The following is a 72089-nucleotide window of genomic DNA, read 5'->3' on the forward strand; positions in this document are numbered from 1 at the left end:
TGACCAATGGAAAGAGATAGATTGTGGCATGAAGTAAAAGCTAGCATACGTGGAAGGTTGGGTTGCAAGTGTATCTACTAGAGTTACTATGGCCTCAACTTTGAAAGCGGTTCATATAATTCTACCACACTTTCTTCATTTTGTTAGGTATGATGTTTGCTCTAGGGTTTCTATTAAACTCTGGGAGGATACTTAGGTTGGTTCTTGTTTGTTAATGGAGCTCTTCCCTTCCTTATATTAGGTTTCTTTGTACAAAAATGAGTGTGTCAAAATCTGTTGTTCATCCAATATATCTTTTGGGCGTTAATTGGGACTATGGTTTCCGTAGAGGTCTTAGGGATAATGGACTTTTGGCTTGTACGGATCTTCTACAATTCCTTCAGGATGTTTGCTTGGACCATGGTAAACTTGATAAGTGTATTTGGGCCCCAACCCTAAGGGTTTGTTTTCTTGTGCTTTTTTGTTCAAGACCTTTTATAGTTCTTCAACTTCTTCCTTTCCCTCTTTTTGGTGTACACCCATTCCACCCAAAGTAAGAGCTTTTTGTTGGGAAGTAATTCATAGGAAGATAAATACTATGGACTTGCCACAAAAGAAAGACCTAATTCCCGTCTCTTCCCTAACTAGTGTGTTTTATACAAATCTAATAATGAGAGTTGTCTTCATTTGCTAATTTCTTGCCCCTTTGTTATAGATATTTGGCTTTGGTTTTTTCTTTGTTTTGATGTAGGTCGACTTTACCAACTGAGTTTAATATGTTATTTAATCCCTCATTGTTTACTTGGCCAAAGAAGATAGGGAGGATAATATGGGATGTATCAGAGCAGTCTTGATTTGGACTATCTGGTAAGGGAAGAATGTAAGAATATTTTCAAAGAAGGAGAGAAGCAAGGAAGAAAACGAGATTTGTGTAATGGTTAGGGTGATTTACTTGATTAAGACTCTAGAGTTGTTTTCCTAGTTTTCTTTTGTTGATATTTGGACGAGTTGGGAAGCAATTGCTAAAAGCTCTAAGAGAAAGGACAAAATGGAGGTTATCTGAGTACCATTAATTGAATGTTTTGTTAATTGAACTTTGATGAAAGTAGTTGAATTAATCCAGGCCCTTCTATAATAAGAAGGGTTTTGAGAGATGGAGAAGGTAAACATATAGCACTTTTTTCTAGCCCTGCGAATATGGGTGGTTCCCTCAAAGCGGTACTACTTGCTTCAAGTCAAGGAGTGTAGATAGTTAGTGAGTTAAAGTTGACAAATGTGGTAATTAAAGGGGATAAGAAAGTGGTGGTAGAATGGCTAAAGAATCCAAAGTCTATAATTTAGTGTTACTTGAGTGAAATGAAAAAAAAATCTATGACTAACTAGGAATATGAATTTGAGGATACAATGGGTGAAGAAATTAACAAATGGGATAACGGATGCTTTGGCTAAGAAAGGGGTGGATAGGTCTATTTAATTCAGGGAACACTTGTAATGTGTTTTTTTTTTGTATGAGAGGTAGTAGCTTGTGCCTCTATGGGATGCTTGTAAAGATATCACAAAAAGTTTGCTAATAAAATTTAATTTATTTATAAAAAAAACAAAGAATCTAATCAATGAAAAAAAAAAAAAAAAAGAAGCGTATAAATCAGTTTTAGAAATAGGATATCAATAGTAAAAACAAAAAAGGAAAATTATTTCACAATTGTGATGTATTTCTACAGCGAACTAAACAAATCTTAAAAAAAAAGCTTGAAAAATAGAGGCAATAGATACTATTGAAATATTAGCAAAATAAAGGATATAAATGGAGATAAAAACAAAATCTATACATTGAATCTAATTGGGGAAAGAAAAGAGGCACATGCATTAAATGTGCCTAAGGCGTTTGACAAATTTTCCCTTAGGCTTCATTTGGAAGGAATACAAATACAAATATGTAGAGCACAAAACCTTTTATTTCATATTATTTTATACGTATTTGTACATTACATATTTGTATATATATTCCTTACAAACTAAACCTTAGAGTAAAAGCAAACCACTTCAAGCCAATTAGACAAAACGAAATGTGTTGTTTTAGTTCAAAATAAATTTAATAATTAATGATTTTGGTGTTGAAAGGATTATAAAACAGATTTGACATTGTTGAATCAGGTTTGGTAATTGGCCGAATTTTCATAAAATTTTCTAATCCAACCCGAGTATCGATTTTTTGGTGACTTTGAAATATGAAATTTCCGAATTGATCTTGCACTGAACTATACCAGATTTGAAAATCAAATTAAAAATGATCATACCTAATGCGAAGAGCACAACATAGCTTCCAAAGTTGTAGTTCATGCCCAAAATTAGCCTCCAATAGAAGATGGTGTAGTGTGTATGTAAGTCGATTCAGCAACATTGTTTTAGCAAAAACCAGTTTCCAACTTGCTTGGATCGAAGTGGGTATGTGAACTTGATATGCTCTGATGTTTTATTGCAAAAACAAAGTAGATTACTAATATAAATGAACCCATATCTAAGCTAGGTCGAATTAGGGTTTCTGGGAGACAAGGGAAAAGAGAAGAGTGCAAAAAAGTGGAGAGAATTAGTTGATTTGGACTTACCCCTCTTTCTCCTTTATATAGAGCACTCTCCTAATCTAACTAAGTGTTGATAGAAATCAAATTTGGATCATAAGTTTAATTTTATTTGATAAGCATTATCTTTTTAAGAATATAGGTGCTCTATACCCACATCTATGCCCATTTTCAACCTAAGTCACATGACAACTTAATGTCATTTGATTACTTAACTAATCATATTAGTGATGGGCTTTAGCCCATTTTCTCTCATGGTTCACGTCTCAAGGTGTTGCATGGCCATTTTGGACCTGGATATTGTATGATGTGGGACTCATAAAGGTTTCATGTAATTTCTCAAACTACCCTTAGTCCAATACCTAGTGGAGTATCATAATCAAGTTTGCAGTTGAGTGTAATTTTCCTGTTTTGCCCATCTATTTCCAAGGTTCAGGGCATAACCGGAAATTGGTCTAGGTTCAGTGTTTCTTCTAAACACCTATTGTCTATACTTGAGGTCTAATCATAGCTACTGAGGTAAGCTGCTCCACTAGTTCGGTAGCATGCTAGTATCAGCATTGTCAGGATAAACTCCCCAAGTTTATCCAATGGATAAGAACATTATAAGTTAACGCAAGTCTCATAAGTATCAAGTTCAAAGAATAATTCACAGAAAACATATCAATAAGAACATGAAATCATAATGTACTTTATTCATTTACTGATTATGATTTGTGTACATTAATCTAATTGGAGTTAAAGGGCATATTGTCTAACATGGGAGAACGAATTAAACAACTTAAAGGCAAAATGGTATATTATATATCAAAAAAAGTTGAGATCATCCAAATTATCATTTGCTAAAATGGAAAGTAACTATAAAAAAAATGTTTAGATGACTTCAATGCTAAAATCAAAGCAATTTCAAAGGAATGGCATCAAGGGAACTTGTGTCAATATAATAACCATCCAAAATTCATTAAGAGAAATAATGATATGGGAAAAAGGCATTTATAAAAGAAAAGGAATAAATAGGTTGCAAAAGGAAAACAAGAAGTATAAGGGCCATGAGACAATAAATATTCTTTACCGCTACAAAAAAAATCCATTTGCATTACCATTGTTTTCATCTATAATTATCGCATTGGAAATGAAGAAATCTAATGGATCCCCCTTTTATGCCACCAAGATGTCAACATTGTATAATTGTTGGAGCATAAAGCTATTCAATGTTGAAGTATGAGATCATGATAGCAATCCATTCGAGTTTGTTAGAAATGTCTTCACTAGCCTTTTGGTTTCATGATGATAACATTGGGCCAACATTCAAAGGTGTACAATATGACAACCAATAGGTAATTATTAATAGTACTATTTGAATTGCCAATAGAACTCTCACGAGTTGTCTGTCATATTCCTTAACAAAATCCTTAAACCAACCAATCACATCTATCCCTTCCAGGAATACCATGCCTATTTTCATCCCTTCAATTTTCAAGATCGTCTTCCCTTTCACCATAAATCTTCTAAAAAAATTACTTTGCCCTAATCTTCAAAGGTTTTCTCCACATGGCAACCTGCTTGTACTCACATATTGATTCGATCCTGCAAACTCCAAACACTCTTGCTCAATGAAACTATTTTGCAAAGTACATTTTTTCTATGAAAAGTAATGATTTTTGTTTTCCCCATAAATCATGAGACAATGCCCAGCTTAAAATCACCTTCCACCTCAAGTTACCTGAATCCTTATTGCTTTCTTATTGACCACAAGATATTTCAAACTTCCTTCCCACACCTTCGTTTCCCATTACTTTAGGATCTAGAACTTTTATTGGTTTTCAAAAAACAAAAAAAAAAAAATTATGTTGACCATAAACATGTCCCATATAAGCATGTGCACTTTGCCTATTCCTATAAAACTTTGTATGTCCAAATATAAAATACAGTACCCATTTGACCTCTCACCACAATTTAGGATTAAAAACTTTTATTAGTTTTCAAAAACCAAGAAAATGTTATAATTACACACATGCCCCAATTAAGCATACCAACTACACACATTCCACAAATAGGCATGTTTACTTAGTTTCTATGACAACAAACTTGGTGTTAAGAACTTTTCTTTTCAAAAATCAAGAAAAGTTATTTACTGGTTTACCTGACCATCTTTGTCATGGTATATATTCAAAAAGCTATTAATCCAAGTATGAGAACAATTATGGCCACATGACCTTTAAGGCTTTTGATTTAGGGTAAAGAATTTTTCTTAATTGTTAATTATTTAATAAGGGTGCAATGATAATCATGCAAGTCAATGGGTAATTTCTTATATACGATAAACACTTTCTTGAGTTCTTGAGTTTAGGTGTTTTTTTTTAAGTTGTAAACCATACTTTATTTCTATGCAAAATGACATAATGTATCCATTCACAAGGATTTGAGTCTTTTTTAAGATCTTTTGACTATAAACATTGTAAGAGTTACTATGCCAAGTATGAAGTGACATATGGCCAAATGATCTTTACAGTAAGTGTTTCAGATTCAAGAACTTTTTTTTTTTCTAAAATTAAGAGAGAAGTAACCACATACATTACCAAAATGAGTGTTTTGATATACATTATAAAGATTGAAGCATAAAGTATGAAGGAAGACATGGCCAAATGACCATTGCTTTGGGGTTGATAACTTTTCTTGGTTTAAAAAAAAGAAAACAAGAAAGTTATATACCAAATAGAACTCCAATTAGGCATGTCCCTAGTATATATGGTCAATAGTGTAAATGTGTTATACTGAACAAAATGCTTTAATTATGAATATTATATCCCTCGTAGGTGTCCTATAAGCTGAACCATGATTTTAAAAATTGCTCAATATAAATTTTAAGGGCCATGGGAACATGCTCATATATTAGGGAGTTCCCATGTATTATAGTCCTCATGGGTGTCATTAATTATGAATATTAAAGATGGAATTTAGTTCTATACACAACTTTATGTAAACTTATAAATAAATTCATTATTCTAAGGAGTTCCCATACACCAAGGCTCCTAAGAGAGCATCAACTCATTTTTTTCATTGTTTCCAATTAAAAAGATGTAATTTCTATTATTGTTTACATTACAAATGAGTAATGATTTGTAAATATGATTAACCAACACCTAAGTCATAAATATGATCAAATAATACAAAAAAAATTGTGTACCCTATATAATGTGTAATTTTTTTAATTCACTTTATGCATTGTTATATAATAATTACCTGCTTGAGTTGACATATAGCAAATGACACTAGATGGACTCTTTACAAGATACCTGATTGTTATTAATCCGATTGCAACGATTACAAGTAATAGTCTGTTTTGAAGTAAACTGTGATTAAATTCTTTTGTTCTTTAGTCGATTTGGGGGACACTTTGTCTTTAGTGGTTGTAAATTTAGATTGGTTGACAAACCAAGACATCCCATTTTTAGTTAATTCATAAATATAAGACATCTCAAATGTTGGAAGGGGGTGCATGCATTTAGAATAAATAAGCTCTTGTACTTTTTTGAAATAGCATTATTATACAAATTCATACACATTTTAATTATTTTTCTTTATGATTGCACATATATGCATGCATGGTAAGCCAACCATTTGCCAATATCTACATGTACATGTCCGCTTTCCAATATCAACTCCATTGCTATGATATGACCATTTTACATAAAAAAAAAACTTCTGAGTATTAAATTATTGTGTACTCTGCAATAACACCCAACTGTTTTTATTTTATCTTGTCATCAATGCTCTTTTCAACTGAAATATCTTACAAAGGGACATCAATATGTTTATTGTAAAACAGCTCCCAAATTTTTTACCAAAGACGTTTAATTAAAAACATAATTGACAATTTCTCACTTATGCAAGATTTATGCATTAAATAATTCTGCAAGATTGGTGTTAATCTTATCATACCAATTTGCAGGAAACTTGCAATTTGCCACTGTATTGAATCTCATTTGCCCAATATACTATCAAATTCATGTTTAAAGTGAGTGTATCACAATCTAACAAATTGTTCATCAAAGAATTTATAGTTTCTAGAACTTAGTTTAAACCCTCTAAAAAATTTATTGAAGTTCTCTTGTAAATGTTTGAAGCAATGTATATGTAAAGTAGAATCAAACACTTTATTCACTGCAACTAAAATATTCTTATTACGATATAAAATAATGATGATATCACCATTATCATTTAATGCATATTTCAGGTTTTGTAATAATCATTTGCATCAAATGTTGTTGCATCAAGTAACTGTCCGAAATATTGGGTTTTTAAGAATGCAGCATTAATAGATAAAATAGATTGGTATCCAATACAAAACCCATGAAGACATGCATTATAAGTTATGAACAATTGGTGGAACTTACATTGCTCATCCATTGTCCACCTTGCAATTGTGCCCAGTTTTGATTCTTCTAATCGCTGACAATACCATGGTAGCAGTTTATACGAATCTTTGGTCTTCCCATTTATTCTTTCTTTTGTTGTCTCTCTACCTCTCAATGCTTGTAAATAATCAATGACCATTGAAAAATTTCTATGTAAGTAATTTATAATCTCTTTAGGAAGGTATTTAGGACTATATCGAAACTTTTGCTCTATAAAATTTGCTATAAACTTATGAGATGTCCTGAGGTTAACTACACACATGTCATCGACAATATGAGTATGGTTGCGAATGAACTTGTATATTGTAACATGTGATGTTCCTCTACTACCACTTTCAGCAATAATCCAATTGCATCCATTAATTTTACATGATGCAGTTGCACGATTGGGTTTATTAGTTATGAACCTATACTTAAAATAATGAACCTCTAAATACTTCATAAGTGCACTTTGAAAAAATTTTACATATTTAAAGATTTGGCCTATATTTTTCAATTCATTTTTCCCTAAATGAGATACAATTGCACGATTGCTTGACTCTGCTACCAAATTATCATCAAAATTGGTATTAAATTGCCAACAACTAGCGTGTCCCCCAACTTCCTGTCTACAATTAAAAATCATACATACAGAAAATTATTTATTCTTTATATAACAATGATCTATCATTAAAAATAAAAGTAATGTAACAAATATACACGTCTACTAGATCATTAATCAAGTATTTTTTACATGATACATAAACATGGGTAGAACCTTAATTAAACATCATTAAATTCCTTAACTCGGTTGGTCTACAAAAAATAAGCAATTGTGTGGGGTTCATGTATTGTATATTTGATTGACACATGGACTTCATTTATTTTCAACCTTGAGCAAATCTCATTGACGAAACTTTCATGTATCATTGTATCATCTATAGTAAATCCATCACCCACACCACCCACATATTGCATTGTATTATTTTCACATATATTCAACTCACCACCAGTGTGGCAAAAAATGAATAAAAATTTCCTATTGTCCATTTTAAGATTTTCCTACATATGTGGCAATGGGCATGGGATGAAGTAATGATAAATACATAGAAAACATAAACACAAATAAGCTATAGAAAACCTACTAACTATACCAAAATTATATAGTAACAAATGTCCATATAGAGTCATGAATCACAATGTCTAATTTTAAAGTTAAGAGAAGCGATTCTTTCACCACTTCATACATAAACAAAAAAGAAATAGCAAAATGAATAACATGTTTTCAAGTATCAAGTACCAATTCACTTTAATTAATCTATGAAGCTTAACAAAAAATACAAATCAACAAGTAACAACAATAAAGTTTATCCAAACCCCTGTTACATAGACTTTTTCTTTACAATTTTCCATTTACTAAAGTGATAGAAGTGCCAAGGTGGAAGAATGAAATTAAATTTCATGTAGTCATATAGAGCGAGGTTTGTGGAGCAAGGGAAGTATGGAATATTGATAGATGATGAAGCGTAGGAAATTTAATGTAGCTTATCTTGGTATGTGGATTTGGAGATGAAATGAGCAACCCATTACTTTATGGAGAAGATTTATTTTAGCAAAATATATGGGAGCAATAGAGACAAACATGTCTTGAGGGTGTACCGTCTAACATCCTTGAAACCTAATTTGTAACCTATGTCAATTTCAAGATAAATATCACTCATGCCCACAATTTTAGAAGTTCCATTGTTTCTCATTCTCACAACACCAAAATCACATGTACTATAAGAGAGAAAATATTCATTGTGAGGAGTAGCATGATAGGAAGCACCCATATCAATAATCCAATTTGTATAATGACATGCTAAATTAAAGCATGACTCTTCACAACCTGTGAGAACAATAATATCTTCACTTGTAACTGTAGTAGTGTCCTTTTCCTCATTCTTTTCACTTTCTTTGTTGTCTTTTTGTTGTCTCTCTCATGTTTCTGATACTCACTCTTGCAATGACCTTATTTCTTGCAATGAAAATATGTGATGTCTTTCCTTGACTTGGACTTGCCTATAGACTTATCACGGCTATGTGGACATCTTCTTTGGATTGTACCCTAGCTTTCTGTAAAGAGAGCATCTGGTTTTGTCTCAATTGGTTTGTTCTAATTTCTTCATTGAGCAAATTACTTCTTACCATGCTTGTTGTCACTATTCCATCAGGTGCAGAGTTACTGAGAGATACCACAAGTGTTTTCCAAGTTTCCGACAATGAACTAAGTAATAATAGAACTTGAAGCTCATCATCCAACACCATATTTATTGAAGCTAATTGATTTACAATATCTTGCATTTGATTCAAATGTTCGGTGATGGATGTATCTTCCTTATACTTCAAATTTACAAGCTTTTTAATTAGGAAAGCTTTATTGATGGTAGTTTTCTTCTCATACAGTTCTTCCAACTTGTTCTAAAGTGGAGTAGTTGAGGTTTCATTTGCCATAAGATGATAAACACTACCATCCAACCATTGTATAATAAAAGCAACTGCTTCTAAGTCAAGGAGTTTCCAATCTTCATTGGACATATCTTTCGGCTTGCCATTATCATCTCTCATAGGTGCATACAAGTCTCTAAAGAGCAACAAATCCTTCATTTTTTGTTTCCAGAGAGACCAATTTCTTCCATTTAATAAAATCATTCTAATTGAACATCCTTCCATGATTAACACAAGAACCAAGTGCTCTGATACCAATTTATTGGGAATAAACCCAATATTTTTTCTTGTGAAAAAATCACAAAGATTTTAACCATAAATATCAAGTATGCAACAACAATAAAACAAATAATCAAAATAGAGCAAGCAACAGCAGTAGACACCAAGTTTTTTACGTGAAAACCCCCTCAAGGTGAGGGTAAAAACCACATGACAGAAGTCTAAATCATCCACTATCAACAATAGTAGTGGGGTACAATGTTTTTCTATCTAGTTACAACTAAATGATGAACATAAAAAAAAGCTCTTGGATACCAATAATGGAAACTATCATTAAAATAGATAACAAACAAGTAATTTCTCACCAAAGATGGAAGCACAACAATGGAAGCAAGAGGAGATGCTAAATACGAATTTGTCTTGTTCGTTTCAGCCCTTGTAACTCTTCTTCTTCTTCTTCCCAGAAACCTTCTCTAAACCCCCTTTTTGTTTTTTGATATTTCCTAGAGAGTTGTTAGAGTAGAGAGAGTAGAGAGAGTGAATTGAGCTCTCTCCAATTTGTTGGTTTTGTCAAGGACGTGTTGGCTTGCCTTGCAAGCCAATACAAAAAGTCTCTTGACTTTCTATTTCTTTCTTTTTTATCTTTTTCTTTCTTTCCTTTTTCTTGTCTTTATTAGTGGGTCCCACATCACAAGGAGGGAACCCCAACATGTCACTCATCAGGTTCTTGTCACTTATTGACATAAATATATGTAACATCTATCAATAATCATATTGATTACATTTAGAGTGAATTAATTGGCTGAAAGGATGTAGATGTGGCTTATGTTTTCTTTTCACTTTCATGGTAAAACCAGAATATAAGCAGAGAAAAAAAGCAAAGACAAAATACTTAAAGACTAGTATACAATACACCATTAACTCCAATTATCCATCTTTAATTGCCTCATTTCATCTTCTCTTTTGGACAATGCCATTCTCAATCAAATATTCAACAAATTCATCTATAAGGTGGGGGCGTGGGGCCAAGCACCTTCTTCATCATGGTTTGATAGAGCAGGACACAAAACATTACGAACATTAGTTTGGTTTCTAAAACCGACCTAGAGAATGAACTAGTAAGGGGTCCGGTTACTAGGTCGAACGGTTGGCCCGTTCTAACAAAAAAATAAAAAAAAGCGGTCAAAACCTTTCAAACGGTTTGAACGAATCGAACGATTAACCACCAGGTCAGTGGTTTGCTGACCAAAATCAATAAATTTTGGAGAAAATCTGGTTTTGGGGGAACCAGAACCGATCACTTGATTGGTTCCTGGTATTTCCGGTCCGGTCTGGTTTTGAAAACCATGGTTATATGTTTGAAGTCATCATCCACCAATCATGTTATTATGGGTCCAACTAATAAAACTTTCAAACACCCCAATACTTTGTTCAAAAAGAGACCGAATTTTCTTTTGGCAACAAAGATTTTTTATCAATAATAGTATAACTTTATTACTTTGAAAAAATCTTTGTTACATGTCATGTGCCTTGCACACGTTCACGCAAAGTGTTAAGCCTTTTTTGACCCCATTTACTATCAAATTGGTATTATGCCTCAATACATTTTTCTTTGTGCCCCAAATATTGATTTGCTGTCAGCATATTGATTAGTTGATCTTGGAGTCCATCTAAAGTATTATTAGATAGCATGAGGGAAGTAATAAGGCAGAGGTTATGAAGGATAAATTCGGTGATAAGTAGTCAATTTAATTTTTTGTTTGGTATCTCTTATTGAGAGCATTGAATTTGAATGAAACAAATGAGAGTTAAACTACAACATTAAGGGTTGAGCTTCATTCATTAGGGCTTCATAAGCTTGTAAATGGTGAAGGGAGGTTAATGAAGAGAATATTGGAAGTTGTGCCCCATTACAACTTACGAGACATTGACCTTGATGTCTTGGCTCTAGGTATGGATGAACACAAAAACACCCTGAAAACTTGTGAATAGAAAAACGTTTTTTCTTTTTAATTTCAGAAAGTGGAAAGATCCACCATTTTCTGAAACACTCAAAAAGTAAATTGAATGCAGCCCTAGTTGTGAGAGAGTGAGAGAATGAGAGATAAAGATGTGAAGAGACCCATTTACTTGAGCGAGTAGAGAGAGAGAGGGAGATGGAGGAGAACCAAGACGTTCGTGCAGTATGAGAATGCACCACATGTCCTTAAAAATGTGCGTTCTTGAAATCTGCAAGGTGGATTAAATGCTATTAGCTCCTCATTCTTCCATTTTCTTCCATTCTACTTCCCGCTCCTCTCTCTCGCCAGAGTCCTCTCACTCTCTCACCACACGCCTACACCGACCCAAACCCTTTTCACTCTCTCTCCCTCTCCAACCGGTAACAACCAACAGTCATCACCGACGATTGTTAACTGTATTTAGCTTCCTAAATTTGCAGTCATCATTGGCGGCGACCCAAACCCCTTACAATGCTTCCTAAATTTGCAGAGTCTAGATTTTCTAAATTCATGGGAGGATTAAAGAAAAGAAGACAGAGTAACACAGTAGCAAATAAAAAAGGTCTTTGGCTAAATGAAATCCTGCTCAAACTCAAGAGAACAATTTTAATAACCAGAACAATAATAAACCCAAATCAAATGTCCAATAAGAAACTACCAATTTTCAGCATTCGTAATTCAGAAAAGTGATTCTTCCTCTCATTTATCTTATTTTCCAAAAGCAATTGCAAGCCAAAAAAGATGCCAGGCTCGCTCAAACATTTATTATATGCCTAAAATCCACAAGTAGTTTATATACTACATTTCCCAATTTCTACCATCTCTTCACCGATCTAGAGAGAGAGAGAGACACTAGAATTGAAGGAACAATCGACATGCTTGCTTCTTCTTCGTGGTGGTTCCACTTATTTAAAGGATTTCAAGCTTGACGTGACCTAGAGACATCAAACCTTAGCATGAGTCCAGACATGATCCCTCCAAAGAGAATGAGGATGCATGAGATTCCAACGTATGTGAACCACTAGAATGATCCGAAGGTGATACCATTGCTTTCCAGAAGGAAACCTTTCGTTGTCATTCGAGCTAGGGCTAAAGTATTTATGAGCCGCATTGATTGCTTCTTTGAGGTATAGAACAGAGAGGAGTGGGGTTTCTATTAATCTCACCTTCTTATTTCTGAGATGAGATAGGGGGGTTCTGTTTATCTCACCTTTGCTGCTACCGTTTATTCTTCTGTCGAAGGATGAAGTGAGTCCGGCGGGCTTGCCCCAGAGGATTGTGAAGGATGAATCTATCTGTGAAGCGAGTCTAGGTTCAAGCATGATGAAGTGAATGATGTATCATATGTTTCAAGCATGCGAACGCGTGTCTCATCCTCATGTTGCGCGAACGGTGCACGCATGAACTCTGCCGTAACAGAAGCTGGACTCAAGAGAGAGAGAGAGAGAGAGAGAGAAGAATCAATGGTTGCGATCTTGCTAGAAAAAACTCAACATGGCTGCTGGTCTGGTCTACTATGATGCATTAGGGTGTATCACGATACACGATAATATGTTATGACATCTGGAATAAAAGCCAAGCCCCATGAATTCATAGAAAGGTGTAATGTGGGCGGCCCTCATTATAGCGGGTCATTCCTGCCTAGGTCGGAATCCCTTAAAAGGAAGCCCGGCATGGTCCATGGCCCGACCTTAGGTGGGTCTATGCCGTGTCAGGCTAGGTCGTGGTTTTTCTCTTTTTCTTTTTTTTTTTATTTTTTATTTTTGCTAAGTGAAAATGACAAATTTTTTGAAAAAAATAACAATGAAGACAACAGATTGAAAAGGAATTTTCAAAAATTTTATTTCAATTGAATTTAATGTATACAATTGATTATATCTGAAGTACTAAAATTAAATTGAAAAAAAAGTACAATGGTATTAGGATAAAAAATATAATGAAGTTGAAAAAAAAAATATAATGAAATTGAAAAAAAATATAATGATATTGAAAAAATCACAAATAACTTTTAAATAAAATTGGAATACAAAGTTTATTGTAATTTTAAAAATATTGTATAATTATTGAATATTCAAAAAAAGATATTGATTTCAATCTTTTCTTCACATTATACCTTCTCCATCTCCTTCATTTTGATTTGCATCATGGTGAACCATTAGTTGAAATGTCATGTCTTCCTTGATCTTGCGATCTATCATATGTATTTAGCCAATCTTTCCAATGTATGTATGTCTCTAGAATTTCATCATTCATATTCTCCTAACATCCAATACCTTGGAACCTACAATAAAACTAAAACAAGACTCTTATGGAACTATGGACACCAAATGGGTTAGTAAATCACATGTCATTGTGGTAAGAACTAAATAATTTTTCTATGTTCATTCTATCGAACTAAGATATCAAAATTATGTAATTCCTTATACTTGAGGAAATCTATTAAATTAGTTTTTAAATGAAAATGAAGTTTAGTAAATTAAACTTGATGAGGTTATCTATTAATGACCAAATTTTGTATATTCCACTTCCTGATGCTTTCAATAGTAGACCTTATACAAGTTCTTCCATTTCTTAATGTCTGTGATTCTATATATTACACATTTTAAACAATAAGTTTTCAATTTCATTTTTTTTTGTTCTAATATCAAATCCTATATTTTCATAATAGGAATCAAATAAAAACATCTACACCATCTTTTTAATTCTAGGATCTAAAGTTGTAGCTAAGTAATATAAAGGAGAAACATATTTCTATTTTTAAATTCAATTTCCATTACATCAATGATAATTTTAAATTTTAAATCATTTTTGTATTTTACGAAACATTCACTAATTATATACAACTGATTAACTAAAATGCAAGATGTTGGGTAATAAATACCCGAAATAAGTTAGTTGCATCATAAAAAAATTATAAAACCCTTTATACAAGTTACAATTTCTCAGTCATTGTTAATTATAAATTAGTTGCATCATGAAAAGTTGTATATGTAGAATTCCACGTATGTTGAACATAAACAAACTTTTTATATTTTGTCTCATATTGATGACATTGATGACATAAATATTCAAATTATTGTTTTCTTGTTCTAGAAGTTCTTATACATGTAAGGCAATTTCTTATTTTTGAAATATGAGGTGTAATAAAATTCAAAGCTTGTACACATAAATTTAAAATGTGGCATGCACATCTAAATATAATATGAAATAATTTTTCATTTAAAAATAGTTTTAATTGAGTTTTTAAAATATTTATAGATGAATCATTATATATTAACTTTATTTTCAATATTATAAATATATAAAGTATTTAAAGTACTTACAACAATTGCTAGGACAGAATGTAGCTATTTAAGTCTTGTAAAACTTCAAATTCTTCTTTTTCTTTTGTAAAAGATATAATTCATTAATAAAATGGTCATAATACAAATATAACTAATATTCTATTTGAAAGTCCGAATATTAAATGTAAGTGTAGTTATAGAATAACATTTGACAAAGTAGAAATTAAATTTTGTTTATATGAGTAAAAAAATTTTAAGCATTTGCTATAAAAATTAAATTTACAAATTATTGTAAAAATTTGTCAAGCTTAGGGTCTTTAGCTAAAAAAAAAGGTTGTTTAGCATGTGTAATATATTTTGTTAGTTCTTTCCTAATTTTTCTCATGAATATTGAAAATTACCAAAAAATCCCACTCCCAATTTGTACTCAATTTTCATTATTGTTTTTTTTTTCAAATGATTGGCCATGTGTCTAAACAAATAGTTGGTGCCACCTCTAATATAACTAAAATCACTTTTACATTTTATGTAAATCACTCTTACCCCTGTTTCTCTCAACCTTTTTGTATTAAATATAATCCAAATTTCACTGGTCTTTTTTTTTGCCACCTTAGCATAGTAGTAAGAGTGGCTTCATCAATAATAATACCACTAATATGCATATCAGTGCTATTGTATTGTGACTGGACATCATCTAAGTTGTAGAAAAATGGATTTTGAGAGAAACCAACCATTTTAAAAAAGTTCAAATATTAAAACTCTAAAAAAAATAATTGCTGAATTAATCAACAATTTTGATGTTGAGATTCTAATAAGATTACTAGATTCTTTCTTCACAACATATCAAGTGACATCATGAATCCACATAATTTTAAGGAAAAGAGAGGTGATATAATCATTTGGGTCAACTTTGTGCTTGTGTAAAGGATATTTATTTCAAAGAATAGAAAAATACCAGAATTTTTCCTCAAGAGTGTGTTTTGAGTTACATTGAAAATGGCTAAAGATTAAAAACCCTTAGGATCCTATAATATTAATTTCTAAAATATCCTGAAATTTTTCTCAAATTTCTTACAACTTTTTGGATCATTCAATTTTTAAAATATCCCAAATTCCTATAATCCAATTTCTAAAATATCCCAAGTTGCGACAATCTTATTTCTAAAATACCCTCAAATATAATATATTTTTAGGTAGTTGCCTTAGGTCAAGGAAAATCCAAGAATTCTCCGTCCCCAATGGGGAGGATGTGCCCTACTCCACCATGGTGGGGAGGGATGAGGTAGGGGATTTTCTCTATAGGGTGGGGTGGGGATGGAGAGGGGGTGCCCTACCTTGAAAGTTGAATCCATCATGTTGCCATTTCTAGTAACTAAAACCATGTTCCTAAACCTACAGGTACCCCCACCCCTTCTATCATTGGCCTCTATTTGTGTGTATAAGGTGGTATAGCAAGTCTCCCTACAATCATTCAAAGCTTCATATTCCATTTAAAAATAAATAAAATGTATTAAATATAATAAAAATCAACTTAATTAAAATCCACTTAGAAGTGACTACAACTAATGAAAACTACTAAAGCTAATAAAAAGATTAAAAAAATCATATTTCTATTCAACAATTATTTAAAAATCATAAAAATTAAAATTATTAGAATATAGTAATTCATGAATTAAAATTACAATACATTCAACTTAACTAAAAATAATTAATAAAAATTAATAATATTAACCCATTTGGAGTCCATACAAAAATAACAAAAATAATAATGGCTAAATTGGAAATGTCACTAGGCTTGTTTTACTTAGGGATGACAATTTATGACTCAACCTAGCTTGGCTTGCAAAATTTTCAACAACCAAAATGGTAAATCCTTTTTTTGCCTATTTAAATCATAAGTAATAACTAATATAATTTAAATAATAAAAAATATTTTTAAAAATAGCAATTATTAATTAATAATAATTACTAAAAACAAGAAAGAGTTAATAATAAAAATAGAAATAATAGAAAAACATTATTTAAAAATGTAAAATAAAAGAAATAACATTATAAATAGTAAAAAACTAAATAATAAATAATTACAAAAAACAACTTTGTAAATAATAAAGATAATAAAGAATAAATAATTATTATGTAAGTTTTGTTTATATAAATTAATAAATTAATAAGTAGTAATAAGTAATACTAATAATACATTAAAAACACAAATATTATTCATAAATGGTAAATCATAAAAATAAAAATAAAAATATTATTTAAAAATAATAAATAATTTAAAATAATAATTAATAAAAAAGCTTTGTTAATATTAAAAAATAAATAATGAATATTAATTTGAATTTAAAATACATAGTTGTTGACTAATGCTAATTTCTGATTTCTTGCATTATTTTTTCCAGGGGCAGGCGACCTAAGCTTTACATGTCCTTTTAATCCCTTCTATCATCATGTATCGGAAATCAGGTTTCCAATATATAAATATAAAATATTCAATTTATTAATAAAAACTTCATAAAATTGTATATAAAATAATAATATTCAAGTGCACTAGCATTTTAATGGGATTATGTAAATTTTAACATTCAAAATTGGGATAAGTGTAAGGGATGTTGAATTGGGTTTCAATGTTCACAAAAAAAAATTATAGGCTGATATTAAGGTGTGGGCTGGGCTTTGTGCTTAGTTGACAAATAAATTTGGGTATACTTATTAAACTCTCCTCACTGTTTAGTTAATTCACTAAGTATACCTTATTCTTTAAAAATTGACTAACACTATCTTACTGTTTGTAACAATTGACCTGGTCATTAACGTCCGTCAACGAAGATACAAAAAATACTATTTTACCCTCCTATTCGGATCTCTCCATCTTCCTCTCATTCTCTTTGCCAGAACTGCCGGAATTGCAAGTGATACCGAAAACCTCCAACAAATTACTGAGGACTCCTCAAAGCACAAGTATTTTTCTCTCTCTCCTCTTACACTTCCTCTGTTTCACCACCACCACTGCAAGTTGCAGCGGCGGATTTGGTACTCTCTAACCACCTCTCGTCTCCCTATCTCTCATTCTCTCTCTCTCCTCTCTTTTTCTTTCTCCCCTCCTCTTTCACTATATCTGTTCCGCCACCACCGTTGTAGGTTGCAGCGATGGATTTGGTACTCTCTTGCCACCACTCGTCCCTATTTCTCATTCTCCCTCTTCTCGCTATTTCTCTCTCCCCTCCTCTTTCACTCTCTGTTTCGCCACTGCTGCTGCAACTTGCAGGGGCAGATTTGGTACTCTCTCGTCCATATCTCTCATTCTCTCTCTTTTTGCTAATTTTCTCTCCTCTCTTTTTCTCTCTCCCCTCCTCTTTCACTCTCTATTCCGCCACTGCCGTTGCAACTTGCAGCGATGGATTTGGTACTCTCTCGCCACCCTCATCCCTATCTCTCATTCTCTCTCTTCTCGCTATTTCTCTCTGCTTTCTTTTTCTCTCTCCCCTCCTCTTTCACTTTCTGTTCCGCCACCGCCGCTGCAACTTGCAGCGACAGATTTGGTACTATCTCGCCACCTCGCATCTCCCTCTCGTGTCCCTATCAGAAGGTGTGCTGCCAAATCAGAAGCATCGATCTTGGAAGCCGCCTCGACAATAGTAACCTTGGGTTTCTTGGGATTTTTTTACTTCGGCTTCTTCACTTCGTTGGCCTCATTCTCACCACCACCAGCAACCTCGTCGTCGCTGTCACCGCCATCATCATCAGAATGGTGTTTCGGTTTGGGAACGAGCTCAGAAAGAGCCACAAGAGCGGCCGCCTTCTAAGCCTCGACACAGCGGCAACGCTCCTTGGATTGTTCTTCAAGAGACTGAAAAACGTTGGGGCGGAATTTTCCGGGATCGCCGGCAAAGTCAAAGGGTTTGTTCTTTCGCTGGTGTAGGTAACCTTCTGCCAGCCATGGTCTTTAATGGTGGAAAAAGCATTGTTTAAACTGTTCTCATCGTCTTTGTGTAGAGTTGGTTCGATGGCCGGTGCGGTTTTTTCATCCATGATTCTCTATCCTCTGGTTATTCTCACTTGAATTTCGAAAGGTATTTTTAGGAATGGAGGTGGGAAGGATGGTTTTGAAATTTTTTATCAATATATCAGTGACATGATATTATATGTAACAGAACGTAGATTTAGTCAATTGTTAGAAATAATAATAATTTTAAAATAGTAATAATTAGCTAAACCTTAGTTAAGAAATTTACCCAATAAATTTTTAGGCTTTATTTGTTTGTAGTACGACTTCATTTTTTTTTCACGTTTCATTATGTTTCAGGAGTGACGATATCATCTTGCTTCCTTTTTTTTGTTAATTAGTGTAAGATATGATAATAACGGGATTCGAAGCTTCGTTACCCCTCAAACAATTCATCCAACGCACCAATTGGGTTATCCCTACTTACTATTCATTGTGGTTGGGTTTGGAAACATGCAAATAAGTGTGAATACAAATATGTAGAGTGTAAAATAGTTCATATAAATTGTAAAATTGGATTAGTTTTGCACCAACAAGTTTATCTTCTTAACCAAGTAGACTTTTAGCTGTAATGGATGCAAACATGAATTCCATTAAAGATTATGGTTTTTTATTAAAAGCCCACTTGAATGCAAATTTACTTCTTTTTTATTGATGTATTTTTATGTCTTATTATCAATGTAAATATGCATTGATTTGTCATTTGTCAATGCATAAATGTAATGTTGCCAAATACAGACAAAAGTGAACCAGAATGCAAATATACCCTGAATTGGGATTTACATTTAGACCTAGCAATTGGGTTGGACAGGTCGGGTTTGGGTTGGGTCAAGACACTTCATGTTGATTCGGGTTAGGTTGAATTTCATATGCTAGGTCCTAACCCTAAATGTTCGGGTTGGGGTTGACCCATGGGTCAATTCAGGTCATCTAAAAAAATAACTAAAATTTAAAAAGCATAAAGAAAAAATATATGAACATGTCAAAATTAAAGGAATTAACCTTAAAATTCCAAATATAAAATAAATACTTTAGCATTTAACAATTTAAAGAGTAAAGACTAAATAGAAAAAATTAAAGAGTGAAAATTTCTAACAATGCATAAATATTCCCAATTAGACCCAACAATCGGGTAAGCGGGTTAATCCATGACCCAACCCAACCCAGTTTTTTTGGGACCGGATCGGGTCATTCTCCCATTCATTCGAGTTGGGTTGGGTCAAGTTTTTGCGAGGCCTATTTACACTCCATTTGCGTTGTTTTCAAACGCAGCCTGTCAAACAAATATCCCTATGCCTACGGTCCCATGAATTTACACCGGTGCAAATAAAATTCGCACCGTAAACAAACTGATTGCAAACAACGTGACGTTGGAATTTGGTGCGTGTAAATGTAACCTATTCAAATGCCAACGGCTGTAACTGTAAGCAAACTTACCTTGCAATGGCGCCGTTTTCTCCCAGACCCTCAAATCTTTCTATCATCACCACTCTCCTTAAAGAGTGCATCGATACTGGTTCACTTTGGAAGGGAGCGATTCTCCATTCCCACCTCCTAAAATCCGGATTCCTCTCCCGGGTCTTCATCTCGAACCGTTTACTCCAAATCTACTACAAGTGCGATGTAGTTTCTGATGCTCGAAAGCTCTTTGATGAAATGCCTGAAAGAGATTCCATCACTTGGAACATCATGATTGCTAGCTCCGTAAAATCAAGAAGTATGGAAGATGCTAGGCTGCTCTTCAATGCGATTCCTCAGAAGACTGAGATCTCATGGAACACCATCATCATGGGATATGTTCAAGAGGGGAATTGCTCAGAAGCTCTCGATTTGTTTGTCCAGATGCTTCGGCAGGGATGGTCGCCCACCCATTTTTCTGTGCCTAGCGTTCTTCAGGCGTGCGCTGTTTCGTCGTGGTTGAGTCGTGGGAAGCAGTTGCATTGTCTGATTTATCGATTTGGATTGGAAGGAAACGTTTTTGCGTGCACGTCTCTTGTTGACATGTATTGTAACTGTGGGGAACTTGAGTATGCTCGTCGTTGCTTTGATAGGATGGCAGATCGGAGCATAATATCGTGGAATGCAATTCTTACTGGGTACTCTCAGAATTCCCTGAGCGAGGATTGTTTTCAGACATTCATCGAATTGCTGAATTCTGGGCTCAGACCTGATCACATCACTTTTGCTGTGGTTCTTAGCTCAACTGCTGCAGTGGCAAATTTGGTGCAGGGGAAACAATTACATGGAATTATTGTCAAGACCAGATTCGGGTTGGATGTATTTGTTCAGACAGCTTTAATAAATGCGTATGCCAAGTCTGGAAGTTTAGATGATGCTCGTCTGGTTTTTAATTCAATGACAGAAAGGAACAGGGTTACTTGGAGTTCAATGATAATTGGTTATGCACAGAATGGACGTGGTAGGGAAGCTATTCTTCTATTTGAGGACATGCTGAATTTTGGAATCAAACCAGATTCAATTACTTTTGTGGGTGTTCTCATGGCTTGCAGCCACTCAGGGCTGGTTGATGAGGGGCGACACTATTTCAATTCCATGAAAGGTCACGGGGTTGAGCCAGATAGAACCCATTACACATCAATGGTTGATCTTCTTGGACGTGCAGGATATTTGAAGGAGGCTAAAGAATTGATCAATAGTATGCAAGTAAAACCAGATGCTGCAATTTGGAATGCCTTACTTGGGGCTTGTAGGGTCCATCGGAATTTGGAAATAGGGAAAATTGCAGCTTCGAGGGTTTTTGAGTTAGAACCTAATAATGCTTCAGCTCATATGCTGCTATGTCACATCTTCACTGAGAGCGGTCAGTGGGATGAAGTGGCAAAACTGAGAGTGAAGATGAAGAGTCTAGGGATTAAGAAAGATCCTGGTTGTAGTTGGATTGAAGTAGATAATGAAATTCATACTTTTGTAGCCGATGATGAATCCCATCCACAGACAAAGGAACTTTATCTTGCATTAAGGGAATTGAATAAACAAATAGAGGACATGGGCTATAAATACTATCCAAATCCTCTCTTTGAAGAGGGAAGACAGTCATATCACAGTGAGAAGCTGGCAATTGCCTTTGGACTTATCAGCACACCTTCTTGGATGGCAATCAGGATCATGAAGAACCTAAGGATTTGCGGGGATTGTCACACCACCATAAAATTTATTTCACAAATCACAGGACGTGAGATTATTGTCAGAGATGTTTGTCGTTTTCATCATTTTAGTGATGGTAAGTGTTCTTGTGGTGACTATTGGTAGTACATGCTATATTGGGATCCGTGAGTTCCATGATAGAAGCCTCATTGAATTTTCAGGAAATGTAATATTTATTCTTGACAGATATGCAATAACATGACATTTTTTTTTTGTATTAGTATTCTATTGAATGGAAAATCCTGGGTTTAGGCAGACTTTAACCATATATATGAAGAAATAACAATTACAGGTGGGATATTTATACAAACCTTGGCATCCTCAATTAGTTTACAAGGATTCAGGAGAGAATGGAGTGATGAAGGAACACTTAAATGGATACCTTTTCCATCTAACCAACTTGGTGGTTTAACTTGTAGACATATATATGGTACCTTCAGATCCTTATTCACCATTCTTTAGAAATTTCCAATGCTGAAGTAGCTCTCATGGTCCTGAACAAACACCAAATGATTTTACAACCTCCAGAAATGACTATAATAGGACATCCATCATGGGTTCAACCATTCAATCTATAGCCATCTAATCCTTTATAAAAGGTAGTTCAGGAAAACAGTAACCAGAATACTGGATAGGGGGCCTGCTAAGAGCACCAAATGGAATCCACGAGGTGGTATTAAGTTGAGGCCCCATGAATAAATTTTATTGCTATTGAAGTGGAGATAACTTAAGGGCCTTTTGAGAGTCTTATCTTTTATCTTGCAATTAAGGAAAGAATCTGCAATACTAAGGGATACTTGTCCAATAATTGTTAAGTTATGGTTACCCAGAATTTTAATGCTGCATTTTTAGTCCTGTCCATATTCAAGTTCAAGTTGGTGGTAGGAGATCATTTGAGAAATTCAATTTCTAATGCTCAAGCTCTGAGTGAGCATTAGAGAGTAGATTAAGATGGTTTGGTCACATACAGAGAAGACCATCCACAGCTTGTGTAAGAAGAAGTGATCTATTGTAAGTTGAAGGGGCTAGAAGAGCTAGGGGCAGACCAAAAAGGACATGGGTTGAAGTAGTAAGAAATGATTTGTGGATCAAGATTTAACACTGCATATGGCACTGAACAGAATGGAATGGTGATGGCGAAACAGGACTCATGTAGCAGGCCCATATGGGTGGGACAAGGCTTAGATATTGATGAAGCTCTGGTTGATTTGTATCATTTTCAACTTATGGAACCAAGGTCCATAAGCCTTTTCATGTGGTAACAACTGAACACAAAATGGTTATGTTTTCCAGGTTGTTTGGATAAAATACAGCAAATTGTAGCTACATACCTCTTGAAGAAGCTCTATGGAGGAGAAAACCTCTACCAGCAATTTTAGAGATCAATGTTTGAAAATGAATGCAGCATGACTGGAAAATCAAAGAAGCTTGTAGCATTCAATTTTAACCTCAGCTCGCTAGATGGAATTCCAAGTGGGTAACAGAGAGTGCATGACATCATAGGCAGCAATAAGAACAATATAGTCCCTTCTTAATAAATAACACCTCTCTGAGGCCTCATCCTATTAAAGGGGAAGTAGCCAATGCACAGCACTACTAATCTTGGTTAACCACAATGTCTGTGTTGAGCGTGCCTTGGAAAATTTTGGAAGTGCCCCTAAATGCCATGTCTCCAAAAACAAACATATACCAGATTATCATTAACCAGTTGTAAGATAATGTCCTCGACCTCTGCAATTTAAGATGTTGCACACACCACAGCAAGAGTAAGCCATCTGGATTGCCCATATGCAATCCCTTTCTGAATACTTCTATCATCCCAATTCACCTAAATCAACATGCATGTTTTCAGTGTGGAAATGGTTTCCCAGATAACATTATGCAATTTCCTGTTCAGTATTGGATCATCCCAAAAAATGAGAGAAACCCTGTTCAATCCACTTGAGAAAGATAATTGCATTGCTGAAGATAGCTACACCAGTAGATGTTCTGCCATCTAAAAACAGTCGGATCAACTGAAGTTTTCTCTTCTAGGATGAACAGTTCCACAGTTCAAGTCTTTTAGGGACGGAGTTTGTAATAGGTTGGTATTCACTTTGAGCCTTCTTCATGTCAACAAATGCGTCCAAGAGGGCCTTAGAAAATCAATTTCATTGAGAGTATTTTTTGGAGCATTTCAAAGTTAAAACATATCCATACTTATAGCCAATGAAGTTTTTTAAATTTGAATACTAATCAAGACTAATGCAACAATGCTTAGTGCTTTTGTCATTCTCTATGGTGGGTAAGCCTTGATGGAATCCTCAAATTAACTCTTAGAATTTTTGAACACAGATTTCATCTTGAACTTAACCATCAAAGTTTATTTTTAATAGAACTTTGCAGAGATGTTTAGAATGATGGATTGCATTCAATGTTTTAATTTGAAAAATCTATTGAGCAAGTTTTCCACATAAAGATGAAGAATTTTCTTTGAAGGAGAAACTACTGAAATTTGAGAAACTAGGGTTTTAGATGGAGTTTTGAAGTGAAATTTGGAAAGATGAAAGGTGATGAAGATATGCAAAACACATCCAAATATGAAAACAATTGGAGATAGTTTGGTACAAGATGATAAAAACTATTAAAATGGGAAAGTTTTGGGTTTGATGTAAGAGTGACGGGATCATTTTTAATCATTTAGAGATGTTGAATGTACTCCTTTGAGAAATCATTTGTATGCTATTGATGGTTGTAAAGGCTGCTTGAGAATTAGTGAGAAGATAGAGAGAAAAAATATAGAATTATTCAACAGGGGCGAGATTAGAATCAGTCTAGGGCATTGGAATCATCAACACTCTCATCGTAAGCTATAATAACTCAAATAAAATCAATTCCATATGTACTTGAAAGTATCTTTTAAAGGTTCTGTGCTTTGGTCCCATTCCCTCTCAACAATTTGTCTGTGGTGATCCTAGACATCTGAATCTTAGATGGCAGTATAAACCAAGAAGATTGCTGGAAAAAATGACTTTTCAGATTACTTCATCATCTCATACATTAAAGGAAAACTGGTGAAGACAGAAAGTTCGAACGTGAAAAGCACCGACATAGAAGCTCTGCACACACACATGATAGAAGATTAAAAAAACACTTCAATTGAGAATTTGGTTGTGAAAAGACACGACCAAGAAAATCTCATTTCCAAAAGAAATTTAGGTTTCAGAAAATTCCATTCAAATTGAACCTAAAACATTAAGTATTGCAGAGTTGCAATTAATAAAACCCTTAGCTAAAACTAAGGGACTATTAATAAGCCAAATGCTTCATTGCAACAAAGAGCATTTAGCTTACAGATGTCAAAGTAAAAAATAAAATCCTCAAATAGGTAATGAATTTCTAGATCAGCAAGAATTAGAAATAAATGGTTAGTTGTAGAATTAGAACCCATTGTCCATGGAACTGAAATTGATTTATTTGTGTGATGATTTAGAAGACACTGTTGCTATGCTGGAAGGTTAACACCATTTTAGATACTATTTTTAGATGCTAACTTGATGTTAGGTAGTGAATTACTAACTATGAAAATGAAGATTGAAAATTTTATAAAAAAAGTGAGACTACTTGTCTAGGCATGGAGCAAAAATATGTTGGATTGATGGCTAGACATTTTGAAGGCTTAGATGGTTTCAGAAAATAAAGTGATTCCCCTTGCAGATTACTTCTCTAGGCATGGAGAAAAATTATTAGAAGATAAACAATTTTGACAACCTTCTCTTGACAAACAAGAAAAAGGCGATAGTCCGACATCATATTTCTATAATTCCAGGTTAATAGGAGAAAGAACTTAGAGGTTCATGCAGAAGGCAGCCATCAGAATAAAGTCTTGAGCTTAAACATTTCCGAGATGATAATTATAAATTAAAAGAAGCTATTATTAGACTAACCCAACAGTTAATCAAACACTATGATCTTATTGTAGACAGGGAGGTATTAAACACTTGAAACCGTTCAAGTGGAGCAAGGTTTAGCTGAATGCTTTGGCTGTTTAGTGGGCTGTGGAACCAATGATAAGGTTCCATGCCAGTAATAAAACACATGGGGCCTGCAACAGTCCACTAAACAGCCAAAGCATTCAGCTAATCCAAAATCACTCAAGTGAGGGAAACTAAACACTTGGCAGCTGAACTGAACACCTTCCATTGGACACCTCAAAGTGCCAACACAATAATAGATGACTTGATCAGACAAAGAATCCATAGGGCTCAGTTATTTTGGGGGTGAAGGGGCCATTACTTGGTGTAATGGTAAAATCTCGGGTTGTCAAACATGAGAATGTGGGTTTCAGTCTTAGAGTGGCCACTTTGTGCGAAAAATGCCAAAGGATAGGACCATATCAAGTGCACCCCTCCCAAGACCCCAGATGGCTTTTACATTGGGTAATGGCCTTTTATATCTATGGAAACCTCATTTATATAAACTAAGAGAAATGTAGGAAACTACTCTACAAAAGGGGGTGCTTACCACACTTATGATGTAAAATATTATTTTAAAGTTCTAATAAAATTTTGATTGTTCACCAATAAAAAAAAATGTTCATCCCAGCTATATATGTTCTTGGGAGTCTCTCTCTCTCTCTCTCTCTCTCTCTCTCTCGTGCACAAAGCAGCTGCTCTTAGACTTAAACCTGCATTCTCATGCTTGTCAGCCTGAGGTTTTACCATTAAACCAAGCAGTGTTCCTCAACAGCAGCTTGTTGCTAAGTCACATTAAAAGAATTCTATAAGTTGCTTTGATTCAGATAAGCAAATGTATTATCACTTATTCAAACAACTCAAGTCACATCAAGAAATAATGAGATATGGTAGAACACTATAACATGTTTTTGTCATTTCAGTTCTTATGGATAAGTTTTTGAACTTTTAAAGATGGGGCTTGACCTGTATTATATATCATAATTAACATAGCTAGGCACTCTTAGTATTAAAGTCTGTTGAGGACTCAACCTATGTTCTTGTATAATGTGATTCGTCTATAATTTATTTTGCTGCATTAAACAATCCAACCAAAGTCATGTATTTCTAAGAAAGAACATAGCATTTGGAAAAGAAAGATACAGAATTTGAAGGTCATACTGCAGATAGCTTTTGGATAATCCATTTTGGTCACCAAATATACTTTGTAATTTCAAATGCAAAAAAGTAGGATTGTATAGCCCACAAATAACTAGTTATTGTTGTTATCCAATTGGTGATGTGGCTAATGTGGATTTATCTCTAGCATCCCCCCTCAAGCTGGATAGGGGTGGATCAATGGTCAGCTTGCCCTTCAAATGAAGAAACCATGTAGAGGGAAGTGGTTTAGTGAGCAAGTTAGCGAGTTGATCACTGCTGGGAACATAATGTATGGAGAGTAGTTTCTTCGCAACCATGTCTCTAATAAAATGAACATCAAGTTCGATGTGTTTTGTGCGACCATGATTGACAGGATTGTAGGCCAAGGATTTATCACTCATATTATCGCACCAAACAGTAGAAGGAGGGAGCTGAATGCCAAGTTCAGAGAGGAGCATGGTGATCCAAGAGAATTCTGCAGCAGTTGAGGCAAGGCACCGATACTCTGTTTCCGTATTGGACCTAGAGACAGTAGATTGCTTCTTCGAGCTCCAACACACAAGATTGGGGCCCAAAATTATAGAATAATCACTTTGAGAATGTCTATCAATGGGGCAATTTGCTCAATCAGCATCAACAAAGGCAGTGAGAGTGAGAGATTTGGAGGGAAGAAGAGATAGTCCATATGTGATAGTACCATTCAGATAGCAAAGTATTCGTTTGATTGCTGCCTAGTGAACGGTGGTGGGAGCTTTAAGGAACTGACAGACTTTGTTTATAGAAAAACAAATGTCTGGGCGAGTTAATGTCACATATTGGAGTGCACCAACAATGCTCTTGTAGAAAGAAGGGTCAGAGAGATATTCACCCTGTGAGGAGTCAAGCCTAATGCTGGCAGACATCGGGGTAGGGGCCAGTTTGGCTTCATGCATCTGAGCACATATTAACAAATTTCATATATACTTATGCTGTGACAAATGAAGACCAGAAGAAGAGCGAGTCAGATCAACTCCCAAGAAATAGTGTGCTCGGCCAAGATCCCTTAAGGCGAACTGAGATGCTAAACCAGAAATGAGAGATGAAATAGAAGCAGAACTGGAGCCTGTAACCAGAATGTCGTCAACACAAACTAGGAGAATAAGAGTTTCCCCTTTGGTACACCGAAGAAAAAGAGAGGAATCAACCTGTGATTCAATGAAACCCAAGGTGAGAAGATAATTTCGAAGCCTAGTGAACCAAGCCCGCGGGGCTTGTTTGAGGCCATACAAACTGCGATTAAGTCGGAAAACATAGGAAGAGTACCGGGGATTAAAGAACCCAATAGGCTGTTTCATATATACTTCATCAGTCAAAATACCATGTAAGAAGGCATTACTTACATCCAGTTGATGAACGCCCCAGTTGTAGGAGAGAGCAAGAGAAAGCACAGTACGGGTAGTGGTAGGTTTAACAACCGGATTGAACATTTCATCATAGTCCACACCAGCCTCTTGAGTGTATCCCTTAGCAATGAGACGAGTTTTGAAATGCTCAATGGTACCGTCTGACCACCGCTTGATCTTATAAACCTACCAATTTCCAATTATGTTTTTGTTGGGAGGAGGAGGAACCAACGACCAAGTATTGTTGGATAATAATGCTTTATATTCATCTGCCATGGCAAGAACCCATCGAGAATCTTTTTGAGCATGAGAGTAGCAGCTTGGTTCAATCTCACTAAGAGTGCTAGCTTGTAACGCATAGCGAGGGTTTGGCTTGAAGACACCACGCTTAGATCGAGTCTCCATAGGATGAGTGGAGATAGCAGGAAACACATTTTCAAGAGATGGAGCAACGGTGGTAGAAGAATTTGGTGGTTTAGTGAGGGGTGTAATAATCTTAGCGGAGGGTGGAGCTGTACCTGTCGCAGAAGGAGTGTTGTGAGAAGTATGCCAAAGTGGTGGAGGACCAAGAATCGACGACACAAGGTGAGGAGATGCAGAATCATCTATAGAGATATTGGCAAACGGGAAGTGCCCTTCATTGAAAATAACATTGCGAGATATATACAAATGACCAATTGACAAATGAAGGCACTTATAGCCTTTATGATGAAGACTGTAACCCATAAACACACATTCATCAGAACGATATTCCAATTTAGAACATTGGTAGGGTCTGAGGTATGGATAACATGAGTAGCCAAAAACCCTAAGTAATGTGTAATTAGGAGTAGTTCCAAATAATTTAAACCATGGGGAATCCATGGAAAGAGTTGGAGTAGGCAATCTATTTATGAGAAAAACAATAACCTCAAATGCATCATACCACTTGTTTTGCGGAACAGAGGCCATAGCCATAAGAGTTAAGCCTGTCTCCACAATAATGTGATGTCTGCATTCCACAACACCATTCTGTTGGTGTGTATGAGGACAGGAACACCAATGGTAGATCACCATAGAATGGAAAGCATCAGTAAGAGGCTTATACCCTATTCCTTAATCAGTCTGAACAACCTTGATTTTACAGTCCAATAAATTTTTAACATGATTTTTGAATGAAAGAAATAAGGATGGCACCTGAGATTTAGCAGTCATAGGAAATATCCAAATAAATTTACTAAAAACATCCACAAAATATAAGTAATATTTAAATCCTTCAATCGAAGTGGTGGGCGTAGTACCCCAAACATCAGAAAAAAATAATTCTAATTGTTTCATAACAACTGAATTACTAGAAGAGAAAGGAAGAGAATGAGCTTTCCCTCTAGGACAAGCCATACAGAAGGAAAAAGTCTTATGGGAAACAGGTAAATCATATTTGGAAATAATATGAGAAGTAAACCTATGACTGGGACGTCCCAAACACAAATGCCAAACATCCTTGGAGGTGCATTCTCCAACCAAAGCTGCAGGACCGCTAGAAGAAATGGATTGCACCTTGCATAAGCTATATTTAATTGGTCATTTAAAGAGAGTCTTCCCCGTCATTTGATCCTTTACAAGAAAACCCGGAGCATCAAATATAAATACAGCATCATTATCCTTGCAGAATTAGCTCACTAACAACAGATTTTTAGTGATCCGAGGTACATGCAAGATCTTATATAAATCAAAGGATCTAGAGGATGTGTGAATAGTGGAAGAACCAATATAAGAGATGGGTAAATGCATGCCATTACCAACAGTGATTTCCTTAGAACCATTGTATGGATTATGTAAGGACAAATTATTGAGGTCTGCAGTAAGGTGACTTGTGGCGCCAGAATCCGGATACCAAACTGAGTCACGAGAAGAGGTAGTGCAAGAGGCTATATTGGCGTTCTTGTTGGAAAATTTCTTCACCCCTAGAAGCTCCAGATATTTCTTGCAAGTGGTAGCAATGTGTCCAACATATCCACAAATCTGACAAACAACAGAAGTATCCTTACCACTAGGTCATTTAGAACCTTTGTTGGGAGGTTTCTTGTTGTCTGAAGAAGAAGAAAACTGCCGAGGTTTATTTGAATAATATTGCTGTGAGTGTCCAAAGGTATTCCCCCCTTTCTTGCTTGCAACATTAGTAGAGGGAGAACCAATAGAAATAGCATGGCGAGCTAAGCGCTTCTCAAAAGTAAGAAGTAGACTCTACAAATCTGGCATGGTCAAATCATCCAAACGAGTAGTAATTGTGATAACAAAAGTGTCATATTTTGGTGGCAAGCCACCAAGAAGATAATGAATAAGATCTGAATCTGATATAAAATAATTAGAAGCAGTAAGAGCATCCAAAATTCCTTTGATTTTCTAAATGTAATCCGCAACAGATAGGTTGCCTTTTTTAATATGTGCTAACTCCAGCTTCAAATCATGAATCTTGGATTTGTTAGTGGAGGAAAATAAGCGGCTGAGCCAGTCCCATACTTCCTTAGAAGTTTTGCATCCTACGACTTGAGCAAGAATATGCTCTGCGAGAGAAGAAAGAAGCTGACTCAATATGAGTTGATCCTGTTCATACTAGGAGATGAATTTGGGGTTGATCTGTTGATCATTGGTGCCGGGAAGAAATTTTGATGGACATGGTAGTGATCCATCGACATATCCAATGAGTCGATACCCATTGAGTGCAGGGAGAATTTGCATAGACCATAAGAGATAGTTGTATCTATGTAGGCGAATTGTAATAATATACATGAAACTGGACAGAGTAACCAATCCATTATTTTTGGAAGAGGACTCACCTTGAGAGTTGATCAAAAAACTTTGAGCAGATATGACATTAGTCTTCTAGGGCTTTGATACCATACGAGAGTCAATGAAAGTGGCGAATTCTCATTGAATAAATTTCAAAGATTACAGAGGTTTATATAGATGAAGATACAAAATTTAAAATTCAAAATTTAAATGTACAAACAAGTTGATAAGTACAACAGGATAATGGTTATCAGAGGTTGATAACAAGATAATGGTTATCTGGGGTTGATAAGCCCACAGATAACTAGTTATTGTTGTTATCCAACTGATGATGTGGCCAGTGTGGATTTATCTCTAGCGGTATACTTGCTCATAGAGCTATTAGGATGATCCAATGTGCACATATCAATTTACACACGATGGATGTTTTTTTTTCCTAACCCTACACCAGATTGTTATTCCCATGTCCATGTCCATACAATACCGTCTGATATAAGTCTAAAATCATGTAAAATGGGATTATTGAATCGGGAGTCTAGATCACCACACACACAGTAGAGCCACTTGTTTAAAACTTGGTATGTGGATCTGTATCTGTTGCAACATTAAGCAAGCTGCAACAAATAAAATAATTTATTGGGAAGATCGTGCTGTGAATGAAGTTTTGTTGGAAAATAGTAAAGAAGGCAGAATGAAACTTATCGGTAATCGCTTTCCAAATCAAGAACTTGCGAATCTGTAATGTTGCAGAACTGTGAAATCGAGAACTTGTAGAGAGGAGGGTTGAGTCATGCCACTTGGTCACTCTCTTTAAAACCGCATTTTCCTCCTACGGTGCAGCCGGGTGATTGCAAATCGGTCACCAAAAATAGAACCAATTCAATGTAGTGCACGTATACATGCACATACACGCACCCACGCTCCCATTGCATTCAAAGATGGCAATCGGTTCTTTCACTAGTGTTGATGGCCAAATTGACTCCTCTTTCGCACACATGACACGATTAGTGTTGTGTCAATTTCAAATTTTATGAACCTTATCTAAGTGCGACTAGATAGGAACAATTACCTTCTATGGTTAGCACAAATCATTCCCACCTTGAAGGGTCACATACTTCTAGGCTACATTGATGGCTCGTTTCCTTGCCCATCTAAGTTCCTAGAAGCATCTACTTCTGTTGGTACAACAACTAGAAAAATGAATCCTAACTACTCATCTTGGCAAGAAAAAGATCAATTGATCTTGAGCTGGATTTTATCCTTTTTGACTGAGCTGGTACTTGCACAAGTAATCGGATGTCATACTTCCAAGGCTGTTTGGGATACTCTATATCGCTTATTCTCTTCCACAAGCAAAGCTGGAGTGCACGATCTTAAGCAGAAATGGCATATGTTAAGAAAGGATAGCTTAGTACAACTAATTATATTCAAAAGTAGGGGTGGCCACGAGCCGAGCTTCTCACGAGCTATTCGAATCGAGCATGAGCATGATACATAGGCTCATTTGCTAATCGAGTCGAGCTTGAGCCCAGTGAAGCTCGGTTCATGAGGCTCATGAGCCTAGTATAATAAATAAATAAATTTTTATTAAATACACACATACATACATGTACATATAAATATATAAATATATATAATAAATAATTTTTATTATATATGTAATAATATTTTTTATATAATGTTTTTATTTTTTTATATATAATAGTAAATAATTTTTATAATTCTTATTTTGTTGTTTGTAAAATAAAAAAAATATTTTTATATGTATAATTTTTATTTTTTAGAAAAAACTTGGCTTGTAGTTGAGTTCGAACTTGTGAGCTTTGAACCGAATCGAGTTCGGACTCAAGTCTCTATCTCTAACTCGAGCTCGAGCTTAAGACTATTTCAGCAAGACGAGCTCAAATAACCAAGTATTTGACTCGGCTCAACTCAAATCCACCCCTATTCGAAAGGTAAAGGGTTTAGCTGATTAGTTGGCTGCTTCTAATTACTCTATTCCTGATTCTTATCTCACACATTCTATACTTGGAGGATTGCCTACTGATTATGATAACTTTGTCCTCTCTGTTATAACCTGTATTGTTAATGATCTTACACTCACTGGTGTGCTTCTTCTAGCCTATGAGAAAAGACTAGAGAAGCATAGTATTGCTGAGATGGTTCCATCATCACCGTCTTTATTTTCCTCATTTTAAGCCTGTGGGAGCTCCACCTGTTGGGCATGTACCTCTTATGTCCAACACCAATTCACTGAATGCTCCTATCTAATCGTTAGGCTGGATTCCTCATCTGAGCCCACTGGCCCACCTCCTGCACCTATTGTTTCTTCTAATGGGCTACATATTGCTTCTATTGGGCCCACACCACTCTCATCATGTCACCCAATGATGACTCGGGCCAACCATGGAATTCGACGGCTTAATCCTTTCTCATCATGAGCTCTTTACCTGAATCAGAACCGTCTTTCTACACTCATGCTTGTAAAGACCCTAGGTCGGTCTTAGCTATGGTAACACGTGGACACTTATGTTCCTACTTCTTCTAGGCAAGAACATTGTATAGGTGCCAAATGGGTCTTGAAAATTAAGAAAAAACCTGAGGTTCTGTTGAATGCTTCAAAGCGCATCTTATAGATACACATAAGAAGTGGGACTTGATTATAATGAAACATTTAGCGTAGTGAACCTACTTAGTTCTATCTCTTATCGTCTCTTTTGATTGGGAGTTTCATCAATTGGATGTGAATAATACCTTTCTTAATAGCATCATCTATGAGAAAGTTTACATGAAACAACCTATGGGTTTTGTAAACCTACCTCATCCTGACTATATTTGTAAGCTGAGTCGCTCCTCTATGAGCTTAAGCGGGCTCCACGGGCCTGGTTTACATGCCTCCGTGACCACTTACTGATTTTCTGAGTCCAAAGTGGACACCTTTCTCTTCTTTTTGCGGCGTGGTGCTAATCCCACTCTTATCTCTCAACCCTCCACGATGCTACCTCTGGTGAGGTTTTGACTGATCCAACACAGTTTCGTAGTGTTGTTGGGGCGTTGTAGTACATTACCCTCACCCGTACTAAGAACAAGATATGTCAATTCCTTAAGAATGCTACTTTGAACATTGGATTGCTGCCAAATGCATCTTTCGTTACTTAAAAGGTACAATTTCCCACAGTCTATCCTTCCAGCCCTCCTCTCACTTATTGGTGGCAATTTCAGATGCTGATTGGGCAAATTGTCTGGTAGACTGGGGTTAGCATAGTGAAATATTTTCCTATGAATAAATACATACAAATATGGAGATGTTCCCAATGCATGATTGTAAAGGACTGTTTGAAGATAAAATCCAAAGTCGGCCAATAGGCCTTTCCTCTCATTTCGGGCACTGAGGAGATGTAGCTTAGCAGAGAGTAGAGTATGTACGCTCCTCTTTACTGCTTACAGCAGATTTTAAATTTCCATTAGATCATTCCCTCCAGTTCACCCAAACTGGTTTCATTTCTGAGACATCCTACACAAGGACTTCCAGGGTCTAGTGTTACATTGGCTGATTTGCCTATTTGATCAGATTTCCTTGAGGCTTCAGTTAAGAAATCATGAGGTTAACCACTAGGAAAGTAGGAATTGAACTTAAACAATTAACATTAGGGCTGTCAAAGATAACCCAACCAAACTGACCCAAATATATCATCTCCAGACCATGGTTTGTATTGTTCTGATTATAATTGGGTTGGCTGTCAGATTTGATATCATCTCCAGACCATGGTTCAAAATCCACTGTTTAATCATTTTGATATTCTTATTCTTTTTTTTTTTTTGTCTGACAATTTGCAGATATGTTTGTTAAGATGAAATATTAACATTTGAATATATTAAACAGACCTAACTCTAAGTATTTGACGTATCGGTGACCCTAAAAGCTACAACACTGACTGATAATTGTGATACTTTGAACTGGCTGTGATTGGTTTTGGTTGTTCAATTAGTTAGCATATTACAAAAATACCCTCAGTTTAATACTTGTCTTTCTCATCATAACTTGTAATATTATCCTATTATCATGTCGAGATGTGTCAATTTGACACATTGTGGGTTTATTATCAAAATACAGGTTAAAAGTTGAGCTGTCAAATTTAATTTTATGGGTCGGACTTAATCGTCCTGACCACTAATTGAGTCAGCTATAACATGATTCGAGACACTCTAACAAGACCCGATCCATGGACACCAGATTAGATTGAGATGATGAAGTCTTTAAGATAAGTAGAGGACCCTAGAGTCTCTAGATAGGGCAGTAAATTCAGTCAGATCCAACCCAAACCCAATTACCCGAGCCTGAGAAAATAGAGGTGGGTTGGGTTCTTAGTGACATTGGCAGGATTTAGGGTCCATTTCATTTGCAGGAATAGGGGTCTGGAATCAGAATTGGAACGGTCCATTCTGATTTCAATTGTTTGGTTGGGCAGAACCGGAATCTCATTTTCATTCTTGGTGAATTTTCATTCCCCCATTTGAAGGAATGGCCATTCCCTCCCCTCCCCTGTGAATGAAAACCCATTCCAGTCAATTCTGATTTCAGTCTGAATCAAACAGGTGAGGGAAATGGACCATTCTGATTCTGATTGCGATTCCAACTGTGAACCAAACATATCCTAAGATTTTAGAGTTAAAGCTTAAAAGGAGTTGATATGGTGGCACGGATGTATACCCCCGCTATCACAAACTATGAAGTACACCCTCACTTAGGATGTGTTTGATTTAAAGAAAAAAGTAGGGAAAGGAAAAGAAAGGGAGGAAAATCTTTACAAACCTTGTATAGTTTTTTCTACGTTTCCCTTTTTTTTTCTACCTTTTCCTTCAAACCAAACATAGCCTTAGAGAGATGTTAGATGGACACCCCTGGCAAGTGCAATGAAGGTCACCAACCCACCAAATCCATGGGCCTTCTTGATCACCCATTGACCCCGTTCAGGTATGCATATTTTTTTCTTATTTTCTCTTCTTTTTATGCCTCCCTTTCTTCCTTGTCTCTTTCTTACCTAACCAATGTAGGGCTAGAAGCAGGAAAAGTCTTCACCAATTAACTTCTCATATGTCCTTCAAGCTGTGATTGGTTTGACAGAAAACGAGAGATAAATAGAAAATTGAGGGAAAGTTGAAAGAATTTTTGTAAAACTTCTGAACAACTTTTTCCCTCAATTTTCTGTTTCTCCATTATTTTTTATGTTATTTTCTATCAAACCAAATGTAGCCTCACAGATCACATTGAAACAGAGATATGGGCAAAACCAACTTTATTTAAATTTCAATTAAAGAAGAGTTGATTTGGAATTGCAAATTCAAAAATTGTATTATCTAACATGGGGAAGGGGAGGGGAATACCAAATCACCCCCCTTTACTATTACAAAGTTTCGTTAAAAAGCATTGGGCTAGAATTTAAATTTCTTTAGCTGGAGCAATAAATTATTGACCATTGTAAAATTTCAAGGTACAATAGACCTTTTCTCCACCATCCAAATGATGTTAAGTTACTCAATTGTATTTGAGCAATCTGGTCAAATGTAGGTCCTATATTGGGCGCATATTATAGACTGAAGCTAATTGAAATACAAAGTAGGTAATGGGACCCTTCAAAAAAAAAAAAAAAAAACTAGATCTAGGCCCACAAACTCCTCATATGGTGTACAAACTATAAATGAATCATGATCCATATTCAAGAGGTCACTCAGTGGATCTGGTTGACCCAAGGTTCAACTCTATACTGTATCAATATTTAATAGGTTTAGGTTGCTTAAATGACTTAAATTTAATAATGGGCCAGATGTGGTTTTGGGTGTGAGATCCGTTTGGATCCTGCATTCATGAAATATAGGTCCCGTTTGGTTTACAGGGATAAGGGTTTAGAATTAGAATAGGAATTGGAATGGGTTATTCTGATTCCAACCATCTGGTTGGATAGACTGTCTTGACTCCCTAACCACTAGACAGTGGTCCACCTTTTTTGTTTTTTTGGCATTAGACAAGTTACCCACTTGCCCACTACAAAGAAATAGATGAAGAATGGGGCCATAAATAACAGCCGTTGAAATCAATCAAGAGGGAGGAATCAGAGAATAGGAGAATAGAACCATTGGATTCCTGAGTCAACATACAACATGCAAAAGTGGGAGGGCAGAGGGTCTTGATTGTCAATAAAATACAAGAAAGCTTTATTCGTATGAAGAATGAAGATTGCACAACATGATAATCTCTGATAAAATAACAAGTTTTATCTTGAATGGTTTGATTTAATAGAACCGTGCTTTCTTCACCTGAGCTTAAAATCTAATAATCTAATTCAGAACATGGTCTTACAAAGAACCTAAAATCTACCTTTGTAGGAACCAGTTCAGGTTTTCAAAACCAAAACCTATCCTGTGCGGTCCTGAAGCCGGTTTTAGTCTTGACGGTTCCAAAGTCAATTTAGGGTCTACCTATTCTCCTAAAAAGTGAAACATGTCATTTAAAATATTAATATGTAACTTATCATTAATTAAAAAAACATAATTTAAAAATTATATTATCTTTATTAATTAAATTGAGTAATTTAATATGTAATTTATCATTAAAATATTAATATATGGTTAAAAATTGTCATTATAATTTAATTTTTACAAATATTACTTTTTATATTATTCATCGTATACATTCAAATATTAAAATGAACTTAATGATAAAATGAACCATACCAAAGCCAATCAAAATCGATTCAGGTAAGGTAAACTCCTAAACCCATCTGGAACCTGGATGAAAGTTAGTTCCAAGAGTTTATAACTAAGGTAAACTCAACCTGGATGAAAGTTAGTTCCAAGAATTTATACAATCGATTCAAAGTCGATTCCATTGAGATACATAAGAAATGTTAAGGCCTCAGAATGAGGTTTATGTCAATGCCACAAGTGTAGTAAGGTGTCTGCAGTCTGCCTCATCAATTTTCGTCTTAAACCAAGATATTATGTAATTAGTGAGGCATACTAAACACTCCACACTTTTTCTCTCAATTTTGTTTTTCACAGTAGAAAGCTCATTTGCCCCAATTTTGTTTCACAGTAGAAAGCTCAAAACCTAAACTTATCCAAACAAGGCCTAAGTTTGAAGGGTGTGTTTTACAGGAGTAGCTTATTCACATGAATGGGCTTAACAGAAGAGGTGTCATCCAATCAGATTTCTTACATCTTAGCCTAGAAAGTAGAAATCACTTCTTGGCAAAGAACTTCGCAACCTCATCAAGCAAAGTCAGGAAGGTTTTTCTGACATCTTAAATCCCAAGTTGTAGCAGTGGTTATATCAGCTTTTGATTGCTCAACCACTTGACTTGATGTGTTCAAGATTTGAAGCACAAAGGCCAAATCATGCAAGAACCCAGGGAGATGATAAAAATTGTTGGTTAATGAAAAAGAAAGGCAAAGCAGAGGTACAGCCAATTGAAGTCTCTACTCACTCGCCACTCAATGAGAAAAGGGCAAAGGTGACAAAACGATAGCAGTTGAGGTAAAATGGAAATACAGAAGAGAAATTGTTTTTCGGCAGCCCACTACTTTACGTGGGGAAGTTACTAAGAATGATATTAAAAAACTTCCTCTGGAGTACTTTGAGTAAGTGGGATTTGCCAAGGTCCATTCAGTGTGCAGCATCCTCTTCTTCACAGAACTTGGTATAGCGCTCTGAGTCCATCAAGGTGTTCACTTCACCAGCATCCTGGATCTCCACCTTTATGATCCACCCATTTTCATATGGGCTCGCATTAACCTGAATAAAGAAACGGATTTCAAAATTGTTGATATAAAACATCAATCTGTCCATGAGTACTGCCCCTTTGAATCCTTTTTTTTGGGTTAAATCAGGAAACATCAACCTGTCCTTAATATAATGACAAAATTACAGTCTAATGAGAACAATATTTTGCTTATTAAAGACTAGTCACAAGTTAACATTGCTCAGTTTAAAAGTAATACCAATGCAGTTGATATTTTAATGGTCTACATTCGTCACACTTGATACAGCTTGTTAGCATATCTTATATAATTTTCTAACAATATAACGAAGCCAGTGACCCTGATCTTCTATTAACATCACTCGAGCAAAACAGGGGCCTGTCTCTCAGATCTAACATGCAAAAGTTTTCTTTTTGAAGAACACAAAAAGGTTTTCTCAAATAAAGAAGAGGTCAAAAGGCTAATACGTAAATTATCAAACAGATAATGTAAAATTCATTAAATGGTCAACATAAAAGGCTTATGAAATTTTGAAAACGTGCCATCTTCAAGTAAAATTATGACAAAGAACCTGCTCAATGAGAGACCCAAGCTCAAAATCTGGGAGATCAATTTCGCTACATAATGAGGTATTTATCACAATATTATAATGCAATCTAATGGAACATTAGATAACTTACCAAACCTGGGGAACTGTTGAGCTCTTCGTTAACTTCTATTACTTTCCCTGAAACGGGAGAGTTAACATCACTAGTTGCCTTAACACTCTCAACTGCACCAAAACCATTTCCCTGTGTTACAGAGGCCCCCACTTCAGGCAATTCAACATATACAACATCGCCTAAATGGTCCTGAGCATGATCAGTTATTCCTACTGTAGCTGAAGTACCATCAACTTTGACCCATTCATGGGTGTCAGAATACTTCAGATCCTTCACAACTGCAGTGGTTGAAAAAAAAAGAAAAAGAACAGCCTTGATAAGAAGATCAGACAACCCCTCTTTAACAAAATATTGAATTAAGAGGAAAAACACTTGACATTATGGTACAGATGCTATATATGATATACTCACACAAATCCATCAATCTGCCCCATCAAATGAAGAGACAATATTGTCATTAGAGGATATCAGGTAGATTCAGAGATTATAAAATTATAACTCCCCTTCCAAAGAAGGGTAATGAGAAGATAAGCTTTGATTTAATATTTGGGATTTCTACTTTGAGCCACCATGACCGTCATCTCTAAAGCAAGAGAGTACAACATATATCTCCTGAAGTCCTGCTACATGTAACAAAAGGACAGCCCAGTGCACAAGGCTCCTGCCAATGCAGGGTCTGGGGAGGGACAGATTTACACGGCCTTACCTCTGCTCATACATGCGCAGCTAAATAGTGATGTCTATATGATGGGCATTAGGCTCCACTGCTCCACAAAATCACATGCCACCATACATTCTTCTACTTAAGTCACAACTACAATTTTTTTTAGCTTATTTTCTTAACCTTTTTGTGGCATATATCTAGATTGTGCTACTTTAATGCCTCTTAGACAGTAAACACAAGAAAATATACTCTTTTCGTTACTCTCTTTTCTTTCTTTTCAATATTACCACCATTAACAGAGGATAAATAAACAAAGTGACACATTAGAATCCCAAGTAAGAACTTAAGAAGTCATTCATTTTAGACATGAGATCCTAGATTAGTAATTAAAAATAACTTTCCTTTTTCTCCTGCCACAACGAGAACTGGTTTCGATTGAATCCAAACTATCCATCCAAATGATACAGCACTCTTGGACTTTCGAAATGTAGGGTTTCCTAAATCCTAATCCATAGCAATCCTATACACATAACTTATAGGAGTACTCACAGCTGGCAGGAACTGCAAGATTTAAATGAAGATTAAGGAGAAAAGGGGCTCTTTTTTCAATGTTTAAGTCTGAAAGAGGGTTTTTTACATACACTTGACAGGCCAAGAGGATTGAAGTGTATTTTATTGCATGTAAAATGGCTGTGGAAAACAAACAACTTCCAAAATGTGGGTACCAACTGTAAGAAATGGCATTTCTTCTAATTTTCTACGAGTCATTCTCTGGGAAGTGGTCGATCCCCCCGATTCATATGATCATTTCTGGCGACACTTGTACATTTCTCAACTGTTAGGTTTATTTTCTAAGTGAAACACCAGTAAAGTTAGAAATTTGATTCGTTTTTCCTATTTAATATCTTGTGCCAAGGAAATTATTTCTTACTCTTGTAAATGCTACATTTAAGAAAAATAATGTTTGAAGAGATACAAGTGAATAATTAACCATCGTATATGGGGAACCACTCGTTGGTAATCGAAATCACGGGAAACTAAGGCATGGAACCAGATAAACAACAGCTACAAAAGCGACCGAGGTCTGCTTGATATCTAAAATGTACCCATGAACTAAAGCAACCATGTGTGCACCAACTGAAGTTTCAGAATATCACCTGAGTTGAAGAAAATGAAGATAGAAGCAAGAAAATAGATAACTACAAAACTCTCTAAGCATAAAGCTCCATAGCTCTATGATCCAACCAACCCCACAAACCGTGTTGTTTGGTTATAAAGTAAATAGTTTATGATGCTGCAGCATTCAATTTCTCTTGATATTATTCACTGAACTGTATAAACTGATTGGCATATTAACCCTACTATGAACAGTTGTACAGGAGGAAGACCCTATTGAATACATACAAACAGACACCCAAAATAACCCTCATCAACAGAAACAACCGAAAACCTAAATTCAAAGTAATAATAATACTAATATCTCATATCTGCTCGGATCAACACGAAAATTTGAATTGCAGAAAATGCTAGAGCAAACTAAATTCAACCCATTTCAAAAAAGTAGATTTTTTGAAGAGAAAAGCATAGATCTAGCATTCTAACAAGTTCATAAAGGAGATCTAAATATGCACGCATGTCCTTTTCCCCGCTGCTCTTTACTCCTCCATTTGATCTTTCCAAAAGTAAGCATACAAGAGGCAAATCTTGGGAGACGAAAAGGGAAAGCAAAATAGGAATTCAGTTTACCAGAAGCAAAGCCTCTGTGACGTACAGAGACCCTGAGATAAGAAGCAGCCCTTGAAGCCCACAATCTCGACGCCATTAGAATCGAAAATTTGCTCTCTCCCTCTCTCTCTGTCTCTCTGGTCTCTACTGCTCTGCTTAATGAATAGAGTGGAGATCCCCTAATTTCCGGCTTATATTAGTCGAAAAAAAGAATAAAATCTGGCACGTGGAACAATGCCGACACGAGACGTGTTAGGTTTCATAGGACGATGGCGTGGGACCCAATAAATGGTTCCCACGTGGGAAATTAGAGCGGCGATTATCCTTCACCGTCCGATCTTAGGATCTGGATGAAAATTCGGACCATCAAAATCAACTGATCTGGAACTTCGAAGTACGAACCAAGGGTGGATCTTCCTGAGTGGACCCACAGAGTTGTTGATACTTGATACAGTCGAAGAGCCACGTTGCAGGAGAAAATTGTAGAGCTTGACACGAGGTGGCGACCCAGACTTCGGCGCTGTCGTAATCCATCAGAAAATAACCCATCAACCCGCTTTTGGAGAAAAGAAAAAAAAAACCCACCCACCAACCCACCAACCCAAAAGTTGGTGGGTTTGTTATGTTATGTTATTCATTTCCAGACTCAGGTCCCTCCTTGCCTTTGTCCTGGACCTCGTGTCTGACTGTCTGTCACGTGCACGCACGTGACTTCCACATGCGACAAATATTCTTACCGCCTTGTGATCTGTGAACTTGGGTAAGCATGCACAGAATATTTGTCGGGTAGCGGTTGTTTACGCTAGAAGACCCGATGTGAAGTCCGACCAAATGTACCTTTTCCCGATCGGGTCGGATCTTGCCAAGCCGAACCGATCCCAGCCGTTGTTTTGATTTCCCTTTTCATCCATAGTTGCATTTTGTTTTGATATATGAGACAGCCAGCCGAGACACCGCCTGGATTTTCTAGGTTCTACCGTTCTAAGTTCGGGGTTGTGGGCCTTGTGGCCCATGAGATAGACGTCAACGGGTTAGGTTTCGTATGGGTTTTTTCTTAATCCGAACCCAACCCGAATTCATACCAACTACAACTAGAACCTCATCAAACAAAATGAGATTACCCAACCTGACCCGTCCGCCATCCCCAATAGTGCCCTTATGCTCAGCTAATGCTATATTCTACAACTGGTTCTACAGTGCAGGGATGTCAGTGGTCGGGCCAAATGGTAAAACTCCCATCGACCCAACACCATAAGTTTCGGGTCGGGTCAGTTGCGATCGGGTTGATGGTGCTGAACAGACCAATTGATAACTACATCATTAAAATATTTGAAAATATAAGCTTGGGTGAGTATAGCCGGATGTTATATTATGGCAATGTTTCAAAAACCGACTCAGAAACAAAACCTTTTTGGCCATCAGACCAATCATTGATTGTCCGTTATAATTTAAAATAAAAAAAATAAAAATAGCCAATAATCCTTATTTGAGTTGAATGGGTCAACAGTTTGATCACCCGGATTAATAAGTCACCCACTTTAGATTAATGACGGTTTAAAAACCATGGTCTATATGATGGGTTGGGTTGGATTTAATGATCCCGTTTATATAACTAGATCAGGTTAGGTTTGGGTTGAGAATTTGAGATACCCAAACCTGATTAAGACCGATTCTACCATAATCTATTACAAAAAAAAAAAAAAAAAATCTATCATAATCTTGTAAGAGTTAAGGCTATGTTTGGTTGGAAGGAAAAAGTAGTCTTTCCCTTCCTTTCCCTACTTTTTCTTTCAAACCAAACATAACCTAAAGGCAAATTTACCACCTAACTCTCTTATAAGAGTTAAGGCTATGTTCGATTTGAAGGAAAAAGTAGCCTTTCCCTTCCTTTCCCTATTTTTTCCTTCAAACAAAACATAACCTAAAGGCAAGTTTACCACCTAACTCGACCCACTAATATCCTAGGAGCAGGTATCTCTTCACCAAACATGAAGATGGTGAAAGCTGAGAGATCCTTTTCTTTAATGCCTAAAATACCCTCAACTACTTACCTGTATTGGTCTAACGGTGATAATAGATGGGTTAACCCTAACAAATGATATCAGAGCCATTTTATGTAAGATCAGACCCAGTTTAGCCCATTAGACCTGAAATTTGGGCCATAGTAACAATACCCCATCCCCACTAACCTATCCAGAGAAGGCTCGTTTGTTGGGTTGCCCAGGACTCAATGGGTCGGGTCTAGTCAATAGAATCAAACCAATCAAATCAATTATGTCGGTTCCAGTTCTATAGTTTTTCTTCGGAGAAGTACGGACAGGCCCAATGCAGATTTCTGATTTTCACTGCATAGTTATAAACATTCTAAAGGTCGAAAACCCCCACTCTACACACCAATGCCTGCCCGTGAATTGGCATCAATTCCGAGTTGGCATCCACCCCAACTGTACTTTGAGCCTGCAAATTCTGACCTTAGGCTGATCGGTCATTCTCCCGTTTTTTTTACTCGATTAATAATTGGGTCAGGATCAGTTCTTATTCCAAATTGTGCCATGTAGGCATTACATCAGAGAAAACGGTGCTGAAAGCAACACCCTCTTGTTTGGTACTGTTTTTTCAGGAAAAAAAGCGTTGCTCCAGATCATATCTTAAAAATCAGAAAAGTATGGTCTGGAGCAACGCCAAATTTGATGTTTTCTTGGAAAATGGTGCATTACTGTCAACGATGCAATGACATGACATCAATGTAGCATCATCTTGGGTGTTATATAATAAGATAAATATTGAAAACATTGCTGCCAGCATTGGTACAAAAAAAAAAAAAAACTAGTGCTGTTTTATCAAAAAATGCCTATGTGGCAGCACCGGTTCCAAATAAAAAATAAGCTTATAACTCTACACGCCCAATACCATTTTTCTCAAAAAAACAATATACTGTTCCGAGCATCGATGCCAAACACCTATTATATAAGCACCTCCTTTTATTTGTAATTTTTGTCATATTTTATATTCATAAAGGTAAGTTTCATAGATTGTATATAAGATAATTTGGATTAAAATATTTCTTTTATCAATATATTTATATAAAGTTTTAAGTATAATTGGGTCAGACCTAATTGTCCTGATTAAAAAATATGGGATGGTTTTGGGTCTGTCATGTTGAACTGATTAATAATTGTTTCGTTCCAAATCAGATCCGACCCATTGACAGTTCTATCAAAGTTGAAGTATTTTAACCACATTGGGCTCAGATTTGGATTCGGACCCATTGCCAGTTGTTAAATATTTTGGCCTCATTAGCTTGTTAAACCAGTACCATTGAATTCCCCTACTCTAGTAGTTTAGTAGACAACTCTGTATAAGTGCACCGACAGGGTTATTTTTGTCAATGCAAGAGATTACACAAATGACTAAAACACCCCTGCACATTTATTGATTAGTGTCCTAGTGGGACCTAAAGTCTTGAATGGCATTAGGTGACTATGGGCTAGTGGAGCTGGAACCCTCTAGCCCTCTACTTAAGTGAGGTTAATATTTAAAATCCATGGGCCCACACAAGGGAATCCTCAAAATCAGACGTCAATGAAAAGATCATGTGGTTTTGGTACAGAAGGGCCCACATAAATCAGTGGTCCTAAGAATAGTTTTCCACATTGAGGGAATCTCCCAAGAGGGAATACCTTGTTTGGAAGTTCTCACTTCCTACGTAGACCACGGTACACTGAGAGTTGTCTTATAAAAGCTGGAGTAGCTTAACTGAATGATTTATTAATTTGTCTAGGCTGTCTGGTAATACACAAATGCATGGGAGTGCAAATGTAAAAAATGCAAATTCTTGTTAAATTTTATTTTGGATTTTACATTATTCTGTTTCACGTCTTAATTTACTTATTTGTACTGTTATTAAACAAAATAAGCTAAAATTTGAAATAAAAATAAATCAGAATTTATACTCAAATCATTTGCACTGCCATAATTTTGCATCAGTGCAAATTTATTTGCATTGCAACCAAACACAGTCTTAGCTGATTTTTGGTTCGAAAGAAAAGTTAAGGAAAATATTTAGCTATTAACTACCTCGCATTGGGAATATCTTCTATACATATGTGTGAATATCATGGGGAGACATTCCCAATGTGCGACTGGTTTCTCATGCTTTCACAGTGTGTGCAGAGCTTTTGCTTGCATAGAATCCCATCCCACTTGGGGATGTTCCACAGCATGATCAGTTTTGTTTTTGAAAACAAAATCAAGTGCCACATCAGTGAAAACAATATAATTTTGCTGATACGTAAGTTGTTTTTATTTTGAAAAATAAAACCAAATTCAGCCATTATCAGATGACCCATGGGTATGGCTGTAATTGGCTCAGATTTAAATTGGATTTAGCTGGACACATTTGGATTCAAATTTAATCCGAGTCCGACTTATTATGCCTAAAATAAAAAGAAAATTAAAAGGTTTTAAAAAATTATTTACTTTTTAATTTATGCATATACAATAAACTCATATAAACATAAATATTAGATTTATTAATTACAAATTTTATATAATTATATAGTGTCCATATAATAATAATAATATTATTATTATTATTATTATTATTATTATTATTTAACCGGAATCATATTATTGGATGCAGGTTTTATTATTATTATTATTATTATTATTATTATTATTATTATTATTATTATTATTATTTAACCGGAATCATATTACTGGATGCAAGTTTTAACATTCAAATCCACATGCTGAACTGGTATTGGGTATTGGAATTTCGAAGTCCATTCACAGCCTTACCTATTGAAATGGTGATCAACTCAACGTGAACCTTTTTGATTTCTTCCATTTACAAGCTCAAAATCCTTGTGATAAGAAAATCATGAACCATTCACATGATTCATATATATATATATATATATATATATATTTTTTTTTTTTGTATTTTATATTTATACTTCATTTGTTTATGATATCAAACATCGACTGGAACTGTGAGCTGGTGGTGTTTATGGTTTGACGCCTAACTTGGTTTTCGGAACATTGACTGAAAACTAGGAGTGCAACTTAGGCTGGCTTAGCCAGAACCAACCTGAGCCCAACATGAAAAGGTCAGGTTGGATTGGATTGGGTTGAAGTTTGGGTTAGGGTTAAAAAATATGAACCTAATTTAACTTTGGTTGGGTTAGGGTTGAGGCCTTTGCCAACAGGAACCTGACACGTCTTCATATTTATTTATATAAATATCATATAAATGTGGTTATGTATATGCAGCATTAATGAATACATGTGTTTGTATAAATGTATCAACTATTTTAAGTTTGAAGAAAAAGCTTTCTAGTATGATATGGTCAAGTATGGTAGTCCTAAGAAATAAGAACATTTTAGCAGAATGAATTGAATAAACAGGGCCAACCCCAGAATAATCCAACCTGAAACTTTTAGGGTGTTTGGTATGGCTTCCGATTATTTGATATATGGTACCATGTCATCGCCATGTGGGCATTTATCCCTTCATGCTATTACATATGCCTATTTATCTTATAAATGTTTGTCTTAGCTTACGTGCAAGCCAACCGTTGGGAGACTCTTCATTTTAACGTTTCCCTTAACACAAAGGTGTTTATTTACTGTTCTGCTTATGTGGTGCCTAATGGCATTTAGCTGTCAACAAATACTAGAAAAATGTTTATCAACCACTTTTTCTCAGTTTTGAAGACAAATCAAGTACAAACGTTTATTTAATAAACGGAAGCTATACCAAACATATACTTTATCTTTCTACACTTCTTGCTCTATTAATTGGCTTCATAAAAGCATATAGCCATGTACTGGTTACTGGATGCAGAAGGAAATGCATGGATAACATGAATTCATTTCTTTAGGTGCATATGCAGTGGGAGTTGCTTACGGATCAATGACATACCTGTTTCAGTATCATAAAGGAGAAATCAGGAATCTTCAAACAGGCAACACTGTCCTCATATCCTTGTGCATTGTTCTGATTACAGTGGTAACTTGTTCAATCTGATCCTCACTTGAACATGCTGAAAGGAGAACCTTGGCGGTTCCTCCATCTGGATAGCAACCGGAGTCAATCATTTCTTCAAAGATTTTTATGCATTTTGTGTATAGCTTCTTTCTAGAGTAGGCCCCCATCCTAGAAGTCCATGTCACAACATCAGGTTTTAAATTTTTGGAGGGAAGTGATTCGAACAGATCCTCCATTTTGTCCAAAAATCCTGCCCGGCCATATATATTGATAAGGATGTTATATGTGCTGATATCAGCTTCATATGGGCCGTCCTCCATTGCACTTAGAACTTCTTCCATTTTCTTGAATTGCCCCATCCTTCCGTAAGTGTTGAGCATACTGTTCAATACAAAGGTGTCTGGTCTTAGACCAGATTTATGCATCTGGTTCACAATTTCCTCACATTTTTCCACATTGCCAGTTTTTGAGTAGGCTGATAAGAGAAGCATGTGGGATTTCATTGTTGGAGTCATCCCCAGGCGCTTTAGTTCTTCAAATACGGCCTGCGCATCTAAAACAGAAAGGGAGTACTTAAGAGAGTGAAAAGTGGGTTGGAATGGGGGTAGTCAATGGGAGACAAGTTTTTATAATATGAGAAAAGATATTTTAGATGGTCTTCATAGTTTTAAAAGGTTTAAGCCTTGAGGCAATGCACATAAAAGTTGCCCCAAGGCTTAAGCCTCAGGCAAGGTCCAAAATATCATTATCATGAAGAGTATTTGAAAAGCAATTTTGAAAGATGTATCAGGATATGCTTAGGAACACATGGATAAAGTGGAAAATTGATGATACACATCGATAACACTAAATCAAGGCTTGAATGACAGGTAGAAGAATAAAAATATGTATGCATACCTTAGGTAACCAATATAAATGTCATAATGCAAGGTTCACATACATGACAAGGTTTTTGGACCTAGATATTTTCCATGAATAAAGGGGATGAGGAGGAACAGAGACCCCTTTTTAAACTCCAAGCTAATTAACTTACCACGTGGAAGATTCTTAGGTTGTTTAATTAAGCTCACCAAATGACTTGGGTAGCAAACCCATTCTCAATTAATATTATTATTGTCACTACTACAATTAGTAGTATTAATGTTGTACTAAATAATGGTTCTTAATACTAGTAATGAGAATCATTACAGAGTTATGAGTGGTGCATGTACAAGATCTACATGTTGCACCCCATATTTTGAAAAAAGTGGGACCCGCTGGCTGCTACTAAATAAATTACTAATAATGTTAGGCTGTGACATGACAACCTGAACAGCTTCACAATGATTTCCAATGCCAATATTAGCAACTATTGCTTGCTATTGTAGAAGGGCTATTATTGTATTTGTTGTTATTTTTATTTTGTTAGTTATTATTATTAGTAGTAGAAGAGTTCATGTTATAACTTGTTTAGTTTATTTTTAATTTAATTTTTGGTACAGCATCTGACAGAATGGAGTCTAAGTGTACTGTACATTTAAGTTGGTTGGTTAGCTTCTCACAAAAGTTAGTCAACTGGATATGTGCCACATTGTGTGAAAAGATGTGGTTGTAAGGCTTGAAACGCTTTAACAGTAGGGCATTCTGTACTTTAGATACTATTCCATGCATAGAATTGTTTTGCAATGTGGTGCTTGAAGGGCTTTAAAGAAGCATTTTTGGTTTGTAAGCATAAACTGATTTATGGTTGGAAGGATTAATCCTGTATGCTATAAATACTTGATTCTTTGTTGTAAGCAAAAACTAATTTATCCAAATTTACCTTCATGAAGACCAGCTCTCCCATATGCATCTACCATAATGTTATATGAAGCTCTATCAGGTTCACATCCCATGTGCTGCATGAGAGAGAATATCTCAGCCGCTCCGTATGGGAAACCTGCACGGCTGTTTGATGGGGGAAAAGTTAGGAGCTTAACTAGACATGCTATTTGGAAAGAATCTTCATTGGTATGAAAGCATTGAATGAATGCTATTAACCTGTAAGCTTCCATGAGGGCATTATAAGTATACACATCAGGCTCATGTCCAACTTCTTGCAACTCCTCAAATACTTCTTCTGCTTTCTCACATAGTCCTTCCCTTGCAAATGCATTTATGAGAGCAGTGTATGTGCAAATATTAGGCTTGCACTTTTGATTCTTCATTTCATGGAAAATTTTTAGGGCCATATGAGATTTACTTGCCTGAATAACAATATGAAATCTAATTCTCAGCTAGGCAGGAAATAAACTGGAAGAAAAGAAAACATGGTATAATAAAACAAAGGAAACACCCCCACCTTTCCATATAAGTTAATCAACATTGTGTATGTTTCTGTGGATGGCTGGCAGTTCTCTCTTTTCATCCTCTCAAAAATATCAAGTGCCTTTTGAGTGTTTCTTCCCTTCATTAATCCATCAATATAAGCATTGTATACAACAACACCTGAGTAAAATAAAGGTTCTAATTGGGTAAATTCAAGATCGGCCAATGTTATATTGATGTTAAGTTTCATAGTTATAAGAAATGGATCATAATCATAATACATGCATGGGTTCATCATTCATTAAGTAGGGAGAATGGTGAGGCATTGCTGGTGCATGAAACAAAATACCATATTTGTATTTGTTTTCATTTTAAAAAATGATCAGTAAGAATTTAATCCATGTAACATTTACAAAGGTAAAAAAGGCATTTGCATTTTTCCTTGTACTTCAACAGAAAAACAAAACAGCTTTTGAGTTGAATGAATACACTTATCTGGGAAAACCAGTTTATCAAAACCACTACATTAGGAGAATAAACTTATCTGGGAACCCTTGATTATGAATGAAATCCACTTTATCAAAGTTATAATTAATTGAAATTTGTGTTCCAGTTGGATCAAGATCAAGAAATTACAAATATAGTAGTAGCATACTTGGAGGAACACCATATTTTCGCATTTCAACAAAGATAGCCTCAGCCTTCTCTATAAACCCACATATGCTGTAGGCCCGAATAAGAAGAGCATAAGTATCCTCCGTAGGAACACATCGGGCTTGTAATAGTCCTAAGTAAGCAGATTCTGCCTTCTTATATTGGGATTTCTGCCCATAAGCATCTATGAGTAAATTGTAGCACATGACATCAGGCTGGAAGGAGCTTCTATGCAAAATCCACTCGCATACCTGGAACATTCATGATGTACCATTTATTTAGATACTCCAAGAAATAATATCAGATCACTTCTCAAAGATAAAATTGAATGAGACAATCTTTGTGGATCAACAGAAGGGCAAGACTTGGTTCTTCCTAGATTATATTTTCTTGCATTGTTGTTTACTAGATGAAAGTTTCTTGGTTATTTACATCTAAGTCAAGAATTGGGTGACTTTGGCCAGTGGATAGTTGTTGTCTATGATGACCTGATACACATACCAACATGGAAACGAATATGATAAAGATGGATACAACTCTCCATTGCCCAAAATTCTGGAAAGGAAATGGGTTTTGATGCTCTCTATATCATGCTTTTATGTCTAGTTTTAAAGCTGTCATTCTTGAGAGCAATGTCTAGCCAAATCTGTTTAAATTTCTAACATATACAGGTATTTTTTATAGTATAATCTGTAAAAAAAATTTTAGCTACTTCAAAAGTGTTAATGCTGTAGAGTACATCTAAAGTTTCCAGCAAGTACTCAGTGTCTAATACCAATACACTAAACATGTACGGGCATGCAGGTAATAAAGGTTATGGCTCATCAGTGGTAGACCTGTCAAATTGAATGCATCAATGAGATACAAAAGATGTTGAATGGAGTTCAAAATATATCTCATAAACGAACAATCAACCTTGCTGGATGATAACCGTCTGACCTGTAGAAATTTTCTAGATGTTTGCCATACTTTGACTGTAAAAAAAAAAAAATCTGATCACTGGGGTTACAGAAACATAACCCACAATAGTTCTCCCTATTGCATTAGAACCATATGCATGGATATGCCTTTGCTACACCACATTTGACGAGAACCTTACACTTTGATTTAGTATGTAGAGATTCATATCCTCATGCTTCTTTTACATGCCGGCAATGTCCTCAAAAAACAAACAGTATCTAGGAAATCATACTTAGTGGCAGGTTTGTGCTACATAGGAAATTCTACATATATGGAAGTAGATTTTTTTTCTTACCAACACAATAGGATCCCATTGTTTACTGAGGCGAAGTTGAACGACTATGTTAATGAGATCATCCCATGTGGAGTGAGTAGGAGGAAGAATATCCAGAGAACCCCAGACTGTGTTAGCATCAGTTTCCTTCTGTATGCAGTCCAGAAGCTGCTGAGCAGTGGGGCTCATCACAGGGAAAACACCATCTATAAATCCAGAGCCATACTTCCATCCTCGCCCCCTTAAAGAACCACCTATATAGGAATAGAATCAATAGATATTCAAGTTGTAAAATGGATCACTGAACGGATTGGAATGGTGGAGCAGGATTCATATAGTTGAATAAGTACTTACCCTTTTTCCTTGAAAGCGTTTTGGGATTAATGCTTCTCCATACCCCATGCTTATCAAGAAAAAGATTGTCATGCTTGTGTTTCTCAACAGTTTGAACTTGAGGCTTCTTGGAACTCCATCTAAAATTACTCTTACAATCAAAAAGGGCAAGCCTGAATCTCGATTCTAAAAAGGGATGACTGGATGTGCATTCAATCATCAACCTTCAATAACAAAAAATAAAAAATTAATTACATAGATCCCTTTGTTTCTTGAAACTCCAAAACTTAAGGTCCATTGCTCCCCAACACAAGATAAAAATTATTTGTTGTTTTACCAAGTGAAGAGTAAATGAATATATCATACCTTCCGCTAGCTTTTAATAATTTATAAAAAAGGTTCCGATACACTAATTCTACTAGACTATAAAGTATAAAAACATTCAACTACACTCAACTAATGTAAGTTTCACCCATGCTTGGAACAATGGTAAAATCTCCAGCTAGCAAGCATGAGAATGCAAGTTCAAATCTGACAACAGCCACTTCATGCAAGATAATGCTGAAAGTTAGGTCTGTATCCAGTCCACCCCTCCCAAGGCCCGGATATCTGGGACCAACATTGAGTAAGTAATGCCATTTTATGAATAAATTTCAAATTCTATGATGTTCTTTTTCGCACGCCTTTCTGTCTTATTTTCTGGATCATAAATTAACAGAGGTAAATATACAGATGGGCAGAAAATCACCAAAATTATCTGCAGCATCATCCTTTTTAAGCTGAGAAGTTAATTTCCTAGTGAGTTTAAATGCAATGTACGATAAGAATATCTTCACTAACCTTCCACAATCTGAGAGATAATTCATCCACACTATGTGAAATAAAATTTGAAGATGTCCCAATCTTTGGTTAAATTATTAGTTAATCTTAGAAACAACATGCTGAAACAGTTGGAAGGCCAGCTATGTTGTATGGATCAGAATGTTGGGCAGTCAAGAAACATGTCCAAAAAATGAGTATAGAGAATATGTATTTGCTGAGGAAAAACTAGAAAGGATAGGGTCAGAAATGAAGTCATTTGAAAGAACCTAGGAGTAGGTCTAATAGGTGATAAAATGAGAGAAAGTAGACTAAGATGGTTTGGTCACGTGCATGGAGGACCACCAACAGCACCTGTAAGAAGAATTGATTTGTTGCAAGTTGAAGGGACTAGAAGGACTAGGGGTAGATAAAAAAGGACATGAGTTGAAGTGTAAAGATAATTTCAGTGCCTGTAATTAAACAATTGATATGACATTAAACAGAATGGAATTGTGAAACAGGATTCATGTTACCGACCCCATATAGTTGGGATAAACGCTTGGATGATGATGATTAGTTAAGCTTAGAAGCCTCAATTTAAGCTGAAGTAACAATGACATTAAAGAATGAAGCAATACATTGTTCAAACAATAACAACTGAAAAGGAATTTTTGACGAAGAAGGTCTTGTATTATGAAGGATGAGGATACAACACCTACAAAGGGAGGTTGCTGAAGTAGAGTACCCCCCACCTGCACACAAGGTTCAAAGTATCGATACGATATGCCCCGTATCGTATTGTATCTTTTGAAAAATATATGTTTCCAGGTGTTTCGGACCCCAACTTTTTTTAATAATAAAAAACATCTTATAAGCTTCCCAAAAAACCAAACTTCGAAAAAAAACTAAAAAAAAGTGTGTATCGGCCATTTCTAAGTACCGATATGATACGGCTGAAATGTGTATATCGTATCGATACTTTGAACCTTGCCTGCACAAGACCTGCTTGGCTGCATTAGAAAGGTGTTGGGGCCCTGGCTCCAACTGGGGGTCTGGGCCTGGGGAAGGAGCTCCTGGCCCAGACACTACGAAATTTGTCCATACAATGTCCAAACAGGTGTATTTTGGTTAATTATGTAAGGATTATGGCATCAGCAGTAATAGACTCTAGCTCAATAGTATAAATACTAGCTTTCTGCTGGGGATGTAACAATTGACTTAAAATAGTTGAGTTTCACAGGGATCCTCTGTGGATGTAGGCTCGATATGCCAAACCACCTAAATCTGTGTGTTCTCACTTTGATTTCTTTGTTATTTTCTGCTATTATTTGTGCTCTTCACAAAAATCTTAGAACATGAAATTAGAAGAAATAAGGATTTGACCTACTTCATGAAGACACCACTAAAACGAGGTGTTTCAGGACTCCTTAATCTAAAACAAACACAATCTGGAAAAAAGAGTCATAATAACCAAAAATAAAAAAGAAAAGTTGTCTTCAGGACCCTTTATATCCTTATTTAAACTTGTACCGTTAAGTATCTTGACAACCTAACAACTAGAATGATAGATATCAGCAAGATCATTAACTTTATAATAAGAACTGAAAAAGTAGGTTAACATATTGCATAGACACAGACAAGAGTCTGAATCAGATGTATGTTTTGAAGTCCGACTTGGCAAGATAAAATCACAGACTATGGGTTTAGTCCAATAATCAGTTTTTACCTTTCTCTCATAGACTTACTTTTGGAATTTGCTAACTTTTAGGTTAATAACTAATAAAACAAATTAGATGGAATCCTCCAATACATCCAGGTACTCACATTCAGGGTTAATGGGTCGGTCACAAGCTTTTCTAGGCAGAGCTACCCGAAGTTTGTTTAATAAGAGATAGTGCAGGTAGAATTGTGTAAAGTAAACCAATTGCGGTTGGATAAATGTAAATACCAGGTAGCAAGAGAAGGAAAGCAATGGCAAATGAAAGGCAACCTTGTTCAGGTGTGGCAATTAAACAACTACCTTGGATGCTACGGACGCTCATATGAAGGGAGGTTTTGTCCTGAAGCTAAAGTCTCCCACATGTAACCAGAAGCAAACATGCAAGTTATGGGGAGAACGAAGGAACTATAATGATTCTCTAGTATACAAGCAAGAATGCTAAAACAAAGCAACATCTTCGAATTTCTATGAAATTTAAAAGACATCCCATACATTATGGTAAATCCAGAACGCTAATGAACCAAAGAACAGAGTAAATGCAGCTTAAAGCACTGGACTAAGAAGAAAAAAAGAAAAGAAGAGTCAGATTGGAACAGATAAGAGGAGAGAGAAAGAAAATGAAGTTCCACTCACATGGACATGTAGGTCGAGGAGGAATTCCTGCTAATCTATGCAATTCATACTGGATATATGCGGTTTTTTCTCTAGTGAATATATTAGAAGAGAAGGATGGATGTGGGCTACTGGGACTAGTTTCGGCCATGTCTTTGGAGATAACAGCACGAGAGTGAGGACAACTGAAAGAGAGGGCGTTAAAAGATCTAGTCACGTAGGGACAAATAACTCACATTTCTCTTTCTAGTGCGGAGCGCCGAGCCCAATCCGGGTTAGATCGGGTTGAGGTCAATCCAAATCCAATCCGGGTTGTTGAACCCCTAGCCCAACCTTGAAACTTCTGGTTGGGTTCAGGTTGGGCTCGAGTTGGATGTATAGATATATACATGGATACATATACATGTATAAATAAATAAATAAATATATAAAATAATTGCAGCAAAAAAATAATAAATATATAGATATATACATTTATGGATGCATAGTAGTGCACACACACATACATGCATGCATGAATAGTTAAAACACATATACATAAGTACTTATGCATAAATATATTTATATAGTACTAGTAATTATTATTATTATAATAATATCATAGATGTGTCTACTTTTTGTTTTTATTTCTTCTACAATCTTTTATATATCCATCCAATGTCAAAATTTTATTATTTAATCACGATCCTTATTTTTGTATAATATGATGAATATATAATATCAAGGGTGTATCTTAATTTTTCTATAAGTTTTTTTTTGGTTTTTTCTTCTATATTTTTTAGTATTCCTATCTATTTTTATTTGTTTATTATTTAATTGGTACATCATGGGTTAACCTACACTATTGAATTCTTGAAGTACTATTTCCCAAATAAAAAGACAATTTTAAATTTTGTATTCTATTTACACCATCGATAAAAATAATTATTATTTATCACACTTATTTTCTTTAATATGATGGCTATATAATATTAGAGACGTTCCAATTTTTCTACTAAAAGTTTCTATTTTGTACTTCTATATGTTTTAAATTTTACTATTCAATTATAACAAAATGGTTTGACCCATTTGGTTTTAAATTTTGTATTTCATTACATCAATAATAAAAATAATTTTTGCTTATCACACTTACCTTTTGTATTTCATTACACCATTAATAAAAATAATTTGTTTAATAAAAATAAAATTTGTATTTCATAACATGGGTTGTTATTCAATTATAACAATAAGGCATATTTAAGTAGTTTAAGAAACAACAGGGTATATTTAAGTAGTTTTGACTTTTGCAAAACCACAATATATATTTAAAGTTGTAGGCATTGTGGAAGGGATGGTCTAGGTCTGAGAGTGAGAAGCAAAAGGGATTGATATAGGAAGGAGAGTGACAAGGGTTTGGTGAGTAGAGTTGATATTCTCAGAGAACAAAGTGCTCTCCAAGAACAACAAAATGAAGAAGATTCGATCCCCTCCGTCGTTACAAGTCTTGCTATTTATAGATGAAGGAGGGACTCTAGTCTGAGCCAAAATTCTAGAGTATTCATTTGGTATTTGTTGGATCAAGTTCTTAAGTTGATCCAAAGATGTTGATATGCAACAGCCTACAGAATGAGCTTCATTTGCTATTATGTTGGTCTACCCCTCCTATATAAGGCTGAATTTGGAAGAGTACAAATGCAAATATGTAGAGTGCAAAACCTTATATTTTGTATGTATTTACTTTAGGGATAGTGATATTTAGCTCTCTCAACTTTCGTCCATGATATATACCTACTTGAACTTTCAGATTCCAATACTTTGTCCCCTCCATGTGAAAAGGGCAAATTAAAGATTACCACCCTATACTGTGGAGGTGATAACACTTATGTTGCATTTGACATTCCTTATTTTAAGGACTTATCTCCATTTTGCAATAAAAAGGAGATAAGTCCTTAAAATAAGAAATGCCAAATGCAGCCTTAGCCCTCTTAACTTTCATTTGCAACAAATACCCACCCTAAACTTTCAAATTACAATACTTTGCCCCGTTGTTATGATCAATTAACTTATTAAAAGATTCTCATGTGAGTTCTAAACTTTGCCTCTATCATTAGAAAGGGTAATTTAAAGATTGCCATGTTCTAAACTTTGCTCCTTTCATTTGCAATAAATATCAACCTTAATCTTTCAAATTTCAACACTTTGCCCTCTGTTGTTAGAATTTCATTAGGTAACTTTAGAAAAGATTCTCACATGATTTCATGTGTGTGTTTAAATATTTCTAAAACCCTAAACTTTCTTTTTGTCATTTTATAAAACCATTTTGCAAAAAGATGATAAAATAGAACAAAAATGGCAAATAAAAGAATAAGGAAATATAATAATAAATGAAGAAATAGAAGAACACACAACAAAAAAAATAGAAAAACAGAAAATCATAGAAAACATCGCAAAAGAAGGAGAGTAAAATCCAAAAAAAAAAAAAACAAAAATTTGCAAAAAATGAGACTATTTTGCAAAAAAGTGATAAAATACAACAAAAATGGAAAATAAAAGAAAATTATAAATTCTAGATACTATAGAGAATACAAAAATAAATGAAGAAATAGAAGAATACAGAAAAAAAAAAAAAACAGAAAACCATAGAAAACATAACAAAGAAGGAGAAGATAACGAAAAAAAAAACTAAAAATTGCAAAAGAGAAAAAGACAAAAGACTAAAAATACAATAAGGGATGTCATGCTTTAATGTGTTTATTTTCATTATTTTGACATTTTCTTCTCTCAATCCATTGAACTTCAATTGAGCATTTTAGTAATACCTTTACCATCAAACATGTTAGCTAAATAGGGTCAAAGTGTTGAAATTTGTTAAAAATGAAAGTTTAGAGGGGTAAGTTTCACTACCCTAACCCAAAGTATAGGTTGTAGTGTGTAATTTACCCTTCAAAAAAAAAAAAGCCACAAACTATGACCATGTTATTATGAGTTGGAAGAATAGCAATTCAATTGGATCTTAAAAGAAGCAAGAGTAGAAGGAAGGGGCATTTGTGCAAGATAAGCATGAAAGCCAGGAGATTACACTAAAGAAATTGATTCTTATCGGCTTGTGTTATTTTTTGATTCCTATATACCCACTTATATATGCATTAGTAAGTATGCACGTGGCAATTTTAAATGGTGATGATGATGATAGTAATAATACGTATCTAAATTTTGTATTTTATTTTTGGGCTGGTTTTAAATTTTATATTATCATTAAAAACAAGGCCTTAATAATTGTTTTTAAGGGTATTTTGAGTTCAGTCCCCCTCAGAACTCCTAATGTGTTCATAGAGTTCGGGTTAGTGTCAAGGGGGCGGGGGGAAGATTCCCAATTCATGGGGGGAAGGTGTGCATAAATACATTTGGGGAAACAATAAACTAAACCTGAGGTGGACTGAAAGATGTTCCCAAATTTTCTACAATTTATTATTTTCTTTTGTAATTTTTTTGTATTTATTTCCATTTTACAGTTTTATTATTTAACTTTGACATCATGCGTCATTGCATTGGACTTGGGTGGTTGAATTACTTACCCACCACCAAAATGGAAGAGTGGTGTCATTTTTGGAATGGTTTTAGACATGGACTTTATTTTTCTAAGAGTATTGGATATAGATCTAATTGACATAATTTATTTGAAGAAAAAATAGAATTTATTAATGAGAAAAAATATCTTAAATATAGGATTTAATAAAAGAGAATGAGAATTAATACCTTAAGTATAAGGCTTAATGAGAAAGGAATTGGATGAGGTAAAAATAAGTAGTTCAAAACTTCAAATTACATTTCCTACTCTTACAATTAAAGCTAATGGCATTTTAGTCAAGAAAAGGATTCAATGGAATGTGATGGGAGCTAATACCATAATTATGAGACTTAATGAGAAGGAATTAAATAAGGTAAAAAGTAGTAGTTTAAATTACCTTTTTTCCCTCACAATTAAAGAGGGACCAAATTAAAAATTAAGGATATTTTAATCAAACAAAAGTTTCACACTCTCGTTCGTACTCTTAATAGTAGTAGAGATTTCCACACCAAGATTCTTGACAAATCACTAGGAGAATTTGGACAGTAACATTGTCCAATAGGGCTACAAATGGGTCAGATCAAATTCTTTTATATATCCGGATATAAATCTGATTCGACTAAGTTTGGCATACATTATGTTCATCATCACCATTTAAGCCTTTTTCCATGTATGGGGCCGGTTACATGAAAATGTTTTTATATAAATATGTTTATAATACATCAATTAAACTTATGCACATGTAAAATATATATATATATCTATCTATATATATATAATTTTTAAAAATATATAAAATTAAAAATTCTCATTTTTTTTACTTTTTCTATACTTTTTTTTTGAAAACCAAATTATTTGCATATTTTTTTAGGTGTCTTTAAAATGTTTCATAATTTGGACTATACACACAAATGCGCCAAGTATGCAATAATTATGGCATGCATGAAATATTTCAACCCAATAATTCTTTTTTTTGGGGGGGGGGGGAATTATCTAAAAAACCTTTCTTTACTTTACTAACAATGTCAAAAACTTCCCCTAACTTTTGGGTTCCTCCACAGAACCCCCTTCCCGAAAAACTAGATGTGTTTTATCACACGGAAAACAAAAGAATGTAAAATTGTTACTTTGGCCATCATATATAGTTTACTATTTAGTTGGGACCTGTGAGATGCACATGCTTTATGAAGTAAAATAGAAAAAAAATGATTCTTTAATTTCACACAAAAATTACATCTACAATGATTGTACATATGTTAGAATACCCACCATTTTCCATATTAGATTAGAGGACTTCTATTATATAAATTTTGGTTTATTATTTATCCTTGATGCAATAAGGTATTTCCTTTACCACATGGCATGGTTCTGCCATTTGATAGATAACATGGAATTTCATGATAATCGACCTAACTTGTTAGTGTTTGAATAGAAGAATTCTATCAAGACTCTAGCGTTAAAGTGATAAATTGTAAGTTTTATGAGATAGATATCAGCAGTTCAATACCAGCTAATAGTATAATTTTTCTCCTTTGGATAATCTGCAGCCCATACGAACATTTTTTTGTCCAAATGGGTGTATCGCCTTAAATATAATTTTTTGGTCCGCTAGGCAGTTTGCCACCAGGGAGCTCATCATCAGGCAGTTTGCCACCAGGCAATTTGCCCCTAGGCAGTTCTCCACTAGGCAGTTCGCCACCGGGCAGTTTGCCACCAAGTAGCTCATCACCAAGGCATGTTACCACCGGGTCAAATAACGAGGTACTTAGCCAAAAAATTTTACATTATAAAACATTGGTACGTGGCCAGAAACGGTTACATCAATTGGCACCGTCTGTGGAAAAACGCTACAAAAAGCTAAGTTCTCATCTCACAAAAGCTAAGTCCTCTTCTCCCAGAAAGCTAAATCCTCACTTTTTAGAAATCAAAGCTATTGCTTTGTAGTTTACATCTTTTATGAACTCAAAGACTATGCAGGGAGCTAACAGACTAAGTAGCTCTATCGACCTTACTTTCAATTCAGATAATGCCTCATCAGTCCTCTCTGCAATGTCCCCCCTACAAAGATGAGCTCTTCGTGGCTTCTGCGGGAGTTGGCGGCCGACCAACTACATAGGCGTCCTTACCGGTCGAGCCTTCCAAGGCTCCCGTGTGAGCTGGCGACCTAAAGTTTGTAGTGCTGCCCTCGAAGGTCGAGCTCCTAGTAGCTTCTTGTAGGAGTGGGTGACCGGCATTACGAAGCTGATGCAGCACAATCATAGCTCAACACCTCACAAGCAAAGCCTACGGGCCACATTACTACTTAAGACCCGGTCGCCTCTCCAGCACGGGCAAAGTAAAAAAAGAGTAGACTACGAGTCACTCCCAAAGCCTACGGGCCACATTACTGCTTAAGGCCTGGTCGCCTCTCCGACACGGGCAAAAGTCAAAGAAGAGTAGACTACGAGTCACTCCCAAAGCCTACGGGCCACACTAGGAATTGGATCAGCACTTACTAGCTCGTCGACTTACGGGCCAAAAGAAATCTACTCCCTTAGCTGAGTTACTCTCAGCTCGGGAGTGGGGGGCTATTGATGAGGGCAGATTTGGCCCTCTAGTGGAATTGTGACATGTGGCACCTCATGCCCACTAAGTATGGCCTCCAGGCAGCTCGCCATAAGCAGCATGCCACTGCTCGCCATAAGCAACTTGCCGCAGACAGCTCGCCATAGGCAGCTTGTCACTTGTAGAGAAGCTCGGTACAGGAATAGTTTGGCATATCGCAGTAAGATCTCCTACCTGACGACCTGGCCTAGACACCGATCCGCCGACTAACATGGGCGCTGACCTGATGACCTGGCCCAAACACTGACTCACCGACTGACACAAGCGCCGACCTGACAACCTGGCCCAGACACCGACCTGCCGACTGACGCAGGCGCCGACCTGGCCGCCTGACACAAGCACTAGCCTGACGACCTTGAGGAGTTCACCACCGTACCCCGGTCCTGACAGGATGTGACGAATCTTACCGTTTGGAGGCTTTTCACCCACCTAACCCGCGAGGACTCCGGTATATAAAGACCTCACCCCCCGAGGGAAAGAGGAGGGAAAAAATGTGGAGGTAATCCCTGCTCCCTAGCTCTCTCGTTTCTCCAATATTATCTTCAAAGCTCTCTACAATCAGAGTGCTAACTTAAGCATCGGAGAGCCCCCGCCGGGAAAATACCCCCAAGTCCTCTGATTCAGTTCTCGCAGGTCCCTCAGCTCCCGCCGCCTACAAAGAGGAGGAAAAGATGGAGTTCCCGCAGGTCCCTCAGCTCCCACCGCCTACAAAGAGGAGGAAAAGATGTAGTACTCGCAGGTCCCTCAGCTCCCACTGCCTACAAAGGAAAGAAGACCACCTTATGCAGAGGGCAGTCGGGTTGTGCTGCACCAGGGAGCCCCACCATTCTCTAAGTCACAAGCCGCCTAGTAGGGAGTTCGCCACCAGGTAGCTCTCTGCCAGGAAGTTCGCCACTAGGGAGCTCGCCACTAGGCAGTTCGCCACCAAGCAGTTTGCCACCAGGCAGTTCGCTCCCAGGCAGTTCTCCACTAGGCAGTTCGCCACCAGGCAGTTCGCCACCAAGTAGCTCATCACCAAGGCATGTCACCACCGGGTCAAATAACGAGGTACTTAGCCAAAAAATTTTTACATCACAAAACATTGGTACGTGGCTAGAAACGACTACATCAAGCACGAAGTACGAGTGCTGTTTGGTGAGGTCCTTGAATAGGTTTTTATTCTCTAACAGTGGCTAATGTTTTTGTAGAAGCTGGACAGTTTGTCTCTTCAAATATCTCTGCAAGCCTCCTCTCTCGAGGGTGGAGAGGCGCAATTTTCTACTGCACAAAATACAATAACCTTAATTTCACATATCATCACTAGCTATTACAGTAAAAAGAAGAAAAAAAATGAAAAATGTTTGTTGTCACGGACATTCTCTGAAAACCAAAGCACAAGGAAACAAATTCAGGGCCTTCATGATATCTCCATCAATTCAAAATCTCAGCTTATAACTAAATTAGCGCGAATACAAGAGAGATGTGAGGGGACAAGCAGCATCAGGAACCACAGTAGTTATTAATTCAGAAGAGTAGGTTGGAACTGGGTCCTTGGACGGGAGAATGGGCAATGGAGCTTCGAAACTGAGAGTCTGTAAAGCTTGCCTTATGGAAGGTCTAGAGCAGCTATCCGGGTGAGCACACCATAGCCCAACAACCATCAAGCACTCCATCTCTTTCTCATCAAAATTATAAGTACTACTGTTGATTAATCTTGAGTCGACAGCTTCAAACAGCTTTCCTACTCCAAACAGCGCCCATACCCAGTCCACCAATCTGATCTTGCTTTCTTCAACCCTGTGCTCAAAAGACCTTCTCCCACACGCAATCACTAGAGCAACAATTCCAAAGCTGTAGACATCTGATTTGGTGCTAGCCTTCCCAGTTGCAATATATTCAGGAGCCATATATCCCATGGTGCTAGCCACTGCCGTTGTCTGCAGCTTCTGTCCACGGTCTACGAGCCTGGCCAGCCCAAAGTCCCCAAGTCTGGCACTGAAGTTGGAGTCCAACATCACATTGCTGGACTTTATGTCTCTGTGCACAACGCTCTGATCCAATGATTCATGCAGATAAAGCAAAGCAGAAGCCAAGCCGAGGGCTATATTATATCTCACCTCCCATGTTAACAAGCTTTTCTGTCCAAACAGATGTGAATCAAGGCTCCCATTTAGCATCACCTCATATACAAGCAGGAGCTCGCCTTGTTGGTGGCACCAACCCACAAGCTGTACCAAGTTCTTATGCCTCAGTCGACTGATGATTTTGACCTCAGACATGAACTCTCTCAGGCCTTGCTTGGATGTTTTAGACACCCTCTTCACTGCCACATCCAAGTTGAGATCACACAGAAATCCTCTATAAACTCCTCCAAATCCTCCCTCCCCAAGTTTTCTTTCTTCGCTGAAGTTGTTGGTTGCACAAACCAGTTGTTGATACAAGATCCTCTTGGGACCCATCACCCCTTCAAAATCATCCTCCATGGGAATCACGTCAGTGCTCACATTTTCGTTGGGTTCATCAGTACTTGTATTTGATGATGACAACAGGAACCAAAACAAACACAAGAGCACACCAAATAAAGCACTAGAACCAACACCCAATGACACCTGTAGCATATGAATGTTCTTCTTGTAGCCCTTCTTTGATGGAGATGAACTTGCAGCCTCCAATAAGCTAGATTCGAATTCCCAGGAGTAGATGGTGTGCACTTCAGGCAAGTTTCCTGTCGCAGCAGAGAACCAACAGTAACCCATTCCGGCAAATGTTTACTTAGGTCAACTTCATAAGAAATGATAGGATGATCTCCTTTAGACACTGCGCTATAATTCGTCAAGAAAGCACTCAAAGTTTTTATACTGGATTTATAACTGATCCAAGCATGGGCAGTTTCCACATCCTTAAGACGAGTTGGCCATGTAATATTCTTCACAGAAACAATAGAGTTGATGTCTATTCCAACATGTTTGGATTCTGGGATGCCCCAACTGTTTTTAAACGTATCGAACTCCACTGCAACAATCTGAACATCACTCGAGTTATGAGCCTTGTTGTTGTAAGGAAGCAGACCAAGGAAGCCACCTGATGAGTTATGAGGAAGGTGGGAATCATTGGGAGCAAGGAAGAATGCAAATCCATCAGCAGCCTCTTTATTTGTAGGGCGAATAAAGAAGGAGAAATTGGTGGTGAAGTCTGCGAGCCTTCCAGTGGCCTTGTCCCAGAGGTGCACTGGGTCTTTGTATGTGGCTCGCCCAGAGCTGTACTGAAGATTTGTGTTGATTTGGTCTTGGGTGAGATCAATGCCTCTACTTGTGGCAGATGCATCTCCTTCATATTCAATTTTCTGTGTATTTGGACACAAACTGGAGAACTTGAAGGATAATGGTGCTGCAGAAGGGATAAATAATAAGAACACCACGATATGATACCCAACACAAAGGAGATTCAGAGAATCCAAATGGGAGTTCTGTGATTTGAAGAAGGCCGTTGTTTAAAACTGAAACTTGGAAGCTTGAGGGCTGGAGAACGATCTCTGGTACTATATACACATACGGATTTTCCATGTAAAATTTAAAAGCTGGATGTTCAAATGACCACGTTCTGTTGTTTTTCTTTCTTCCTTTTAAGTTTCTAAGTTGGAATTGAGTTGGAATTGCATACACCCAAGCCGAAAATTGGAGCAAGCGGCAACTGTTCTACTGAAAAGGTATGGTATCTGAAAAACTTGGTCATTACAGTCCACGTCTCTTAACTTTTCAGATTCCATTGGTTCCCACACGAAAAGTCCATTGGGCATGAAGACACCTTGTGCGCACACAAGAAATCTAATTAATTATAATGGCGAGACGAGAATCGAACACTAGTTCATTAGGTCATTTGGTTAAAGTGTTCCTGATATTATCTTAAAGAACCATTAAACCTAAAAGCTTTAAGATGTTAAGTGAAATCCTTGAATAGGTTTTATTCTCTACAGAATCAATGTTTAATGCAGACTAGGGTTTTGGGGGATGAATTTAACTTAAAGAAATTTTGAATACTGTAATTTTTGAGAACGAGAATGGATGGAAGCTGCTTGTTATAAATTCTGATTCTCTTGTGTCAGTTAGAGCCATTCTAATTTTCTTGTTTGGCTAGACTCTTTGTGAATTTTGTTGGTGTTTATATATTCTATCTATCCATATAAAGACTTAAATTTGCCACGTGCATTGCCCATACTTAATGCAGCTGAAGTGATACATCATGATTGGCTCATTGGTACAACTGTATAGGATATTCTGACTACTAGAGATAAACTCCATAGAGAGAAGAAGACAACAACATCTAATCGAAACCTTGATCTCCATTCTCTTTGCCACGTAACGTTATTCTTAAGGTGTTTTCTCCATGGTTTTTAAAATCAACTTGGAGACCGAAACGGTCAGGACCTGGGTCAGCGGTTTATTGATCAAAATCAACGGTTTTTTGAGAAATCTCGATTTTGGGGAAAAATGGAACCGGTCATCTGATCAGTTCTCGGTTTTTCTGGTTTGATCGTCCAGTCCGGTCCGGTTTTGAAAACCATGGTTTTCTCTTAGTTTCTTTTTATTTTCTTCAATTTTCTAAAACCTAAAACTTACAGGGTGTTCAGCAATATGTATAATTGGCTTTGTTTTTGATAAAACAAAAACAATTTCCACATCAGCAAAATTATATTGTTTTTTTATATAGCGGTTTTTTTTTTCAAAAACAAAACCAATCATGTTATTGAATGTACATCCTATTAATTTAATCTACTATTAATTTTATTTTGAAAATATAAAAAAGAGAGAGGCCATGTACTTACCTTCCTCAAGACAAACAAAAACTAAGGATGTACTTCATTAGTACCATTGCCATTTCATGCTTAGACGTTTAGAGAGGTAATGGCATTTCATGTCAAAACACCAATACAGTCATTTTGACATAAAACTTGTTTGATTGGTACTTATGCTAACTAGGCGTTAAATAAGTGTTTTCAACCATATTGTGTTTGGTATTGGCATTGCTACCTAAAACCTTTAAGAGGGTATTTTATAACATGAATGTTTTTGTTTTCATTTGTTTTTGGAATAATCACATAAGCTATTAGGGTTGTGTCTTATTTTTCAACTTGGATTATTTTTAATTTAATGGTTGATATGGTATTTCTTTAACGAGGGTTTTACATATGAAAGGTTTCTTTTGTATGTAAGGTTAAGGTTTCTTAAATAAATAAGAAAGAAATTTATTCTTTTTTCTTGTTGGAGAAGGAAAAAGTGAAGTGGAGAGAGGTGTTTTTGGTGTAAGAGTGGAGTTTTTTTCTTGTTATTGTCCTTCAGATTGAAAGAAGAAAGGGAGAACAAGTGTACAATTGTTAATGATAGGTTTGGGTTGCAAGTCAAAAGATACTTGTATTGTTTCTCATTTTTTTAGAAAGAATGACCATTCAGCCCAAGGTCAGAATTCATAGGCCCAAATTACAATTGGGGTAGGTGCCAGTTTAGAATTGATGCCAATTCACGGGCAGGTATGGGTGCATAGGGTGTGTTTTTTTTTTTTTTATAGTTAAAAACAATTTTCATTTCTCCCATGAATGTAGGCAGTAAAACCAAACCACATAATTTTTTTTTGTGTTCTTGGTTGTGCTTGTTTAATTTTATTTGTCTTTACTTGGATTTTTATTATTTATGTTGCTATTAGATTTCTCTTAGGCTCAGTTTGGAAAGAGTACAAATGCAAATATGTACAGTATAAATACATACAAAATAATATAAAATACGAGGTTTTGCACTCCACATATTTGTATTTGTACTCCTTCCCAATTGATCTAGCTTTATTTGCTATTTCAAATACTTTGTGGTTTTATCCTATGGGTAATTGTTGTGAGTTCCCAACATAAGCAAAAAATAAAGGCAGGTTTTGAACTCTACTTTTGTTTTTCAAAGAGAAAAAACAAGTTGATTTTGTTTCAAAAAAAAAAAAATACATGTTTTAAAACAAAAAACATAAAAATTTTCTAGTATAAAATTATATGATTTGTTGAACATAATATTAAATAACCAGATAAAGTTTTCACAAATGTTTTGATAAGTTCTCTTTAGCTTTTTTTAATTTTCCCTTTTCAGGTTCGACTATGATATGGAAAAGATGTGATATCTGAAAAACTTTGACCAGTTAAATGTAATCATAAACGTGGTAGCCAATTAGGTGTTATTTATCAAAATTCATGGGTGGATTTTGATTGGTCAAAACTCTTCCCATACCATATTTTTTTCGCATCATAGATTTTTCCTTTTCTAAAACATGAAAGGTTGTCAAGTAAGAATTCGAGGGACAAAGGTGAACACATTAATGCAACTAAAGAAGATGCATTTGGTCAGCTTGGGAAAGCTTAAAACTGTGAAAAGCTTAACTCTCATCTCATCCATTCACCTTCCTCTCATTCCTGTTGCAATCACAATTGCTCTTACTAGCCCCAGCCCATGTTATGCATGCTTTGCTACTTTCAATGTATACTTAGGCTTGTCAATTGGGTTGTCTGAATTTGAAGAAATTTAGTTACATCTGGCTCAGGTTAGGGTTCGTATGCATTAAACGTTTAACTAAATTGGGTTTGGATTAGGGTTTAAGACATTAAAAACTTAATAAATATCAACCCAACCCAAACCTTGCTTCCTGATGACTCAAATTTGACCACTCATATTTTCCTATATATCTTCCTAGCTGAACTTGGATAAAGAGTAGCATACATTAGTTTTCATCATCCTAAAGCCGTTCCATAAATCAGTTCCAGGTTCAAAGTCTTGAACAACAATTAGACCCAACTAATCCCCCTTGACTTAGTCATAATAGATGTGCGCATAGATCTGTGTGGGTCATATGGCCTGTTTTTTTTTTTTTTTTTTTTATTATTATTATTATCTGGCATGCTTTTACTGCCAAAAGCTTAAGGCTGTGTTTGGTTTGAAGGAAAAGATAGATAGAGAAAAAAATGGGACAGGTAGGACTCGTTTTGCAAAGGTTTTCTTATCTTTTCTTTCCTTTTCATAGTTTTTTTCATTCAAACCAAATACGTACAGCCTGATGTCATGTAGCTTCCCCCCGAATGGAAAGAGCAAAAGTGAATATCCATGGCCGAAAATAAAAGAGGCTTTTTTCATTAAAAATGATGAATTGATGATACAGCTAGCACTGTGATGGTCACAACACTCCCTTACAAACACCAATATGAAAATAAGAAAGCAGTTTGGCAAAATCTATGGTGCACGCATGAACTATCTATGCTGTGAAGCAAAAAATTAATGTAAATCAAAATACAAAATAGTTGGCATGTTTAATGTTGTTGAAGTTTTGACGATAAATACATCTTGTGAAATAAGTGTAAACAAATGAAAAGTAAATGAAGGACCATGTGATGTCTTTAAAAAGGGAAAATCTATATGATATGGAAAGAGTTTTGGCCAATCAAAATCCACCCATGAATTTTGATAAATAACACCTGATTCGCTATTATGTTTATGATTCCAAATTATTGGTCAGTTGTTTTTTGGATATCGTATCTTTTTCAATTCATAGTCAAATCCTTAAAAATAATTAGTTTTTTTATCCCCAAACTTTACTCCAAACGCTTTTCGGTCCTTGGGAAACACTTACCCAGGTAAGTGTATGTATCCATGTTCTTTTAATTCCCAAGTAGAAAGGGAAATGAACATTTTAACCATAAAAATCCATTATTAAGATGGGCATTTTTGTCCAATTTAAGTTTTGGAAAGTTTCCCCTCATGTGGAAAAGTTATTTATCCACCTAGGAGAAAGGTATAAGTGATATACAGGAAAATTAACTTTCCCTAATCTCCACATAAATCTGTAAAAGGAACATGCGATTTTTGGTCAATGATAGCCAAAATCCCATTGACCAACTTTCCCCCTCAAATAAAAAGGATACAGGAGAAGACTTAGCCCTCCTTGCCCTAAAGCTCAGGATACAAATTAAGCACACGCTGACACTCAACCCCAACAGCCCCTTAGCCGATTCTAATTTTTGGCAAGTGCAATAAATCTTCAGAACTAAGAGATCTAATAGCACGCGGAATATAAGAAACATAAAGGTAGAAGTTCTCTCCTCCAAAAACTGCAAGCTTAGCAAGAGAGTATGCTACAAAATTCTCTTCTCTACACTTAAAATGTCATTGAATTGAATGAGTGAATTGAATGTCATCAATCCAACCCAACAACTGCCGAGGATTATGAACTTTGCCTCGAATAGTGTCAACCAGCAACTTAGAATCACTCTCTACAATTATAGAATCAAGACTCAGCGCTTTAGCATAATTAATAGCATTCAGGATAACTCAACATTCAGCAGTAATATTAGAGCCATGATTATAAAAGGAGGTGAAAGAAAAAATAAAGGACCCTGCCCATCTCTAAAAATACCACCACCTCCACAATTTTCCGGATTACCGAAGCACGCACCATCACTATTAATTTTAACGGAGAAGTATGGAGAGGTTCATTGCAGAATTCTGATTTTTACTGAAGATCTACAACATTTCAAAATGTCAATTATCCCTACTCTATGCATCAATGCTTGCCCGTGAATTGACATCAATTTCGAGCTGGCACCTACCCCAACTGTACTTTGGGCCTATGAATTGTGACCCTGGTCTGAACCGTCATTCTCCCTAATTTTAATCTTACCCACTGGCAGAGCCAGATGCTCCCATTTAATAATTCTGATTCTGGGACGAGAACCATTATTGATAGGCACACTAAGAAAATCTAAGATGGATTTGGATAATTCAGCTCATAAATCCAAGAGGCAATTTTCTGAATAATTGCTCCATTCGTTTATGACATCTCTCTTTCTAGATCTCCTAAACAATGAGTGGCAGCACAGAAGCAATTAAAACATTCAGTTGGGAGTTACCATTAGTTGTTAGGCCGAACCAAAAAAGAACTATTAGTTGTTAATTTTTTCGTAAGTGTATTTATCTATGTTCTTTTATTTTCTAAATAAAAAGTAAATAATTATTTTAACAATAAAATCCGTTATTAAAAGTGACATTTTTGTTCTATTCAAGTGTTGAAAACTTTCCTCCCATGTGGGAAAGTTATTTATCCATCACTTACTCAGATAAGTGATACATAGAAAAATAAACTTTTCCCAATTCTCACATTAATCTAAAAAAAGATCATGAGATTCTTGAGTCAATGGGAACCTACTTTTAACTATCCCCCCTCTCAAAATCCAGAAAAAGAGCGCCCCATTTGATGAAGAATAAAGGGGATATCCAAAACTTGGCTAAAGTGTTTCCAGAAAAAGAACGCCTCAAAATCAGAGGCATTCACATTTCTTCTGAAGCCTGGGATTGATCCAAATAATTTGATTTGCATTAATCTCATAGTAGCCACTAATTCTGGAATAACTATGTAAGATTCAAAATATCAATACGTCCGATATGCTGGTAGGGGCGTATCGGGTGATATCAATAATTTTTCTCTATATATATATATATTTTAAATCGATTCAGGGGATTGATTTAAAGTTCCTCCACCCTCTGAACCGGTCAGAACCCCGACACATTCACTATATCGGTGTATCTTAGAGCCCAAAGTGTATGATACTTTGAGCCTTGCTTCTGTAATGCCAAAAGTGTATGATACTAGATGACAAAAAGTGGCTGAAGCTAGTTTAAATTTGTGGTTTGTCTGTCATAGGACTATAAAAATTTACATCAAAGGGACGATGTGGATGATTTTGATTGGATTGATGCTGATTATTATGTAAAGCACGTACATTCGCTGTGACCCTGTGTATCACGGGAACTGCTTCTTTAATTTTCACCGCTGGCACGTGTGTCCATATTTGATTGGGGTGGTGCACGGTATGCATTGCTGTATCATAATTTTCTTGGAGAGTTGGCATCCGTAATCCATTAAGCGTGTCCCACATGTACATCTCAGCGTGCATTTACAACATTTCATGTAGTTATCATTGGAAAATATTCCCAATACATGGTTGGGATGTACAATGAAAGTAAACCTATTCCACAAAATATTTCATTCAAATCTTATCCCTTTTTAAATTTATTTGGGAACATTACCCCAAATTATATATGCCCATAACTGCAATTATGGGTTCTATCCTTGGACAATGTC

At 35.8% G+C, this 72089-nt stretch overlaps 2 protein-coding genes and 2 pseudogenes across 2 annotated transcripts; 1 reads left to right on the forward strand and 3 right to left on the reverse strand.

The window, feature by feature from the left end:
- The first annotated feature begins 20394 nt into the window (after positions 1–20394).
- Positions 20395–23495, forward strand: LOC148846473 (pentatricopeptide repeat-containing protein At3g24000, mitochondrial pseudogene; annotated as a pseudogene).
- A 15279-nt stretch (positions 23496–38774) lies between these two features.
- On the reverse strand, positions 38775–42397 carry LOC148846474 (Single hybrid motif superfamily protein). The gene is made up of 3 exons (XM_088953321.1): positions 42191–42397; positions 39799–40058; positions 38775–39152 (listed from the first exon to the last, which is right to left on the reverse strand). The coding sequence occupies exons 1-3, from the start codon at positions 42264–42266 to the stop codon at positions 39024–39026; spliced, it is 465 nt and encodes a 154-aa protein (XP_088809447.1). The 5' UTR covers positions 42267–42397; the 3' UTR covers positions 38775–39023.
- Positions 42398–48101: 5704 nt separating this feature from the next.
- Positions 48102–56022, reverse strand: LOC148846475 (Tetratricopeptide repeat (TPR)-like superfamily protein). Its single transcript, XM_088953320.1, has 8 exons — positions 55823–56022; positions 52690–52892; positions 52357–52589; positions 51103–51352; positions 50482–50627; positions 50181–50386; positions 49963–50087; positions 48102–48714 (listed from the first exon to the last, which is right to left on the reverse strand). Exons 1-8 carry the CDS (start codon positions 55828–55830, stop codon positions 48131–48133), a joined length of 1755 nt encoding a protein of 584 aa, XP_088809446.1. The 5' UTR covers positions 55831–56022; the 3' UTR covers positions 48102–48130.
- A 7369-nt stretch (positions 56023–63391) lies between these two features.
- LOC148846476 (L-type lectin-domain containing receptor kinase IX.1 pseudogene) lies at positions 63392–71889 on the reverse strand (annotated as a pseudogene).
- Between the last annotated feature and the right edge of the window lie 200 nt (positions 71890–72089).

This window comes from Nelumbo lutea, chromosome 7 (genome assembly GCF_056320005.1).
Source record: "Nelumbo lutea isolate HS-2025 chromosome 7, American lotus-T2T, whole genome shotgun sequence".
NCBI classification, from domain to species: domain Eukaryota; kingdom Viridiplantae; phylum Streptophyta; class Magnoliopsida; order Proteales; family Nelumbonaceae; genus Nelumbo; species Nelumbo lutea.

Coding starts and splice junctions, on each gene's coding strand:
- LOC148846474 (XM_088953321.1), bottom strand. CDS start 42,266: ATGGCGTCGAGATTGTGGGCTTCAAGGGCTGCTTCTTATCTCAGGGTC. Junction 40,059..42,190: donor TCACAGAGGCTTTGCTTCTG/GTAAACTGAATT, acceptor CAACCACTGCAG/TTGTGAAGGATCTGAAGTAT. Junction 39,153..39,798: donor TCAACAGTTCCCCAGGTTTG/GTAAGTTATCTA, acceptor TTCTTTATTCAG/GTTAATGCGAGCCCATATGA.
- LOC148846475 (XM_088953320.1), bottom strand. Junction 52,590..52,689: donor AACGCTTTCAAGGAAAAAGG/GTAAGTACTTAT, acceptor ATTCCTATATAG/GTGGTTCTTTAAGGGGGCGA. Junction 50,628..51,102: donor AAAATATGGTGTTCCTCCAA/GTATGCTACTAC, acceptor TATTTTACTCAG/GTGTTGTTGTATACAATGCT.